This window comes from Glycine soja, chromosome 3 (assembly GCF_004193775.1).
Source record: "Glycine soja cultivar W05 chromosome 3, ASM419377v2, whole genome shotgun sequence".
Classification (NCBI taxonomy): Eukaryota; Viridiplantae; Streptophyta; class Magnoliopsida; order Fabales; family Fabaceae; genus Glycine; species Glycine soja.
This window is the reverse complement of record NC_041004.1, coordinates 33,432,854-33,504,942: the sequence shown is the minus strand read 5'-3', so window position 1 is coordinate 33,504,942 and position 72,089 is coordinate 33,432,854. Positions and strand designations below refer to the sequence as shown.

The following is a 72,089-nucleotide window of genomic DNA, read 5'->3' as shown; positions in this document are numbered from 1 at the left end:
TGAGAAGAGAGGGTATGTTATTCCCACCACCCCACCCCCACCCCCGCTTTTTACACTTTGCATCACCAGCCTATATTTTTGTAATTTGTTTCTATAAAGTAACATTTTACATAAACTAGTTTATGTAAGATTTGGAGAAGAAAAAGTGGGGTGTTAAACTGAGAGGGAAGAGGGGTGTTAAACCGTGTGCACCCAACATTAGCCTTCATTCTTGAGCTTGGTTTTGGTCTTCAACAGCTCCATTGTGCAGCGTCCTCTTCTCCCTTCACAGCGCGTACGTTGGTTTCTTCTTCTTTTTCTTTAGTGTGTTGGCATTGTCGAGGTAAGCACTCTTCTCTCGCGTTGTCATTTGCGTTTCCATTGTTGGTGGCTTTGTGTAGTGCTTAGGGTAGTTGATCCACGTATGCATTTAGCTTATCTACATTTGCGTTATACTTGATCCGCAGTAGTGATAGGGTAGGGATGTAGATGATCCGCGTAGGTTGTAGGTGATCCACAATTGGTAGGATTCTTTGAAGCTTCATGCGGATCAAGTTGATCCACATGACCCTATTTTAATTAAAAAAGAAAGAAAAACAAGTTTAAATTGATGAAATATGATTTTTATTAGAGTTTAGGGTTAGTTTCTCGGGTTTTAGGCTCAAGTAGAATATGAATGAATAATGAACTAAGTTTCATATTATGCTGTAATTTTGTGATGTTGATATTGCTTTGAATTTTGATTATGCTACATTTGACTCCTAGCATTGTTTGGTTTGTATTGTACTGTTTGGATTGTTTGATGATGAACATGTTGATATTGGTTTGTAATTTGTTTAGTTTGTATTAGTTTTGACTTCAGTGGACTAAGATACTAATACTGGATAAGATTAAAATTAATGATAAGTTAAAATTTAGGCAGTTTGGCTCTAGCTTTGAAGTTGGTGCCCATTTGTTTCAACAATAACAGCTACTTCCACTTCAGGTGTTCCTCTTTCATCTTTAAATTAAATAGGCCAAAATTTTGACATGCTTATGAGGCTTTTCTTCACTTTGGAGAAGAGATACAGTTGTTGTTTACTGTGTTTTAGCCTTTTAAGTTTTAGCTTCGTTCATGACTTATCCTCAAGTTGTCTTTGGAAAAAAAGGATAAATGTTGTCAAATCTGAATTTAGTAGCTGACAAAACATTTTTGTTTTCTTTTTTTGTTGTTTGATCTTAAGAACTCTATCATAACCCCACCAATTGTTGAAAATAGTAGACATAAATAAGCCAATGACACTTAAACATCAGAAACTTGAAGTGACCATAATAGTCTCAGTCAGTTATATCGTTGATTGCTTCATAATAAGTGTTACACCAAAATTCTGATTCAATGAAATCCTTAGAACTTGCATGACTTTGAGTCAATGAAATCAATGTTACACCAATGAAATCATTAAAATCCTTCAACATCACTTAAACATCCTTAGAACTTGCATGACTTTGAGTCAATGAAAGCAGTGATGGAATTTGTGGTAGACATTTGTAGATCATGGTTAGGACTAGAGGCTTAGGTCGTGCCTTAGGTAGGGTTATTGGCAGAGGTCGGGGGAGAGAGGATCGTGATGATTCTGATGATGCTCCCCAGCGACGAAGGCCTATCGCATCAACACACAGGCAACGAGTATCTGTCACTATTGTCGATGATGAGTCAGTGGTACCTACGGACTCGCCTGTGGTACCTGTGGCTGAGCCTGTCGTAGCTACCGATGAGCCGATGGTAGATGCAGACACTAGTGCAGACACCGATGCAGAGGCTGCTGCAAATGAGCCTGAGGGATTTCCAAGTGGATCGACCAACCTATCCTTGCTTACCGAGTATGCTGAGCATGTTGCAGCCAGCGTATGGACGGGAAAGGTATTTATAATTTTCAATTTAAGTTATTTGTTAAGTGTATGTTATTATTGAAATGAAATTTGTGTTCCTTTAAAATATTATGTTAATGAATTGTCTGTTCCTTTATACTTCAATTCAAGAGCGTCCTGAATTGAATTTATCCTCCCATGGGAGGAAGGTGCAGAAATTAGGTAGGCCTGTCCCTGCCATTGAGGGGCTAGTTGCTGGGACAGGACTAAGTCCTTTGATTGCATGTTCAGTAGACACGGACGATCAGGGACTTATATCATCATTTGTGGAGAGGTGGCACCAGGAGATAGTAGTTTCCATCTTCCTGTGGGGGAGGTTACCATCACACTAGACGACGTGGCGTCTCTTATTCATGTGCCCATTGTTGGCGACTTCCATACCTTCCAGCCTCTGCACGTCGACGAGGCGGTGCTGATGTTGGTTGACTTACTAATGGTCACACCAGAGGCAGCCAAGGCTGAGACAAGACATTGTCATGAACCATACGTACGCCTATCTTAGGTACGAGATACATATCAGCGTAGATGTCAGGCCGGACATTGGACAACTGCAGCTCATGCCTATCTTCTTCATCTTTTGGGTTGCACTCTTTTTGCTAACAAGAGTGCAACTCATGTTCATGTTGTCTTCTTAGACGCTCTGCGTGACCTAAGTCAGACTAGGAGGTATGCGTGGGGAGCTGCTGCCCTGGTGCATATGTACGATCACCTGAATGATGCTTGCATCAGCACCAGCCGACAGCTTGCTGGTTGCATCACCCTGTTATAGGTAATTAACATGTTTTTCATAAGTTAATTACAACAATGTTTTAATTAGGGTATTTTATACGTTCATTTGAAATTTGTATGATTTTCATGTAACCTTTGTAGTGTTGGATATATGAGCACTTTTTGTCAGTTGCGGAGTGTAACGCTGATCCGGACTATGACGAGGTGTCACCACGTGCATGTCGGTGGATTGCTACGAAGAAGACTGTGAAGAGCATATCTATAGAGACGTATAGGCAGCGCCTGAATTGACTTACGATTCCTGATATCTGCTGGTTGCCATATGGGGAGCACCAACCGGTACGGGAGCTACATTTGATTTCATGCTTTTCCGGTCAGCTCCGCTGGGGGCCCGTTGCTGTCAGATGCCGACCAGAGAGGGTCATGCGCTAGTTCGGATACGTCCAGAGTATTCCTGCTCCGCCTGTCGATTCATGGGTGTCATTTGATGAGATAGACGACAGGTGGATGCACTACTCAGACCATTTTGCGCCAGCAGGTGACATGTGTATTGTGCCAAGTCAGTGTGTGCCCGACTACATCAGCTGGTTCTTCGTCATTTCTCATCCATTCATGACTGTGGCACAGACATCAAATCCTCCACGAGATGCACCTACGACGCAGCCCAAACATATCCCCCATATCCCTCAGGTGCCAGAGCCACATATCCCTCAGGTCCCGGAGCCAGCAGCAGCATCGACACCTGTCAGGTCTAATGTGGACGAGCCAAAATATGTAGTGGTAAGTGTTACTATTTGGTTAGATGTATGAAATGTCATTTACGTCAATTATTTTAATACTAATTTGTCTAATTTGTTTGTTTTCTATTTAACAGGAGGCTTACCATGCGATCGTTGAGAGGTTGGAGCGTCATCTCAACCTAGGGATAGTCACGTCAGGCACATCGACGCATGAGGTCATCGAACAATGCCTCAGGATTGTTAAGGATGTCACAGAAGACGGCATTGTGTATGTGAGGTCTCGACGTAGGCGGCGCAAAAATCAGTCATAGTTTATTTACACATTTGATATTATCATATTTGGATGATGTATATACTTTTCTTGTATTTGAAAACATGTTTGTTTTTTTACTGAACATTTTGTATATTTATAGTTATTTTGGTTGATAATATTTGTTTATGATATTAGTGTTAACTTTTAAATTAATTGTGTCCTTTAATGTGATATCCAAATACTTTTGAAAATCCAAAAGATCCAATTCCACAGTCAAAATTTAGAGGATTAAAAATCGATAGTTTGGTCAAAACCAATTTAACGACTTAAAGTTTTTAAACAAAAAATAATTAAAAATACCAGTATTATAATTTGTTGGAGTTGACTCGTGAAATTCAACTTGTTAGGATGAGAATATATACTTTGATTTTAAGTTTTAACACGAGCTAATTTTATAGAAAAAACTGTTTTATTTTTTATACTTTTTTATGAGTATAAATACATTTAGTTGATGCTCATAAAATATATTAATAATTTTTTTGAGGCTCAAATATCATTTTAATTTCTATAATTTGGCTCTTTGTTTTTTATTTTTTATTTAATCTTTGTTTTTTTATTATAAACTATTATTTACCAACAAATTTATTTTCGTGTCCCATTGTTATCATTTTAATTTAACGAATTTGTTGATTTAGGTAAACCAATAACATTAAATAATCATCATACGGTAATGGACACGAATTGAAACATTCATTAACTTCAACATAGTGGAAAGAAATAAAATTTGCATCAAATACTACAACTAAGTCATGCTAATTTTGAGACAAGGACACGTCGTCTTCCATTTTCATTACTTGTTTACTAAAAACAACTAAAATTTTTATTGGCCCGAATTTTTTCCAGTAGTTAGACTGCACTAACACCTTCAGCACGTCGTCGTTGGTTTTCAGTTCAATAATTTTGAATTTGATAATTTTATCTGAATACTCATAGTGACTTGGTTGTCGAAAAAACAATCGCATTACCGTTTGTGTTTCATGAATACCATAAGAGGGAATCCCATGAGGCGCAACTTGCTTGATCAAATCCTTCAGTTCATTCATGGTACATTTAGAAGGAATGTCAAACTTTTTGGGATTTTTTCCCGTGAACGAGTAACCAACAAACTCATTTTGGTGTGACATGTTTCACCTCACATTGTAATACAACAGGGCATCATGAGTAGGGGTCATACTAGCTTCAAGTAAGTTTAATATACCATATGGTGTTCTACCAATGGTGCATAATAACTCAATCGGACCAACACATGAAAATTGATTATTACACATTAACATTGTGTTAACATCATCATCATTTTTCAGTTGCATACATTGAAAGTGAAGATGGTTACCTGTATCTGTGAATGACTGCCGGTAGTAAATTTCATCTAAATATTGTTTGTCGATTAGTTGAAGGGTATTGTGTATTCTGGTTTGTAATGTTTGAAAATCACAAGCGTTAGGTACTCGAATGGGTGCTGGAGTGGAAGTTTGAAAATAAACACCACTATCATTGTGAACAATGGATCCATTTGGAAAAATAAAATCTAATGTGGAGTTCACAATTGTTTGACTGCTTGTTTCTCCCAAGAATACCATACTTTGTTCTAAGAGTTGGGTTAGGATAGAATGTGTGATTTTTTACCGTGTTCGACTGTGTCATATATATAGATGACTTTCAGTATCATTGCTTCAGTTTTTTAAAATAAATATATACGCGTGCACATGGTTTCTGTCTGTGTTGTCAACTACACCAATGACGTGACATGCTTTATCTTGCAGCAGATTTGAATTTGTAGTCAAGTCTTACAGTGTCCTGTCATGCTTTATGTTAACACGCATGCATTTCACAATGTATTGTCAACTCAGACAACGATTTATCATACATGCGTACTTTATTTTAGTAGCACCGATTAATTTTTTTCTTAAAGCAAGAATTAAGTAATAATTTTTTTGTTAACGGAACAAATATACAAAGACACATAACTCTAATGTGAGATTCAAATTCACAAAGATCAGTGATTAAAAGGTACATGTTCAATCATCATTTATGTCAACATAGTCTCTTTTGAACATCATGAAGCTTTTGTAATGTTGCATTCTACTAATATATGGAGTTGGTCACTGCTTCGCCTGAGGATGACAACTGCTAGACCATAACAATGCTACAGGCGGTAAAGGACAACGGTCTTTTAAATAAACCTGTTGTACATACAAAAAAAATATTAACTCAATCGTACAAAACTCATTGCATAAATAAAAAAAAAAAAACACTTTATATCTAGAATGTACCTGAACAAAATGATTGTCATACACGTGACTGATACAAATTATGCGATGCACTGAAGAATCTGATGGCGGTTGATTTCTAAGAGAAAAGAATGTCATGCTTTGTTGTTGAGACAAGGATACAAGGATTGCATTATACCTTGATGCAATGACATATCCCATGTCGATTATATCCATCCACTTATCCATAGTCACCTGAATGAAACAAATATACACGTCAAACTTAATTTTAAAGTTAAGTCTTAAAAATCAAAAACATAAATTACATACCTTGGTTAACCCATCAACAAGTATTGACATCCTTAATTCCTCAAATCTTTCCTTGTCACCAAAGAGCTTCATATACTCATCTGAGAATTTCCCATGTTCTTTAAGGAGATGGGTGCGGACCAACGACCAAGAGTTTTCACCCATACCTAATAAACTGGCAACCAACTGATATCCATAGTTTCCATCAGTTTTGACATCAACAATGTTATGAATGAAGTCGTGGATAAATGGCAAAAATTGGTCCAACATAGGCATGATCGTTCTTGGATTGGGATGCTCAGAAGATGATGCACTACGCCTCACTGACGAATTGCTATTTTGCACAGAATGAAAAGCATCTACATACTCCCAGTAAGATGGATCGCGCTTTGTTGACCTTGGGTTTCTGTTTATCGTTTCTTCGGTGCACCTTTTGTGTTAACCTTTGTTGGAGGAGGACACATCAAATTTTGATCAAGGTATGCAATTTCTCGAAGTTTAGTCTTCAGAGTAAACTTACCACAAACATCAAGTTCTTCAAATCTTTTGGATATTATTTCCATTTCTTCCTTGATGCTCACTTCGAGCTTAGATAACCCTTGGTCTGAAAAACTAAGTCTCCTCCAGAACATATGGATTGAATCTAGTGGGATGCAACCATCAACATATTTGGATAGCTCACAAGCACAAGGAAGACCGTGCGTGCTTCTCATGACACAACCACAAGTGGAAGGATTCTTGCCAGCATAGTGAACACGCTCAAATTCAGCAGCAATCTGATTTAAAGCATACCTTGAAATCATTCCAAGAAGCCTCTCTGTATAAGGTTTTTTTGAAGACATGTCCAACGACATGTGTACTTGTTTCAAATGATGCTTTAATTTCCGTGTGTTGTAGCGTCATCATGTTGTTCATGGCATCCCAGACACTGCATAAGTCTCCAAGGCTATTCTGTAACACTCTTTTTAAAGCCCAGTGAGTAGATTCAACCCTACATTTCAAATACACAAATAACAATAAACATATACAACAATAAAATTCCATCAATTCATCAACGTTAATAGAAATAATTGAACAATTTCATACCTGTTTGTTGTTGTGTTTCCTAAGTGCATCACCTTATTCATCCAGGCATAAACAAATTTTTCCTTGTGTGAGATTATCCATGTTTCCTTGACATAGTCAACAAACATTGGCCAAAGTGAACAAACCATTTCAAACTTCTTCAGGCACTCATCAAACTACTGCTCTGAAGGACAATCAACAAGAGTTCCTCAGGCATCCATGACATACTCCCAAGCATTTCTTTGACCAATTAATTATTTACATTTGCCCTTCACATTCTTGTTTATGTGAAAGTTGCACAACAAATTTGTACACTCAGGAAATACAGTTTTCATTGCATTCATCAATGTTAGGTCTCTGTCAGTCACAATAACTCCAGGGAGGACATCACGTCTTAACAATATACCTCAGAAGCGTTCTAAAGCCCAAATCACATTATTAAGACGTTCACCCTCCATATATGCAAAATCGGCAGAGAATGTCTTCCCAGTTGGTGTCACCCCAACAAAATCAAGCAGTGGGAGTCTAAACCTGTTTGTTTTGTAGGTATTGTCTATCAAAACACCAAATTACATGCATTGACTAACTTCACTACATTAGGGTGACACTAAAAGATATCACGAACCACGTCTTCATCCTTTAATCTGTGTCAATGAATATACTGATCTCATTCAAGAAGTTTCATTAGATGTTGCATTTCAATATCACTTCCTCTTATGGAAGAACGGTATGCACTTCTTGCATTGTATATTTGTTTGATGGTCGTACAACTATTGACATTATGCTCCTTCAGAGTTAGCAGAATGCTTCTTTGTTTCACCATTGACTTCGTCATATCAACAATAAGTGTCTTTTCAGCTTTAGTCAATCGCCCAGCATATGGATGTCCAACTAATGACTTGGCCAATTCATGATTATGAATCCCGCACATCAACTTCACCATCCAGCCTTGTCCTCCAACCACTGGCTTGCCACGAAGCTTGAAAGGACAGCCACATTTCCTAGTCCCAGTATCTCTTCTAACAAATTCTTTCTTCCTACACCTATATTCGTCACTCCTTTCACAACCAATTAACACAAACGAAGTCCTTCCTCTACTACCAGTGTTTGTGTCAGACCTTATAATCACTGTCACAAATCCGTTTTCATGAGCGACGAATCGAGCCCACCACAAAACATCCTCTCGACTGTCAAACACCTACAAAGCAATCCAGATAATTTTAGTTTTCTACAACATATTCATTTTATTAAATCACTCACAATCATGAACATTATTACCTGAGAAGTATTAAACGCATTCGAACAATCAACATGTGGTTCATTCACACCACATTCTTCTTCATTTTGATAATCCATATCAACTTCTTCAGACATTATACTTTCATACATCCACTGATCTTCGTCTATCTTAACAATAAATCATAAATTTCAACACAGACATACAACACCTAACGAACTAGACATAACATACAAAACTATACATAATATTTTATTATCAATCACAACAACTCATTATTAGTAAAATGCAAAAACCCTATGTCATTCTACATACAATGAAAATCAATTAAACGTATAAACAATTAAATTATTTTTAATTATGACAATACAAACAAAGTAATAATTTAAATAATTATAAAATTAAATAAATTTTACAAATTCAAAATCCGTATAAACCTTACAAATTAACATGATCCGTATAAGCCTTGCGGATCAACTTGATCTGTAAGGCTTATACGGATCAAGTTGATCCGTATTCTTAACAATAACATACAGGTCAACTTGATCCGTACCAGTCTTACGGATCAACTTGATCCGTATGCTCTACGGATCAGCCCATTCACAAACACCCATCAGAGATGCAGAAATGCGTACCACGTACCTCGTTTGCCTTACGACGTCGAACAAACCACCACAACAATGAACACCAGCCCCTTCACCTTCACCAAAAGCTCACCTAGCGCAAGAAAATATCGCACAGAAGAGAGAAACGCAAGAAAAAAAAGCTTCGTAGCGGAAATCACTGTGCACCCAGCTTTTTAAAGAAAAAGATAGGGGAAGGGACATTTCTGACATTTTCAGAAAATATTGGGTGCTCCTAGCATCTCCATAAACTCAAATACTCTCGTGTTGATTCTGTCGTTTCTTTTTAATTGTTTGAGATACTTCTTTCAGAATTTGATGCAATATGACATAAAACGAATGGGTGGATTCAAGTAAGAGCTGTCCCAAGTTCCCATGATTGATAAGTACTATTTTCTAATTATATTATTTATTAAAAATTAGAACTTGTTTGCATAAACTTCTTTAAAAGCATTTTTAAGAGAAGAAATACAAGTAAATGAAATGAACTTTTTAATAAATTAAAATTAGCTTACACATAAATTAATTTATAAAAGCTCTCTTATATTAATTTCTCTCAAAGATAATTTTTAACTTATGTACAAGCTAATTTTTAATTTTTGAAAAAATTATTTTATTTTTTTCTCGTTGAAGTGATTAGACAGAAGTTTATCCTAGCATAATCTTAAAAGTATCTTAGGCTACTGACATTGAAAGATAGTTTAGTTCTGCTAGAGGATAGGACGAGAAAGTGTGTATGGATATACAATTTGGGAACTTCTCTTCTATGGATTTGGATTTCATTCTTCAATTTGGTAACTACGTACCCTACTACTTTCCTGAACCAAGCAGGCATTGATTGCAAGTACCAATTAAATAGGGGATTTTAAAAATACTATGAACTAAATAAGTTGACCTAAAGTCCAAATAATGTATCATGAATTTTACTGATCCTGTCATATCGTAATTAATTATATGTATGGCAAAATATGGCATTATGGCCAACAATATAACCCTTTAAGGATAAGCAAGCTATTAAAGTTTAGAAAAGTTCATTTGAGTTTGTAGAAGTGGTTGGTTGGTGACTTGCCATAATTTTCTCAATTTTAAAAATGAAAAAAATATCTTCTTTTTATCCTTTTCTTCTACTCCATTCAAACATACCTTGACTCTAGTCCAGGTTTGGCATGGTATGTCATTGTCATCAACTAGTCCCTGTTGCAGCTTTCAGAAACATCTATGTTTTCATGAAAGGACCATAGAGAGAAATAACGGGACGCAAGCAAATTGTGACAAGCCTACAAATGACTACATTATATTGACAAGTCTCCTTTCATCTCCACGCAGAGAATCTATAACACATGCAGCACAAATGTTGTAGAGGGGGGACCAAAGGAAAAACCATGAAAAGTAGTGATTGTATAATTAAAATGAAAAGCCTGCTATGTTAAATGTGGTCCTCATTTTGCTTTTGTGAATTGCTCCTGCCCTTTTCATTTTAACATCAATTCAATGATTTCAAACTTTTTATCTTGTATTTGTTGAGTCTTACAAATGGGGAAAATAGATAGGAAAAAAAGGGCATCTTAGATTCAAGGTTGGTTTTTCACAAAAATACAATAAATTGTAAGGGGTGAAAATTGCAGTAAAACAATTTTAGGTTAAAATAATACTTTCTGGGAAAGATTAACTGAAAAAAGGAATGTTACCATAAGTTTTGTTAGTGTGATTAAGACATTATCTCCTTTCAAAGTGAAAGTCTTAATACATAATTTATATCAAATTTCACAAAATGTGCAAGATATCTTATACTAACATAACCATAGGAAATGCCATAATTCGTGTGGATTTCCATCAGACCAAAGATTCAACAGAAAAATCTACTCTTGCAAAGCATAATAATCCAGGCTTTCCCAAATAAACAAAAGGAATGAATCAGGGTAGCTTCTTAACCCTATTTAACTCACTAGATTTCAGCAGACTTCTCATAATTGCGCTGAAGTAGAGTTTTGAAAGATATCATTTGCATTACTTTCCTCAACAAAGCAAAACTCAATTTAGAGTACTTCCTTATTTTATTCATGATGTGAAATCTAATTTATCTTACCTAATGCAGTAATTCTAAAAATGTTGAATGAATATTAATTCAGGTGAGATGGAAATCAAGAAATGGAACCAGCAACCTCTTCTTTTCAAACAGGCCCTGAAACCGATTGTGAATATTCCTTATCATTGTTCTATGAGCATTCTATTTTAACTCCAAGATAATCATAAGCAGAATGAAAGAACATCACACAACAATGCCATCTGCACCTGATAACATCAGAAATCTAGCCCAAAAATGTAGAAAGATTATAATTTTCATGAGAAGTATTTAAATTCTGTATAGAAACACTACATTATGGATTATCCAAATGAAATACCGGATCCGACAAGGAGAAAAACCTAATCTAAAGTTGAGGTATCATATTTCCAACTGAAATGGACTTCTACTAAAAGGCACAGGTAAGCTGAAATAACATTGTAATGATGGGCAGCACCCATGAAACTGACTGAGAATGGCAAATACAATAATAAAAAACAGATTGAGGAGTCCAAACTAAAAGAACTCAAAGTCCAGATATTTACCCCCAGACTTCATGTTGTCAGTACCTGCTATCCTCTTACTAGTGCTGCCAACCCCAACAGGATCAACTGGTCCCACAACCTTCCCTGCTGGTACTTCATTTTCCATCGGTCTCGGCACTTCTGGCGGTGTGCTGCACCTAATCAATGCCCAGTTCACACCTTCAAAGAAGGGATGCTGCTTGATCTCAGTTGCTCCCCTTTTAACCCCAAGACGATGCTGTGGCTCCTTCACGAGCAACCCACGGATCAGATCCCTGCTGGCATAACTGGTCGCCGGTGATTCGGGAAACCTGAGTTGCTGACCAACTACATTGAAAAGTGTAGCGCGATTTCCTGACCCTTTGAAAGGGGTCTTACCATATAATAGCTCATGCAAGAAAATTCCGAATGTCCACCAATCAACTGCACTTCCATGACCTTCACCCTTGATAATTTCTGGGGCAAGGTACTCATGAGTGCCAACAAAGGACATAGATCGAGCTTGAGTAGGCTCAGCAACAAGCTCTGGAAGTGTGCTGGATGGCAACCCAGGATCAGCTCTTGGCTTCCGTGACTTCTTGTTTTTCTGAGGAAATAACCGGGGAATAAAACATGCAGGTTGGATGCACATTGATGATGGCTCAATACATGCAGGTTGAACACAGAATGCACCACCTGCCCGTTTTGAAGGGTCACCATCATAGGAAGTTCTAATAAGAGTAGGTGACACAGCACATCTGAGGGAAAGATCAAAATCTGATAGCATTATGTGACCATCATCTCGGACCAACACATTTTCAGGTTTGAGGTCTCTATACACAACTCCAAGCATGTGAAGATATTCAAGAGCAAGCAGGACCTCCGCAGCATAAAAGCTATATGTAGAGAAAATGACAACATAAATCATTATGATGATTGAGAGTGCCAAATAATAATGTATTCAAGTGCAAAGGCATGTTATGGAGAACAAGAAGATCATGCACCAGTTTTTTTGTATATGGGAAACAAAAAATTGTAAGGCTAATCCCCTCAATATTATGTTTAGTCTTAAAGCAAGAAGACACACATCAGTCTGTATAAAAATACTACACAAACAGAAATACTCTTATAAGAGTGGCCACTTCTGCAAGATACTTGTTAGATAGTTCCCAAAGTGGTTGGCAGGTCCATCTAACAATACTAGAAAGACACATATTTATCACATCATTTGCTGATGAATATCATGCATGAATCACTTAACAAGGTTGAATGAAATGAAGTACAAATCAAATGTGCTTTCTGAAATATTCTTGTTCAAATGATGGGCACAATAAGAAGTGGTTTGCGTTTTGAAGGTAGAGGAAGTACTAGCATAACTCAAGCCTGCAATAAGTTTAAATTTATACAGCTTTCAAGTTTCAAAAGAGATTTAGAAATAACAGAATTGATAGTTAACTTGTAGAGAAGGGAGAGATAAAGCCATGAATTAGTGAAATACACAATCAAGCATTGAAGATTCTGAATAAGTTTGCACCTCAATGTATGAGCAAAATAAATAAATAAGAAGGAAGTAAAAAGAAGATTAATTACAAATCCTTAATTCCCCCTTTGTTTTGAAGAAATTGTTCATGTTTTTCAAAAACTCTCCAAATGTAACAAAAATTAACATTTCTCTAGTTTAGATAAAGCTTCATGAAAAGCAAAAGGTAATCACATTATATCATTGACATTTGAATTCATGCACATAAACACACAAATACATGATGGAAAGTAATTAACAAAAAGCTTAGGTAAAGGAAAGCAATTATGTAAATACAAAGCATACCGTGCAGCATATTCTGAAAAATGTTTCCCAGGTTGCCGCTGCCTTAAAGTGTGCAGATCACCACCTGGACAATATTCCATTACCAAACACGAGAATCGGTCAGTCTCAAAATGTGTATACAAAGTCGGTAGAAATGGATGGTCCAGCAACTGCAATATCTCCCTCTCTGTCTGTACTCTAGTCAGCTTCTTTCTGCTTGCTAGGGATGCCTTATCCATAACTTTCATTGCAAAATAACACCGAGTTCCACTCAGCTCTGAGAGATAGACACTTCCAATATCGCCGCATCCTAGTCGTTTGAGTAACCTAAAATGACTCATGCCCAAAATCCCATCCCGTAACCGGATGGCAAGGATAGCCTTCCACCTAGGATCATTTCCTTTGTGAGGTTTATTGGCACTACCAGTAATGTTGCTCCAGTTGCTGTCATCGCTGAGGCCACTGCTATCACTTGGCCGACTAACACTAGTTTTAGCACTCTCTAGTGAATCCCCCCTTACACTACCTTTATTACTGTCACAGTTCCTGTCTAAACTAAGCATGCCATCACTGGTCATTGCATCACTCCGATACGTACTAGCACAACTATTAACAATGCTCATCGCAGTGACAACACCGATACTATCAATACTACTAAGTGGACTGACATTGCCACTAGGAGGCAAAGAAGCATCCCAAACACATTCTTTTTCCTCAGCATCTGGAGGGAGGAGAGAGTTCTCAGTACTCTGCAATGTTCGAGGACCTAAAAATGATAAGTTCCCTATGCCATTTAGTTCTTCAACCAGACTTTCTTCAGGGGAAAGAACAGCTGGACTTGGTTTCTTTGCAGGAACACGAATCGAGAGATCCTCCAGGAAAGGGCCCTTTGTGGGCAAGTTCTTAATTAAGCATCCAGCCTCGGATTTGTTTTGACCTATCGGTACAAAAACCGTTCTCATGAGATCTGTATCAACAGGTTCAGGGGGATGACTAGCACCAGCAAATAAACTCGAACCACCATCCTCAAATGAATCACTGCTCCCCTTCAATGTCTCAATATCGGGCACAAATTCTTCAGCTTCTTCTGGTGAAGAGCCATTTCCTTTCCATGTCATAGTAGGCTCAAAGGTGAGGGATTCTTCAGAGGATCGAGCATCGAATCCTGTATCTTCTTGCACCAAATATATCCGTGCATTCGTCAACTGAGCCACTTCTCTGATGGAGGCCATATGTGTAATAGGAACATGCACATCCCTTGTTCTGGACAATTGATTCACTTCTCTCAGTGAAATCCCACCGACACCCGAAACTTCCTGGCGATTTAGTCTCTGACCGGACTCTCTTGCAGCAGCTGTGCGTGAGTTCGATACCTCAACCAGGATAGGCAAGGTTCGAGGGAGTACCTTTGGCTCTGCAACCCTCTCCATGTCTCAATACGACATAGCATCACACAAAAGATTTCCAGTTAAAAAGTCCCTGCAAGTAAAACCACAAGTTCATTCAACAGCAGCTTCATTTATTCTATAACTTGAATTTCAATAAATAACTACTTACCAACAAACAAGATGATGAACATAACCAAGACAACTCTTAAACCAACCACCAAGTGAAGAACATAAAATGAAACAATGACAAAATCAAGTAGTCCTACTATTTTGCTCTATTTGAGTCGCTAAAAAACACAACCACCACACCAAATCAAATCAACAAAGAAATGCTAAATACAGAAAAGCCAACAGCAATTGCTTGAATCCACATCATCAACAAGAAAAAGCTACTCAGAGCAAAAATAATGAAATTGGTAGTGGAACTGTGGAATACAATTGACCTTGTTGGTGCTTAAAACCAAAAAAATAATAATATTACTTGAAAAAACCTCAATATTGCAAACCCTTAACAACAAAACACCACCCCAATTTGGAAATCACTAATGGGAGCCTAGCACAGATCAGGAAGCTACTTAGTTACCTGAAGCATCAAAACACTGACTCCAAATGCAAAATCAAAACCAATTTGAAAAGAAAAAAGGGTACTATTCACAGAAAAAGGAAAATCCACAAAAACCAAATATTTTGTTGCATTTATCATTGCTTGAGAAATGATAAAACCCACATGAATCCAAGAGTTGTTCGGCAATGTTTTGAGAGAAAAGAGGGATCAACGGTCCATAAAACAAAAAGAGAAGAGAAAAGAAGAAGAAACAAAGTGATAATAAGGAGCAAAAGGGACAAAATGCAAACCCAGCAATAGTATTGAAATGGAGAGAAAAGTGTGGCAATGATATAATGGGGTTTGTTTCTCTTTGTTCCCACTACTTCAAAGCAACAACAACAAAAAAACACCCTCTTCCTATTTCCACAAACCACACACCAACTCACCCTCTCTCTCTCTCTCTCTCAAACTGGAAGAACGGTAAACGGAGGAAGAATTCTCTCTCTCACTAAAGTGTTGCTGTTGGTGGTGATAGTTATTGTAACATGCTTTTGCTTTTTTTCTTTTTTATCGAGTAAATACCCATTTTGTTATTTCAAGGTGTGAGACCAATAAATTGATCTGCGAGGATAGAAAATTTAAATTTAATATTTGAATATAAAAATATGAGATAAATTGATTTTATTATTAAATTTTTTAAATTATTTTATTATTAAGTTGCAAATTTTAAAAATTAATTTAATAATAAATAATATTTTCTAAGAATTAGTTTGATATTAAAAAATTCACCAAACAATTTATCATCAAATTGTCCAAGGGATTAATCTATGGCAAGTTGTATACGTTTAAAGATTAAATTCAAATTTTTTATTGTTGAATACTAATTTATCATTATCTTATTATTTCATTATCTCATATTTTCGATTTTTAATATCTAGTACGAATACAATTTATTATTTTGAAGTTGAATATTTAGAAAAAAATATATATAAAAATCGTGGTCGGGGAGGTTAAAGTAGCAAGAGCTATTGGAATTTTTTTTTTATACATTGAAAGAATTCATTTTTATTATTAATAGACTAGGAAGAAGAAAAAAATAATTGAAAAATCAAATAATTATTCATCAAAGTTTCAATTATCATAATTAAACGAGGATATATAGCTTGGAAACGGAGAACAAAAATTCGTTTATTTACATCAAGGATAAAAATAAATATTTATTTTTCTTATTTTATTTTTGATTAATTATACTAATTTTAATTCTTAAAAATATGATAAATTTATTACCAGGGTTAGGTGTAACAGAAGAAAAAAGACTAGTCCCTCAAAGCTTAATAAAGGTTTGAATCCCTATTAATGTTTAATGTGTTTCATACAATAATTCATTTAATATTTTATATAATAATACTTTTTTAAAAATCACATGTGTCATTTATTAGAATATGATTGACAAATTTTTTTATAAGTATTTAATGTAATTATATACTTAAAAAATTTGAGATATCTAATTAAATTAAAATAATTCCATATTAAGTGATTATACTATAGTCAAATACTAAAAAAAAAAATTCTCTCTTCAAGTATTATTTATTACATCTTATATTTATTTTCCTTAATTGTTATATTATATTAGTCATTATACAAATAATATATTTTTAAATTTTATTATTATTAAAAATTATAATATTTTTGTAAGTATTACGTATTTAATAGTTTTTAATAAATACTAAAAATATGGTTTTTGTACTCGCTTTTATTATATTTTTAATATTATTCTTTAAACATCATATGTTTTTGTTTTCTTCTCACATGTTGGGTTGTTGCTTTGGGAAAACAAAATAGAGATTAGAGAAAGAAAAAATGAGAGTGGGACCCTTGGTTCTTTAAGTCACACTTCATTTTAAAGCAGAAAGAGGAGAGTGTGTTTCTCTCTCTCTGTCATCACGTCAAGCCGTTTTCCTTGATCTGCTTTTGGATTTCTCAAATGGCGCGTGGTTTTACTCTACTCGTCCGCGCGTGAGTTTCTTTTTGTTTCTTGTGGTGAACTGGAATTAGAATATCCTTCAGCCGGGAAGTGGATTCTGATTTGTCATTCGGACCCATTATTTTCAAATACCAGCTTGGTCCACTTCTTAACAGTAAATATATGCTTAGAATATTAAAGAAAATTACTTTTAATTCCTTATCATTTATTTTCAGAATAATGGTTAACAAAATTTATATAAAAATAAAGAATATTATATTTCTGAAAAATATTTTTTCCAACCAATTTCATTCCATCCCAATATAATTAAGTCATTAACAAAATTAAATAACCAATACGTTTAATATAAGTTGTATATGACTGAGTTTGTTAATTCTGATGATAGGAGTTTTATTTTTTAATTGTACACATGAAAAATATTTTTTTGGGAAAGAAAATTTCACATTGATGATCTTTACGTAGGAGGGTTAGTCTTATTACTTTTGTCGTCATAGAAAAAAAAATTAAATCATTAAAATATAATTTGATAAATGATTCCCATTTATTTATTAAGTTAAATGCTATAATTAAGGCACCCAAAATGAGTTAATTTTTTCCATTACTGATTAAATTGGGTTTTTTTTTCTTTTTTTTTTAATGGGAGAGGCCTAAGTCCCCCACCAAATTAGTTTTTAATATTGTAAAAATAAAAAAAAATATTTATCGACTTTAGTAAATGCCATTAATTTAGTCACTAACATTTACACTATCCATCAATTTAATTTTAAAATTACTAAATCAACCTAATTTGTTAAAAGATAGTAATTATGATCAAATTAATCTCTACACTTGACAACTACCCTTCAATATCAGTTAAGTTGTGGGACTGTTTAATTTTGACAGCAAAGTTATTTATAGCATTCACCAGTATAAAGGATAAGAGATTTGATCTCACCAAAGAGGCTGGTGATGCCTTAGTAAAATTTGTGCAGTTTTTCCAGTGTTTCGTTCCTGCTTTTGATGTAGCGCCTGTATTTATTTCTAATGCGTTAATTAATAGCTAACTTTGTTTGTATTAATTTTTCTAGAAGTTTCTAGGTTCTGCTAATAAAGTTTTATTAAAAAAAAATCAATAGGATAAAAATTAAAAAATGACTAATTGTTTGAAAAAGGTTGAAATCAAATTTATAGATCTAATTTAGGAATTGAAATAACTTTTAGTTCCCAATTTTATCCTTGAATTTAGTCAGTTTTTTTCTTTCTTTTTTTTAATTGAAAACTGTAGTCAGTTTAGTCTATAAATTAACAAAGATACTCAATTTCATTCTTAACTTTGATAATTACAGGTTAATTAATTTAGTTCTTAGCATTAGAAACTAAATTTACTAATGCATAACAAAGTTAATTAAGTACCATGTTAACTATAACAAAAAAAGTACCATTATAACTTGAAAGATATCAAAAGTCAAGTTTATTTTTATCAGGAATCAAGAATTAAATTAAGAAGTCAAATACAGCTAAAAAAAATTAAGGAGTCAAATTTATACTGTTATTTTGCTGGATTCCTACTAATTAGTCACCAATTAACACTTTTGAATTTTAAAAACTAATTATTTTTTAATTGAAGAAATTAAAATGGCCTAAAATTATAATTTTAATAGTTAATTTAATATTTTACTGTTGACAAATAGCTTTCTTGACTTTCGTCTTTGGAAAATATCTTTCTGCTCCTTTATATAAGACGCCCTATATATATATATATATATATATATATATATATATATATATATATATATATATATATATATATATATATATATATATATCATTTTATTTTCTTTTGAATTTTATCAAAAGCTCCCAAAGTCTACCAGACTAACACCCGATGCAACCATATGCAGGAGTCATGCGTAACCCTACAAAGTCATTTTGCAGAATTGCAGGTCCTCTCCTCCTATAAATTAAATCATTTTTTAAATAGTGTTTAAAATATACCCAACGGGTTATTTAATTGAAGGCTATGAAAAAAATCTACCTAACGGGTTCATTCATATCACGTTTTAACTTCTAGAAGTGTGTTTGGTTTTATTTTTAAAAAGAAAAATTATTATTTGTTCAATAACTTTTTCAGTAAGACTTTAATTATAAGTAGGGTTATTAACCTGTTTTTAATCATTAATTAGTTATTAATCTGTTTAAGTGTTCTTATTACGTAGTAAGTTTTTAAATCACATTAAAAATGACTTGTATTTAGTAAATGCATTAAACTTACGCCTTGAATTTGATAATTAGTTAGACTTAAGCTTTATAAAATTTATCATAAGCCATCTCATTTTCATCCCTAATTGTACTAATTATCAAGATTTTTGAAATCATATAAATCACCTAAAAATCCATACATTGTATTCTAGATTAATTTAATTTCCTTTTTTTCAAATTTTATAAATTCATTATTCACATTAGAAACATAAGCAACTTTTTCTGTCTGTCTTCTGAAACGTGTTTGGTGATTCCTCTCTAATTCCTAATAATTTTTACATTAATTCAAGATATTGCAACATTTCTTTCAACTAACCTTTATTTTTATGTATCTCATATTTCTTTGAATTTCACTTGAATTTTGATGTTTAAGATAATAATGGATTAAGGTGACAGTGTACTAGAATGAAGAAGTTGTCTAAATATGAAGAGAACTATGATATATTTGGTTTGGTTAAAATATGTTTTCAGTTTTTATAAAATTAGAAATATATAATTTTTTATACCTGTAAAATTTTTAATATATTTTTTACTCTCATAAAATTAAAATTTATTTTGGCCTAAAACAAGACTCGATTGTATTTGAACTTACAATTATGATTTTTTACATCACTATATATTGATGCATATAACAAATATAAATATAACATATTTTACATCAATTATGCATATAATTAATATAAAAAAGTTATATATATATATATATATATATATATATATATATATATATTTGAATATTTGAAGGTCGCTCTAGGCTAAAAAAATGATATAGTAGAAAATCATATTAATTAAAATATGAAAATTATAAGTATTATTAGTTTTTGAAAATCACATTCAAAATATGAAACCAAACACGTTACTCATGAATATCCGGCTACGATTCAAGATTTAAACAGTGAACAATGACAAAAGAATATAAAAATGCATTAACCAGATATTCTAATAAAAATTTACCACCAGACCAAGAATCAATCCATCCTAATTGGTCCTTAGCATGTTTGGAAACGCGTTAAGAATAGAATAATCATGTTTAGATGTAAAAATTATAAATGTTAACTTTTAAAAATCTCACCCAAAAAATAGAAAATAATATTACATTCGATCTTATATATATAAAAATAAATTATGTTTATCGTTGATCTTAATTATAAAAAACAATAATTAATTTTTAAACTTCAAGTTAATTTTTTTATATTTTTAACTTTATTTTCTAGGATCACTCATTCAATTATGATTACCGACATTAAATATAATAATCACTTATAAACATAAGAGTAATTTTAGAATAAAAAGTAAAATTTATGATAATATTAAATGGAAACATCATTTTCTTTGATCTTAATAATCCGTTTTATATATATATATATATATATGACCAGTAGTATTCAAAACGCTAAACTAAACACGAAACAAATAAATATCCTATGATCCAAGATGTGATACTAACCAACAATATGAAGATTTATTGCATAATTCTGATTCATTAGTCTCAATCATCTTTATTTGATCGTGAGATTCATGACATATAGTAGAGTTTATTAATTTATAAGAAAATGACAAAACCTAATTACTTTTTATATATAAAAAAAATTAACTAAGACCATAATAATTTTTCATCATTCAATAATTTCTTCGTGCCATAGCATACAGCATGGTTTCATATGCATGGGGTAAAGAAATAAACATCCTTGGAAATAGACAATTAGTGACCGTACGATGACGCGGGAGACATTGAACTGCAAGAAGGCATGCGCCTGCATGGTGGTCTCCGTGCACTGCCAATGCACCAGATTTTGCAGTCAATAATAATTAACAAAAACAAAACCAAACTGAACTGAATAGGGACCAATCAGAGACTCGAGGGAACACTGGTCCCATGGCCTATGCCCTATTTTGGTGTTGCCACTTCACAACAATATTCATTCCATTTCTTTTATCCTTGTATTTACATTCCTCTGTTTAGACTTTAGATATCAATCTACTTCCATTCTTCTGTCTAGATATAGTAAATTGGATAGTCTTACCATATATACTATTTGTTAGGATAATGAGATTAGGCAAATTTTCTTTTAACCATAATCATATATAGCTTCATGCTGTGGTGTGCATCAAACAAAACAAAATATTATAAGGTAATGTTTGTTTCACACATAATTTTTTAACATGAGAATGTTATTCTCAACTATTTTATAAAAAAAATGTGTTTGTTTGATTACTAAAAATGGTTGGGCACGTATTTATATGCCTGAAAATAATTAAAACATATCTCTTTCTTCGGGTTAAATATTGATTGAACTTGATTATGATTTTTCTAGGAATAAAATATATTTAGAATTTATTATTTTATTATCTTGTTACAAATGTGAGATAATTTTTTTTATTTTCATATTCTCGAGACTAAAAAATTATCCATCAAACAAATGTTTACAGCATTATTGCATGAATTCAATTAGAAAACATTCACCCTATAAAGATATTTTTTATAGTCTAAACTAGCATTCAATCATAATCATGTATGATGAAGAAATTATTATTTTTTATAATAATTATTTCAAAAGTATTATGAGGAGAATATCTACCTTATGTACGTTTATGGTCTCCGATGAAGATTCGTCACCATTTTTAACATGAGTTACTTTGTACTAATATCATGATCAAAAAAAAATTAAAAGTATTAGTTATCAATATAAAAATATTTAATACTAACAGTGTTTGAAAAATAAAAATTTTAAATGGATAAAAAAATTAAATTTGTGTTCTATAGTTTTTATTGTTAATTAAAATTTATTATTAAATATAAAATTATGAGTGAAATTTATTAAATATCTTTAACATAAGTAAATGACTAATTTGATAGTTACTAAATTTGTATCTCCTTAACATTTTAGTTCATAAAACTAATAAAAACTCAAATACATCCCTTAAGTTTTTTAAGATTTCATTTAAGTCTTCAAAATTAACTTTTGTTCAAAAACTTATTTAAGTTTTTCTATAAAAAAATAAAAATTAAAATGACGATCAGATACAAATTCAGGAACTAAATTCACCATTATTATTTTTACATTTTAAGTATTTTATTTTTCACTTTATGCGAAACCAAGTTACCATCAATTTATAGGTAGGTACAAATATATTACATCCAACATGCATTGATTTGGGTAAAACAAAGTACTCCTATCAACAATTGCCATTAGATGTTTAGTTACTTTTATCTTTGGTGTATTTGAGTTGAAAATTTTAAAGAGTTTAATGTTTAGAAAATAACATGATAACATTATTTTACATGGTTATCTAATTATAAATTATCGTTTGAATTACTTTAAAATAATTATTCTAAAAGTCAATAAATTTACAATGGGTTGTGATTGAATGATTTGTAAAACTTTTTACATTGTCAATTTATAATTTTTCTTTTCAATTTTAAAAATTGATGTGAATCTCGCACTTCCACACTCTACTTTAGTTCAAATGTTTTATCTCTTTTCACTTTTACACACATTTTATTCTTTTAAATTAACCAAACATACTTGTGTGATTTAAACCTAAGGTAGTGTTTGGTTACTTTCTTCTTTGGTGTATTTGAGATAAAAAAAAATTAAAATTGATGTAAATCTGACACATCTAAACTCTATTTCAATTCAAATCTTTCATCTCATTTAATCTCTTTTCACTTTCACACTCATTTCATTTCTTTACACCAAACATATCGTGCGATTTAAGTGTCCATAAATACACTTGCAATTTCAATAATCCATAACATATTTAGTCCCCCTAAAATTCATTTGCAAACATTTCAGTACTTAAAAGATTTATTTTGGTAAAGAAATTGAGTTTGATGAAACTCAATTAACCAATGAAACAACTCTGGACTATGAGATGGAAATCGAGATACCTTTCTTTAATGTTCTAAAGTTACCACAAAGGTCATCAACTCCAACAATTGTGGTTCAAGAGCCAACTATAATTCAAGATCAGGTCAATGAATCAATCTTAAAGCCAATTCAACAATCTATGAACCCAATGCATGAGCCTTCTAGAGAATCTACTCGAGTGCACTGTGCACCTGATAGATTAAACTTGATAGTCCTAGATGAAAAATCAAATGAGATTTATCATGATGATGATGATCCAAGAAGCTATGAAGAGGCTATGCGAAGCTTGGATTGTAAGAAATGACAAGAAGCTATTGAATCTAAAATGGAATCAATGAAGATCAACAAAGTATGGACTAACTTCAAAGGATATAAAACCAATTGGTTGTAAATGGGTTTACAAGAAAAGGATTGGAGTAAATTGGAAGGTCGAGACCTACAAAGCTTGTCTAGTTGCCAATAAATATCATCAAAAGGAAAATATAGATTATGACATAACTTTTTCTCTCGTGGCAATGCTCATATCAATTTAGATTCTTCTTGCTATAACAACATACTATGATCATGAAATATGAAAAATGGATGTGGAAAACGGCTTTCCTTAATGGTGAGCTAAAATATGTTTCCTTAATAAAGTCTACAAGTTTCAACAATACATTTATGGATTGAAAGAAGTGTCTAGAATTTGGAGCATTCATTTTAACAAGATAATTGAATTGTTTAATCTTGTTAGCTATGAAGAAGAACTTTGTGAGTACAAAAGGTTACTGGGAGCATTACATTTATATGTAGATGACATATAAAATAATACACAATATAATGAAGAAAGATTTGACTACTAATATATTATCAATGAAATATTTAGGAGAAACAATATTTTAAAAATAAAGATTTATTGAGATAGATTTAGAAGGTTGCTTGGTGTCTCTCAATCTAGGTACATTGATACCATCCTAAAGAGGTATAACATGGAAACTCCAAAAGTTCCTATTTGCCAATAGGAATTGGAGTTACTCTTAGTAGGGAGGATTGTCCTAAAACTCATGAAGAGAGAGAATACATAACTAGATATCATATGCTGGAATAGTGGGAGCTATTATATAGGACATGATTTTTGCATGTTCTAATATCATTTATGCACTATGTGTAACAAGTTGATATCAAGAAAGTCTTGGTGGAGAGCATTGAAAGTGGGTAATACCATTCTTAAGTGCTTAAGAAGAACTAAAGATTGTGCCTCATTTATGAAGACTCAAAATTAAAAACTAAAGTAATTTGATGAGCATAAGTTAGAATTAGTAATGTAATACATGAGTGATTGACTTTAGCACAACTGGGAGATTATTGGGGATAAATATGTATGCCTAAGATTCAATCCATCATGCTATCAATTTTCGTAAAAAAAATTCTTTATTTTATTATCATATTTATTGTTTTATTAAATTGTTAATTTGACAATTCCTTGATTAAAATTAGAGACTTGCTATCATAATAGAGATTATGATAATGAGAAACAAGTCCTTTACAATTTTAATCTAAATTGTTTTTAATCAAAATATTTTTGTGAATAGAACATCAATAATATGGATAGATCAATACATATGTAATGGTCTTTATTGGATAAAGATTAATAAATCTCATTTATTAAATTGCATATATAGATGATATATATGTGAATTTCATCATTGAACTAACTCAATTGAGAATTTCTAATAGTTAATATTACCTTGATATATCAATAGGAAGTTTTCAAGAAGAAATATAATAGTTTCCTTTGACCTGAAATTATCATAGTAATTAATAAGTTATTTATTATATTTTAATTTCGAGTACCTAATGTCTTAGGGCACTAGTTGAATGAATATGGGATAAGATTAAATACTTGAAAAATTAATTATAATAAAGAAGGAATCCATCAAGTGTAGACAATGAGTTTCAGCTCTATGATAGAATTAAGACCTTGGTCAGGGCAATTGAATGAAATAAGAAAAAAATTTCTTAAGTCATTCATTGATTAAATATAATGTGTTAACTTATTTGAGTTTGACAATAATATTATACTTTAGAGTTAACCTTGAATGATAAATGATGAAAGAAAATATTACATTATTCTTTTATTGATTCTTGAAGGTAAAAGATGGTACTTCATGTTATCTGAAAATAAGTGTTGCTAGACACCTACCTTGATTAGTAAATTAATTATGGTTAATTTAGTATCGGTTTAATATTGAACCTATAGAGTCACACGTAAACGAGTGTTTCAATCTTTGCAAAAGAAGATAATTTATTTGATAATTAAATTAGAGAATTTAATATGAACAAATAGTATTATTTTATAAATGTGAAAGTTTTTCATAAAATAAAAGTAAGATTTTATTGCTACATATTAGGATCGGATCATGCAATTAGTTATCATAATTAGCCAAGTGATTATTTGAAAATTATTTTTACCTTATATCAGGAAGCTTTTTAAGATAAGAAAATATGAGATGATTTTTTATTTTTAAATATAAAGATAAAGAGATATGAAATTATTTTAAATAAAATCTATTTTTTTTTTAAAAAGGCCTAAATTTATATCTCTTTAACATTATAAATAGAAATATATACCTGAGAGTAAAGTGTACGAGACAAACAAGAAAATTTCAAATCTAGTTTTTAGACTTGAAAAGTAGAAAGAGTGTTTGCTCTTTAGAGTTTCACTCATCAATGATAGCAGATATTGGTCGCGATTTGGATACACGTAGAGTCTTCACACTATTGAAGAAAGATTTTGTTATTTCAAGAATGAACATCCAGGTATACGTATCTATTTTTCTCTATTTATTATTGTTGTATATTTTTTAATGCAAAATATATAGATCATAATTTTCTGTTGCAAGTATTGGGAACACTTTTATGTAACTATCACTAACATCAATATTTGTGGTTTCCTTTTCATATATGTACATAATTGAATTCCAAAATTGAGGATTGCCACATGCACACTTTTTTTTTGCACTCATAAAAAATTACCCTTCCCCGAATGATATTGACAAGATAATTTCAGCAGAAATACTCTGTTAGGATGAAGACAATGAATTGTACCATTTAGTACAAACTCACATGATCCATTATCGATGCAGTGTAGCTAATACATCTTCACCATACATGAAAGCTAGAAAGTGTTCTAGGTATTATCCTAAAAAGTTCCCAAACTATACAATTGTTGATCAAAATGGATATCTTATCTATTGGAGAAGAGACAATGGTCATATCATTGTTAAGAATGGTGTCATCATTGATTAGCGTAGTCTCGTACAATCCGATGTTATTAAAGAAGTACCATATGTGACACCCTCTACCCCACACATATATGTACTAATAATAATAAAAGAAATAGTTAAAAAAATTAAACTTAATTCAAGTTTTTAAAACATATTTAAATACAAGCCTTTCAAGAGGGTAGCAGGCTCACATTCACCTTTCTAACATCATCATAAAACTTTTCTAAATAAATAATAAATTCACTTCGGCTCAAACAAGGTCGTCTATAAAACCCTATACCCCAATGTCACATCCTATCAGAGTGTTGTGTCCCGACGTCCTTCAGCACATGGTTCCTTAAAGTAATTCACCTAGTCATCTGCTCCCCTGAACACAAAGTTCAAGATCATCACAGGATCCAAACACAAACAACACACGAGGAGTGAGTTATCACATTCCTAACTAATAGAGAAACAAGACAGCTAGATATACATATCATGTAAACCAAATAAAACTTAGTTACACGTAATTCCACCACTTTGTCATTCAAAATTCACTTTTCAATCATCAATCACATTACACAAGAATCACACGCTCTGATCAAGACATAATAACACATCAATTTCATAATAAACAATTAGCAAGCGCATGAGATAGTTATGCTAAGACTCAAGCCTATATGCAATGTGGTACCATGTCAGTGAAAAACCACCCTGGGGCGCTTAGGAGTACATAACAAGACACACCACACAATGGGTTTGTCAGGTCACTCTCACTAAGTAAGATCATAGGGAGACCAGTCAGGGTCACGATGTTTTGCGAGAATGCTCCAACCATATGGGATCAACATAGGCTTAAAGGAGCACTCAAACCCGGTGACCCCCAAAGCCTACACTTTGAAGAGTCCGTCAGGGCATTTCCCTCCTGATTCAGGTCCAACCCCTAAAATCATTTTAGCACACAGACATTGCTCGTGAATTATACAATACCCATGACCTCACACTCGTGTGTTAAACACGTACAACATATTGCGCTACAATTTAACACTGGTTCCTAAATAGGAAACCTGCACTTTCTCTTTAGCACTGGTTCCTAAATAGGAAACCTACACTTTCTCTTTAACACTGCGCATTTACACTTTTCTCAAGATAACACTGGTCGGGTTATTATACAATTCACAACTTACAACACAAATAATGTCACATCAAGAGTTAATCACACACTTATTTACAACCAAAACTCATTCACAATTTCACATCTCATAATATCACAATCTACCATCACATGTTTTTACGTATCTCACAATTCAACACATGTTCTACTTTACACTTTTACTCAATCTCAATAACAATATTATAATCTCAAGGCAACATATTATTCCATAATTCATCACATATTTCATTTATAAACACTGCTCATGAATTATACAATACCACGACCTCACACTCATGTTTCAAACATGTTTAACACAATTGCGCTACAATTTAACACTGGTTCCTAACTAGGAATCTACACTTTCTCTTTAACACTGCGCATAAACACTGGTCGTGTTATTGTATAATTCATAGCTCACAATATAATTAATGTAACATCAAGTGTTAAACACATCCACTTATTCACAATCGAATATCATGTCCACACTTTAACATCACATCAACCATCTCATAACATTCCTAATGATATTCATAAGGTACAACACACACATGTTCATCAAATTTAACCATAATATTCTCAAACTCCAACACTTAATAATTTTTGGAATCATACTATAACACTCTACAATATTATTTACATAAATTATTAATATAAATAACTACCTCTATATATATAAGCTAGCATACATCATATTGAATCACAATTATCAAAGTAAGCTTTCAATGCACAAATTCTAAATAATTATATGAACACTTTGGTCAATTTCAATTATGATATTAATTTTTTAAATTATATATAAAAACCTAAAAAAAAGCAAGAAAAAGAGAAAATACAAAATCAATATCTCTCTCTAAATTTTTCCTTACTTTATTTCATCAATTCATATTAATTAGAAAAATGCTCGATTTATAGGGTTCACGCTCAACACAATAGCATATCAATTTCACAACAATTGGTCTGTCAAACATATATAATTCACTGTAATAATTATAAGGATAAAATGAAAATTGCAAAAACACCCCAAAACTCATTCCAATTGATATCTCTAAAGATCCTTACACATGTTCTCACTAATCCCCAATTGTGAATAACTCATCCCTTACCTCTGAGCGGACTCACGTGTCTTCAGCCAGCGATAACAGCATCTCTAGCGGTTCCTTGAGATTCCTTCAGTTATTCCTCCGACTTCTCCGATAAAATTCCCAAACGTCAGAGAGACGGAGAAGAGATTGAAACCTCCACTTGTATTGTCTTCATGCGATTTCTTTTTCTCTCTCCACGAATATTATCTCTCAAATCCCAACGGTGATAGTGTGCGAAATTGAATTTCAAACAACATATCCAAATTTCATGAAAATCCAACTGTTAACGAAACCAGGATCATAGTTTTACCGAGACATTTTTGGGTTTCTGCGGGAAATTAAAAGGCTACAATGCGAAGGGTTTTCCTATAAGATCAGATATGATTTGGAAATTTCCAACGGTTAGAATGCTCGGAATTGGGTTGTGAACCTGGTGTTTAAATTTCATGACGATCCAACGATGAATGAGTCCGAGATCGTCGTTTTTCTGAAACAGATTTAGTGAGCTGCGGGAAAAAGAAAGGGTTTTGAGAGGAAAAAGGGAAAAACGAAAATGAGAGGCAAAGGAGACTGAGGAGTTAGTCTGAAAAACCTAGCATGTTACTCTTTATAGCTAGGATCATTTACGATCAATTATTTACTCTATTTATTTATTTTTATTATTTTTACTAAAAAACTTTTTAAATTTATTTATGAAAAAATGGGATGTTACACCATACACACATTAATATGGAATGGTGTAACCAAAGTACTTCTATAAAGTACCTATTCAAGTACATTCACAAAGAATATGATAAGATTACAGTTGTGATTGTTCCAAATGACCAACAAGGAGTAAGTAATACTCAACCAACTGATGAGATTAAACAATATCTTGATTGCAGATATATTTATCCCTTGCAACTCATTATTGCTAAATACGACAATTTTTTTTCTTTTAAAGGATGTTATTGTTTTATCATAATTCCAACTTAAGGTAACTAACAATTATCATCTAAAATACTTCATATCAAATACATCTCTCCATGTGAAGCATGTTGGAGAATTTTTTCCTTCCCAATACACGATAGGAAACTAGCAGTCGAAAGATTGTTTTTCCACCTTCTTGTAGAACAATTTGTATATTCTAAAGATCATGACCACATTGATGATGTGCTTTCCAAGACAAGTGTTACTGAACCAATGTTTACATCTTGGATGTATGCAAATACGATCTACCTCAAAGGAAAAAATCTAACATATGCTTAATTTGTGTCAAGATTTGTCTATGTTAAGAAAGATAGATACTGGAAACCATAAAAAAAGGTCACACAATTGGACACCGCATTTGGGTTCCTCCGAGTACTGGTGAGTTTTTCTATTTGAGAATGATGTTAATTGTCTCAAAAGGACCATGTTGCTATGAAGATATTAAAACCATGCACAATATCCAACATACTACATTCAGAGAAGCATGCTTTGTAATGGGATTTCTCGATAAAAGAGGCCAAAGATTGGGATTCAAGTTACTACTTGAGAAAGTTGTTTCTAAGAACAACTTTGAAATCAATATCGTATTATAGAAAATGAAATTCCAAAACTAAAGAAATGTATGCAAAGGATTAATCATTTTAAAACTAATTTCCACCAATGAGGAAGTGGTGAAACTTTTTATCCAAATTAGGAAATCACTAAACACTCCTCCACCTTTAGAATTAAGTTCTAAAAGATTTTATAGGAAAACACCACAAGCATCACAACTAACTCCTAAATCAACAAGTGATTATAGGTAGCATAAAGAGAACAAGAAAACCATAAGGTAGCAAATTCACAAATGATTTTCGAACACATAGGGTTGTACAAGATAAATCATACATGGAAAGAGGTTGTTTGCTCTGCATGAAAGGATAAGAAAACCCAATGGAAGACATTGCAATTGAAATAATAAAAACAACCTGTTTTTGAAGACAAAATCTACCGTTGAGGGAAAACACGATAACATAATCAGATAACAAGTTTAAACACCAAACCTTTTTAAAACAATTTGAATACATAAGGTTAAAAGAAATATCTTCATTCTCAAAGAAGGAATCACTTTAAATAACGTCAACTAAAATAAAACATGTTTATATGGGGAGACACAACTACATGTATAGAAAATGAGACTTTTATAGAAAATGAGACTTTATACATCCTAAACCTTTGTAAAACCACTTTGGACAAAACAGTAAAATGCCATCTTCATTTTCAAAAGCAAACCAACTTCAAACTACATCAAGCTTGTTAAAACATTGAAGAAGCATAGGGAAATAACAATGAAGATATCATAAAATATCACAAGTCATAAAAAGGAAACCTCATTAAGCACATAGTACTGGCCTAAGGATTACTAGCCTCATCATATTCAATTGGAGATAAATCCTTAGTCTAGGAAATCTCAACCTCACTCACATCTTCATCTATCGCAACCCATATGATCGATACATCACAGGCTTGGGGTTTTCACCCTAATAACTGTGACAACCCATATCTCACTATGAATCTCTAACGGTGCAAGATGATTAGGGATCCTAATTAGATCACACAAACATACTCATCAACTACAATTATTATCCTCTTGAAATAATTGTACTCAACACACGATAAACAACATACTAATGATCTCCTTAAATAATCAACCAAATATGGTTCAACAACCAACAATCATTCTCTCATGAAAATGATTTCATGGCACAAAAAAGAAAGATAAAGACTTATTCTCAATAAGTTTATCATACAACATCGCCTCCCACCTTCAGTGCCCAAACACAATTTTTGAGGCGATCAGTTTCACAATCACATTGCAGCCACTTCTAGTGGACTAAATAACACAAACAAAAGATTTTCTAACTCAAGCTAGATATCCAATACACAATTGGAACCCCCAAAATATCATACTCAACTCTTGGGAAAATGTTTCTGTAACAAAACAAAAACCAAAACTACACAATAGAAGGCACAACAAACCTAGTCCCCATAGATTTGTTCCCAAAAGACACAACCGGCTCTGTTACCATAAATGTAACGACCCCAAACGTCATTACATGAAACACTAAGGCTTTAATGCAAAAATATTCATCTTTAGTCCCTTTAAAACTCTTAAATAAGTTTAATGAAAATACATGTAACTTTTTTTCATGAATACAAGTGTGTCATAAAAGGTCATCGAGTTGTAAAACATATAGGTACGTGTGCCCCAAGGTACTACATCGTCAAACATCTTAAGCAAATCTTCAAACAAAACTCAAGGGTCTAATTCATAGAATAAATACAACATAGATCCATTAAGATATATAAACCCTAAGTTAGTCCACACCAAGACAAAACATAAATAAATGACAAAGGATCAAATCTCACCCCTAAGTCCACCATCAAATCCACATCAACCACGAGTGACATGCTCCTTAAAAGCTACATCATAATCTACTCCCGTATCAAATGACACGATCATCACAGTTCAATAGAAAATGCAAGGATAAACTCATTTTAAAAGAAAACAACATATAAAAGAAATATAAGATCAATATGTTTAAAAGATACATAAGTCCTCCATTTTCCAACAGTTGTGTATTAATACATCTCCTCAAGTAACACATCATTCTCAAGCCATAATTATCAATGCACATGCTTAACTGTCATATCATGTCATGTCATGCTGACTCTTTTACTCCCGAAAGATTCCCCATTTTGAGCGATTAACCTAAGTGCATCCCTTAACATAGTCGCATTCTATGATCTGACCATTTGAGGATACTTGAATTAACCCTACAGAAGAAGTGTGATGAGCGTGGATAGTGGCTTACCTCGGTAAGGCTTGCAAATACCTTAACCTGTCTAGGGATTTGCCCACCTATCCATTTTATAGGCCCATTCGGTGTTAGCCACCATGACAACCTCCAGCACTAGGGTGAAAACCTTCTTAGCACCCCCCAACTTACGTATCTACTCACATTCCATGTCATTTATCAATGTATGTATGTTATGATTATTCAAATCAATATCATATGTCATCACAAATTCATTCACCAATCTCAACATCATAAGAGGTTGTAACATCATAGATTCATCACACTCATGAACCCACCTATAGTTCAATAAGTATAACAAGACATTCCAACACCTTGAATTCTTGTAAACAACTCACCAAAAACTCATATGAATGTGAATTTCATGATCTCAACATAAAGTCAACTCTAATAATAAAATAACATTATCTTAACCACATCGCATATCATTATAAATTCATTAAGATCTCAAAATAGTTAATTTATACAAAGAAAACAATCATTAATCACATTCACATCAAAACGGGTCATTGGACTCAAAACTAACCACTAGACTCAAAACTGGTCATTGGACTCAAAATGGCTCACCATACTCAAAACGGTCACTGGACTCAAAATTGATCATTGAACTCAAAATTGATCATTGGACTCAAAATGGTCACTGAACTCGAAATTGATCATCAGACTCAAAATGGTCAGTGGACTTAACACTGATCACTAGACTCAAAATGATCACTGGACACTAGACGCAAGATGCGACACAAGACACTGGACATGAAAATGGTCATTGGACGCAAAAATTTTCATTAGACGGTGGATGTGACACTAGACGCGAATTTTTCAAAATTTTAAATTTTCTATAGAATTGCCTCCTATTGCTTACAAATCATCTCAAAATAAACTTAAACTCTTTCCCATCAATTCCAAATACATAAACGACATCAAAACACTTCACAAATAGGAACCTTTAATCAATATTCATCAAATAAACAACAACCCAAATTTTAAAACTCAACCTCAAATGCTCAATCTTTCATTTTTAACAACTTGATTCATTTTCTAGCAGCCTTAAAACCAATTCACAACAACCTAAACATAGAAAAGGATAAAGCTTCCCTTACCTACATAAACCCAAGATGATGACTCTTTGAAGAAGAAAGGAAAAAAGGAGTAAGGTTTGGGTCCAAGTGAGGAACTTTCCTTTGATCCCACATCATACCAGCATCAACTCAACCCCAAAGCAGACCAAAAATAGAACAACCCGCTTAAAACCAAGTTTTTCCATAGTTCATGGTTGCTTTAGGAAAAACGAAAATGAACTCAAAGAGAGGAAAAATGGGAGATTATCTCAGGGCCAGTCAACAACCACTAAAGGAAGGAGAAAATAGTTTTCTTTTTGCACAATACCAAAGTTCAAAGTTCTCTAGTCGTGGTTTCTTGGAGAAGAGATAATTGTGAAGAGAAGTGTGTCGACAGAGAGAGAGTTTTAGCACAAATGAGGGTTTTAAGGAGATATAGGCCTGAAAAGGTTTTTCCTTCCTACACTTAAGTATTTGCTAAACTCATACTTCTTTCATTAACCACCACGAGCTCATCTTTCTCCAGGCTCAAACTCACCAAAAACTCACTAAACACATACAAACATAAGCAAAACACCATCACATCGATCATTAATTAATTTTAGGCACTCAAATATAAATTTAATTACTCTTACAATTTAATTAAAACACTTGAACAATAAATTACGAAAACACAATGTTACAGACAATAGTTCAATTTTTGGTGGAAAAAGTCATTGTTTTTTGTGGAGACTTAAGGCAAATTTTACCAATCATTGCAAGGGGAAGTTGTTTCTATATTGTCCATGCAACCATTAATGCATCACACCTATGGGATCATTGTCAAGTGTTAGCTCTAACAAAAAATATGTGTTTACTCAACAACTTGGACAACACATTTGCATCTGAACTTAATCAGTTTGCATAATGAATACTAGACAGTGGAAATGGTCAAATGGCATAACCAAATGATGGTTATGCTTCCATTGATATTCCAAAAGACTTTTTGATTACTAATTTCGATGATCCTATCAATGCCATTATTCAAAGCACATATCCTTATTTGATGGACCAATATAACAATGTGCAGTTCTTGCAATCAAGAGCTATCCTAGCATCAACCATTGGAATTGCTGACCAAATTAATGACTATGTGTTGTTACTACTACCAGGTATTAGTTCGAATTTCTTAATTAATTATAGAATATTAATTAACTCTAAATTGTTCCTTCAATTGAATGAATAACTAACTTTTATTGGTTTCATTTCATTTTAGGTGATGAAAGAGAATATCCAAGTTCAGATTCAATTGATAAGTCAGAAACAATTGAAAGCCAAATATTTGAGGGACTTACAAGTGAATTTCTAAATTCTCTTAGAACATCTAACCTTCCTAATCATAAGATCAAACTAAAGGTTGGAACCCCAATAATGTTGTTAAGGAATTTAGATCAGTTTGAAGGATTGTGCAAGGGAACTTGGTTAGTGGTCACATAACTAGCAAATCATGAGATTGAAGCAAGAGTCATGTCTGAAAACACAATTGGGAACATTATCTACATTCCTAGAATGCCCATTTCTCCATCCCAATCTTCACGGCCGTTTAAACTCATTCAAAGACAATTCCCTATCATGGTCTCATATGACATGACAATCAATAAATCACAAGGTCAATCATTGGAAAGTGTAGGATTATACTTAACTAGGCCATTATTTTTAGTCATGGTCAATTGTATGTAGTAGTTTCTCGAGTTAAAAGTAAACGTGGTTTAAAGATATTAATACATGATAGGGACAATAAACCATTGAAGACAACTACCAATGTAGTCTTCAAAGAAGTTTTCCAAAATTTATAACATGTGTGTGTCTATTAAAAAAAATTCAATTGCACATTTATTTATATAGTTTCACTAGCTACAAGAATGTTAATTTTCCTAATAATGCAAATATGATAATTTCTCAATCAATTGACCTATTTCTATTTTTGCAGATTTCATATTTCGTTCCACTTATTCCTTGACATTGAAAAATGCATTTATTTAATTTCATCTCATTCATTTTTTTTTTGTTGTAAGTTCTTTTTTTTAGTTTACTATATTTTTGAATTATTGGATAATGTCCTTACCTATTCATTTTAAATTGCCATTCTCAATTTGACTAATTACTACTATTTTATTCATATAACTTATTATTCTTATTTGTAGGCCAAATATGTTGTATAGTGTAGAAGTTTACAAAGGAAGCAATTGAGAGCTACATACAACTTCTTTTGTTAATTGTAGCAGCTACATTCAATGATTTTTTTATACATGATAATCTTTAAAATTACTTAATTGAAGAATACAATAATCTCTATCTTATTGCCATGTTTATGTTTACTTTGAGCCAGACTTAGTCTTAAGAACATTATGTATTCTTCGATTTAATCTAATATTTGACTGATTTATGCTTACAAATATATATAAGTTAGTAATCAATTACTAAGTTCCAATTACTATTTGTGTTTAGAAGTGCCTAATTGCAAGCCTAGCTTCCTATGTTACTGTGAATATTAGGACAATTCTCTTACACCACCAAAAGGTTGTGTTTAGCTGCATTTGTCATGTTTTTTCAATTCAAAATAGATTGCACTACATATGTGTTTAAATTAAAGCAATTTAGATATAGTATCCCTTATTTTAACATGTCTAACTGGGAATGAGATTGTTTCGTTATAACGTTTTATTAGAAGAATCCAATTCTTGCAAGGTTGAGACCATAGCTATCTTGATTCATACAACTTTGCTCTTAAGATTTAAACCTTTGAAAGTAGTACATAGTAGGGTAAAATGCATATATATTTATATATATCAATCCATTCCTTTATAAGACAAATCAACATTTTTTTAATAGTGATTCTCAATTGTTATCCCTGTGAAAATGATTAACATGCTAGATCAATTAGTGTTTCTTTGGAGGAAGATAGAAGAGTTCCAAATCATCTGGATATCTTATTTGGAAGTATTTTCCGTCCATAATATCATTTACTATCTGTCCTATATTTATACATACAAAACTTTGATATTAATTTTGTTGCTATTCTAAATTAGTAGTTAATATTTTATTATATTATAGAGATTCAAAGTTAGCTTCAATATGCCAACAACATTTGATTGCCAAATTTATATATGCTATACAACTAAAACCAAGGGCCATAACGTCTTATAATTTGGACACAATATACAACCATATATTTAGTGATTACTTCTGTCCTTACAGCTAAGAAGTTTTGGATATAATCTTCATCAATCACCACCTCCATATTAAATGGGAGAGTTCAGAATTTTATTAAGCATAGATTAGGCGTAATTAGACCGATCAGGATCTTTCAAATTGATTCTAAATTGACCTCACCATTTTTCAATGTTTTTTTTATATTATTTAGTTATGCTATAAAAGATTCATTTTTTCCCTCATATAATCTATTATTTACTTTTGAATCAATAATTTTTCATAAAAATCTTTTTCAAACATGCTTACACACAACCAACACGACGTGTGCATGTGCACGGGTTATCAAGTAGTTACGGGTAAAAAAAGTGATATTTAATATTAATAAAAAAAATAATTAATATTATATTAAAAAGTTAATATGACAGTTAGATTGAAATGGTTTTTTTTTAAAAAACACTTATTTTTAACAGAGAGAGCAACTTTTTTTTTTTCATATGTTTCCATTGTTTCATTAATTTGAAATCATTAAATTAAAAACCCTTTTTGAGGAATTTGAAATCTGGATTAAAACAAATTAATCAAAATTAAGATGTTGCCAAAATCAGGCATTGTCAATCATGCCTACGTAGAAGAAGCATGTTGCAACCTCCAATTTTGATGTGTAACAGTGACTTCTCGTGCATGCCGTTGCCGTTGCCTGAGGAATGACATTGGCGTTCCCATCCTTGTAACACTGGAAATTAAGCAACTTATACACATATATGATCAGGTATTCAGGTAGATAATAATGATGTTAAAAGACAGATTTTATTTTTCTTGTGTCTGGCCAATTAGATATCTAGTCTAGTTTTTTTTTTTTTTATATTTATTGAACGGATTGATGCATTTCAATAAATATTTTTACGAATTTGAAGATTAAAATCTTGATTATAAAGAGCATATATGATTATTATCTACCAATAATACTACACCATATTAACAAAATTTGAATCATGCGGATTACTGCGAATTTGCTAAAATCTGCGATGATAAAGGAGAGATTTTCATGGACACTGTGATCGAGAACGTGTGATAATTGATGCAGATTTCTATTTGTGGAGACTGGAGAAATGTTCGATGTTGATTTTTCTGATTGTTTCGGGTAATTGTTTCAGATAAATTTTTTATTGGAAAGTAAAAAAATTATGGATTTATGCCAAATTCTTACATAATATATTTGAATGAATGTTTGAAAAAATTGATTTTGTTTAAGTTAAAATTTTTTATTATAAAATTAAGTTAAGGGTAAAATTTGATATAAAATTTTAAATTAAACCTAAAAATTATTTAAAATTACTTTCACTTAGAATGATCAATTTTAAATCCAGCTGAATTATTTTCCTAACATTAAAACCTAACATATAAAAATATATCCAGAATTATTATAAATCAAGAATTCATTTTCTTAATGTAAAACCAAACATACACATAATCAATCATTACGGGTAATTATCCGTTTTAAATTGAATTTATATGGAACATGATTTGATTGCTTTTAATCAAGTAAACGAGTAAAGTGAGAAATAAAAAATGTATCAAGTATTCATTTAATAAAAAAAATAGTGTTTTAAGAAAAAAATAGTTAAGATTAATTATGGAGTATTTTAATTTAAATTAATAATAGATATGTTTTTATTTTCTCATTTTATAAGTTTTTTTTAATTTTAAAACAGTTAAATTTATGAAAAGAGATTCACATGGTTTTGTGTTTTTATCCCTATAACTACAGGCTATATAAAAATCCTATAACTACATAGGACAAATATTTTTTATTTGTAATGATTTAATTATATAAATTTAAATATATTTTATGCTCTTTCAATGAATCAAATTAATAAAAAAGTAATATTTAAAATAAATAGAATTTAGTTTGAATTAACATATAAAGCATACTCATAATAAAATTAACTACTATGGCACGAGCTTATTATTATGAATAAAAAATGAATCATAACATGGACATTAAGGTACTTGTAACACTTGGTTGGGATAGATTAATTTATTTTAAAATTTATTATATCAAGATTTTGATATAATATTATTTAATTCAGGTTGAAATTTAATTTGATTAGAATTTAATAATATACGAGATAAGATCAAACTAACTCAATTTGTAAATATAATATATCAATCTTAATAATTTATAAACTTAATCATGAAATTATGTATTAATCATAAAATTAATATATGTTTTATAATATATTTTAAAATAAAATATTATAAAAATAAATGTAATATTATGTAAAATATTATCTATTAAGTCATGAAAATTTATTATTGATGCATAATTATTAAAAAAGCAGTTCAATTTTTTTTCTTAAAAAAATAAGACATCGGTTCAAGTTGGAATGGCCTGAATATTAATCAAAACTCATTTTAAAAATATGTCAAATCTAAATTCTAAAACTTATAATTTAGTTAACTTTAGATATGGAAAAAAAACATGAATACCCTAATACGCACACTTATTCCATACTTGATGAAGAAACTAACACCAAGACAGGCTAGTCAAAGTGTTAAACATTCTCTATATTAATATTAATATATACGTATACACTTGTAAAATGAACGAATTAATTAATAATGTCTCTTTCATATATATTTATACTGAGTAATCACTTATACTTCTTTTATTAAATTTTAAAAACTTTTATAAAATAATTTTTAGATAGTAGGAGTGAGGAAAGAAAATGAAATAATAAAAGAAATAACATAAACAATAAAAAACTGAAAGTAGACAATCAAAATAACTTATAAAAGATGGTCTTATTAATTTTTTTTGGTTTTAAAATCTGAAAAAATAGAGTTATTATTTTTTTAAACCAGTTTTAAAGAAAGTATTTTCAACAAGCAATTTTTTCTTTCTTTCTTTCTGAAACAAAAAAAAAAAAAAACATAGTTTCAAATTATTCTTTTCCATGTAAGGACAAAACTTTAAAACATATTGCTGTCTTCTAATTACTGACTTGACTTCTTCCCAGCATACAACTATGAATAAGATTCCAACAAAATGCACAAACATTTTCCTATAGGACAGTACTACTCATGCCAAATTAATGCACATTTCTTTTTCTCTTCTAAATTCTTGATATTATTTAGTCTTCATGCACTAAAGTGTTTTTTCCATAGGATTATATCGACAATCACTGTGTTGATCATTGTACTTGATAAGTTTGCGTGACATCTTAAACCTTAATTAACAAAGGCCTAACTTTTAAGTGATTTTAGTATTTCCCTTGGAAACAATTGCTTTGAGGATTATACTATTAATTATACTATTATAGTAAAAGATTTATTAGAGATAGCAATTTTGGTAAAATTTGTCTTAGGCGACATTTTTCACATCATCTAATCATGTAAAAAACAACCAAAATAAGCAAATCAAAATTCGGAATCCTTATCTTATAATAATTAATAACATATAAAAATTCCATTTGATCAATATTCCGATCCACTTCTAAGAAACAGTGATGGACAATAAACAATACCGTTTTATTCTCTAATGAAACTTGAGTTTCATATAATATAATTATAATATATATACTAGAATATTGCTAAGTTTAGTTAATTCAAATCCAATATTTCCTTACCTCCCTATGTTAGCACCTACAAAAACAGATTTGGAAAAGACGAATCCAATGAATTATAATTATGGCATGCTTAGTCAAGATCAATACATATTGGAAAGAGAGATATTGGTAATAATTCAAAAACTGGGTAAAGTGGAGAAATATAGGTGAATGATGCTAAGCATCATTAGTAGGAAGTTTTTGTGGTGCATATTATATGGCCAAAATAAGAATTGGATTATGGGGGGGAGTGACAAAGTTCTTGTTCAAGAAACCAAGGGACTCCGATCCCATGAAGGCAATCCTCAACTTAGTGATGAAAATGATTAGCTTAATATTTTATCACTGAAAACTGGAAAAACTCCATTGTCCACATTTTCCAAAAATGAATAGCCCTATGATCCTTTTTTTTCATGTGGGGTTTGCACTTTGTTGTTCCTTGCTTTTGGAAAAGTTGGCAAATTAGGGGTTTGAAAAGTGAGGGGTTTGAGGTATTGAAATTAGGAAAAGTGGCAAGACATTCAAAGGTGGCCTCTTTCATGATTCCTTTCTTAGATGGCATTTGGTCCACAGGGGAGCTTTTCTTAGCGGCTATGTTGTCACAAAGTGATTTAACCAATTAATTAGTCTTGCATTAAACTTGGAAGATAGGTTAATCTCTTTTTCTTTTTTGTTTTTCTTCCCTTTTTTTAATTTGCCTTTTTGTTGTTAATTTTTGGCTTCTTCTTGGTCAAAGAGACAAAAAGAAGAGATGATAATTAGATCAATTTCTTTTAATAAAGTTTCTGGAAGGTTGAGTGAGGTTCTGAGGTAATAAATAAAACTTGGAAATTTTAATTCATAATTTCTGGATGAATGTAGGGAAGGGTTTTTTGTTCCAAGTTGAAAAGAGCTCGTTTTAGCTATCAAAATACAAAACAATCTGGCAATGGATTGTACTAGTGTTTTCTGACTAAGTATTTAAGAAAATTTCTATTTAACCAAAGCATGCTTTTGTGTGATTAGAGGGGTAACGACTTATTTTCGTACTTAAAAATTTGCAAAACTAGAGTAGTGTTTTTATTTCTGCAGAGATAGTCATAGTTATATTTTCTAGTTGGGACACTTGGGTGTAGTGATTTGAACTTGAATCTTCTACCTTTTCTTTGGGAGACTTGAAATATTTCAACTTCGTTGTAAAATTAAGACTTATTCCACATATAAAAAATCAAAACACAAAATCATTTATTTCTTTTTTTCCCATCAATTATCTTAAATTTCCCAAGAAAGCCACACTCTTCAATAGTGGGGCAACACGAGTCACGAAAAGGCTTAGAATTTTTTTATTTATCGATCATTAGAAAAGGCTTAGGGTTTATTGTTGCTAATTGGCAAGTTTGATTTTCTTTCTCAGCCGAAGCCCACAAGACCCAAAAAACATCTGCTGAAGACAATTGAACTTTATATCTCCATTCTTTAGAAACGTACCTCCCTTTTATTTTCTTTCCAGAAATACCCTCTTTCTGGATATTAGTTTTTGGAATCTGTTAAAATTCCGGAGAATAAGTTCTGGACGCTATTATAATCATACCCCTTCAACCATCCCAAGAAACCAATTAAGGATGCCGATGGAAGCAAAAGTCAGAAGAAAAAAGACTAAGTGTTGCCTGTTAAATTTTTAGCATAAACTAGAATTTGATTTTATGGACTGAAATTCTTATTTCATCGTTTCTTTCAACTCAACATAAACAATGTAGCAAAAATATCAGCGCATTTTGCTCATTAGACTTTTGTTGAATTATTATACTAAGATTGTTGGCATGCACGCTCTTGAGGAAGAGAGTAATAAGAAGTCGACATTTTGATTTAAAACTTGTGGTTCTTCAATTCCTTTCCATTCCTTTCATGCGGTTTCACTACATATTGTTGGTCTAGAAAAGGGAGGATTTGCAATTCCGTTTAATGAATGGTCACAGAACCCGGCTCTTAGCTTGAGGACTTTGTCTACAAACAATGCACAGGTGTAGAGTGTAGTTGAAGTGGATCATGTAGGGATTCCAGCAGCACCAGAATTGTCTAGTTAGTAAGTTGGACCAAAGATAAAACAACTAAAATTCAAACTTTAGACCTACCAATAAAAAAATATTTACTTTTAGGTTTTATAAAACAAAAAGGCCACATTTATTAGAAAAAAGTCCAATATATTATTCTTTCATTTAAAAATTCTCTTAAAATTTATATTCTTTCATTTAAAAATTCTCTTAAAATTTATTTTAGGTCCACTTGTCGTTTGACCGATTCTACTAGCTAGTAATTGTTTGGAATTGATACATGTGTCCGGCAATGCTGCATGCTGATATGGTTGTCATTTATATCATGTTGGGAGACAATTGCCACATTTTTGGGTGATTGGGTCATTATTATAAGGTTGCTAGAGTGGGAGGTGTTGCTAGGTGCACCCAACAGTATTGTTAGTGTACCTAGCATTGTAAATGAAATGACAAAAATATCCTTCACTTAAAATTTAAAAGTGGCGCACCAGGGGTCTCTTTTCGTATGCTTCTTCTTCCTTCTGCAGCGCCTTTTCCTGGTTCTTCTCCTCCTCCCGCTGCTGATCGAGCTTCTTCTTCCTCCGTTCGCCGTTCGCGTCGCATTTGGTGATTCGAGGCACTGATGACTTTTGCTGCACTTTGGTCTTCCACCGTTGAGGTAAGCTTTGCGTCTCCGCTAATGCATTGTTTGCATTTCCTTTTTTGTATTGGTACGGATGAAGTTCATCCGTAAGTGTTAATTAATCCGTGACGTTCATACGGATGAAGTTGATCCGTAAGTGTAACTTCATTCATATGACTCATACGGATGAACTTCATCCGTATGAAGGTTTTAATTTTTTTTTTTTTTGCAAAAAATTTTATTTATGTTTTGAAAAATGTTTTTAAATATGATTTGTATTTATTTGTTTTGTATTAAAAATAGGTATCTTTTGTGTTTATAAAAATAATATGTATGATTGCATGGTGGTATGAAATACTTTTAAAGTTTAATAGTAAATAATTGAATTTTTTTAGTTTTTTATGTTTAATATATTTGAATGAAAATAGTGATATGTTATTTAATTATGCATTTTGTGTTTTTATTATGTACTCATATATGGTCGTATGTTATTGGTAGTTTTACATTTTGTAGATGTTTAGGGTTTAGAGTTTAGGGGTAGTGGCTAGGGTTTAGGGCTTAGTGCTCATGGGCTAGGGTTTAGGGATGTGGGGGCTTGGTGTAGGGTTTAGCTGCAAGGGTTTATGGTTAGGGTTATGTAGTCATATTCTTATTTATGTTTAATTTATTTGAATGAAAATATTCATGTTATTTAATTATGTGTTTTGTGTTTTAATTAGGTAGTCATATATGGTCGTATGTTATTGGTAGTTTTACAATTTGTAGATGTTTAGGGTTTAGGGTTTAAGGGTAGTGGCTAGGGTTTAAGGCTTAGTGCTCATGGGGTAAGGTCTATGGATGTGGGGGCTTGGTGTAGGGTTTAGTTGCAAGGGTTTAGGGTTATGTAGTCGTATTCTTATTTGTGTTTAATTTTTCCAGGCTATAACAAATTTTTTCTTGTGGGAGATTATCCATGTTTCGTTAACATAGTAAACAAACATTGGCCAAAGTGAACAAGCAATTTTAAACTTCTTAAGGCATTCATGAAACTATTGTTCGGAAGGACAATCAACCAGACTTCCCCAGGCATCCATGACATACTCCCAAGCATTTTTTTGACCAATTAGGGATTTACATTTTGCCTTGACATTCTTGTCGATGTGAAACCTGCATAACAAGTTTGTACACTCAGGGAACACAGTTTCCACTGCATTCATCAATGCTAGGTCTTTGTCAGTCACAATAACTACAAGGAGGCCATCACGTCTTAGAAATATACCTCGAAACCGTTCTAAAGCTCATACCACATTATTAACACATTCACCCTCCAGATATGCAAAACCAACAACGAATGTCATCCCCGTTGGTGTCACACCAACAAAGTCAAATAGTGGGAGTCTGTATCTATTTGTTTTGTAGGTACTGTCTATCAAAAACACAATATTACATGCATTGCATAACTTCACTGCATCAGGGTGACACCAAAATATATCACGTACCGCGTCTTCATCCTTTAATCTATGCCAATGAATATATTGATTCCGTTCAAGAAACTTTATTAGATGTTGCATTTCAGTATCACTTCCTCTAATGGAAGAACGGTATGCACTTCTTGCATTGCATATTTGTTTGATTGTTGTACAACTATTGACATTGTGCTCCTTCAATGTTAACAGAATGTTTCTTGGTTTCACCATTGACTTGGTCATATCAGCAATAATTGTCTTTTCATCCTTAGTCAATCGCCCAATGTATAGATATCCAACTAATGACTTGGCCAATTCATGATTATGAATCCCACACATCAACTTCACCATCCAACCTTGCCCTCTAATCACTGGTTTCCCACGAAGCTTGAAGGGACACCCACATTTTCTACTCTCAGTATCTCTTCTAACAAAATCTTTCTTCTTACACCTACGCTGACTACTCCTTTCACAACCAGTTAACACAAGTGAAGTCCTTCCTTTACTACCAATCTGTGTGTCAGACCTCATAATGACTGCAACAAATCCGTTTTCATGAGCAACTGATCGAGCCCACTGCAAAACATCATTTCGAGTACCAAACACCTACAACGCAACCTAGACAATTTTAGTCTTCTACAACACATTCATTTTATCAAATCACTCACAATAATGAACATTATTACCTGAGAAGTATTGAACGCTTCCAAATAATCAACATGTTTTTCATTCACACCACATTCTTGTTTATTTTGATCATCCATATCAACTTCTTTAGACATTATACCATCATACATCTATTGATCTTCGTCTATCTTAACAACAAATCAAAAATTTCCACATCATACAAAACTCTACATAATTATACAAACTACAAATAAATAAAAATCTTATATCAGTCCCTATACTTTATATTTTAATTCCATTTTAGTCCTTATCATCAAAATTTGATTAATATTATCAATAAAAATTAAATACATAAATATTACCAAATAATTTGTAACTAATTTATCATAAGAAAATTTGTAATAAAAAATTAGTGATAATTTATAACTAATTTGTAGATAAATAATTAAATTATATACTAATACTATATATAATTTGTAATAAATATATAATTCATAATTTGTAATAAAATATAAACTATATGGACTAAAAAAATCACTATCAAACTATAGAGACTAAAAAGATATGAATCATGAAACTATAGGGACCAAATGAGTAATTTAACATAAAATGAATAGGTAATTTAGTCCCTGAGATTGTAACCAGTTTGCATATTAGTCCCTGACTTAAATTTTAACTCAAAATAGTCCCTAACTTTACATAAGTTTTGCAAAATAGTCCTTGTCGTTAAATTCTCAGGTGACGGCGTTAGTGAGGTGCATAGGTGGCAATTCAGTGCCACGTAGATTGTCCAACGTGGCACTGAGGTCTGCATCTATAAATTCTCTCTCACGCAAGGTTGCTTCTTCTTCTTCCCCAAATAAATTAGGGTTTACGAAACTGCTGGTTTCCCAAGCTGAGTCGCTTCTTCTTCTTCTCCTCTGAGGCTCAGTCGCTGCTTCTTGTTCACTTGATTTCTCCATGTCTGCAAGTGGCAGTTGTTGTGCATTTTCTGGTAGTTTCATTCGGCAATGCCACCATGGATGACGTGCAGCTATTCGAACTGCAAGAACAAGGAGGAACCCAGGAAGGCTATTCTATACTTGTGCATTACCCCAAAAAAACCCAAATAACTGTCAATTTTTTCAATGGGTTGAAGAAGAAAACCAACTTTCTAATTCGTCTTCTGTCTCAAGAGAAACAATGGTAGTGGTTGATTTGAGGCTACAAATTGAAGCTTTGCAGAAGAAAATGAGAAATTTAACAAACATTGTGTTGTTAGGTTTTTCATTTTTAATTGTAATGTTAGTTTTAGGGGGAATGTATTTTAGGTAAAATGTGTAATAACATCTTTTGATATTGTAATTGTTGTTTTGCTGAAGAATTTGTAGTAGGAAGTAATTTGTTGCTACTGCCAATTACCCATTTCAATTAAATATAATCTGTTGGTGAAATTTGTTGCTGAAATTTGCAGTTTATTAAATATAATTTGTTGTTGTATAACCTTCTGAATTTATTGAAGTAGCACTAAACTAGGTGGTCCTACTCCAACTCCAAATCCAACACAGTGTATAATTTATAAAAGAAAGAGAAGAAACATGACATTAAATCAATTTCACATAATGTTTGACATCCCAAAGCATGGTAGTTAGAAGCAATTGTTCAGTAGGCCATAATGTTTACATCATTTCACATGCCAGTGAAGCTTTCAAAATATACAACTACACATCCTAATATCAAAATGCAACAAAAAATGCTTCTTCAGTTTTCTTCATCAGCAACCTTCAAACTCGACAACCTTCAAAATGCAACAAAAAATGGATATTCAGTTTTCTTTATACTGCATCATCTTTATCAGTAACCTTTCTTTGTTTTGCTCTTGTTATGGTTAGCTTATTCCTTGCTATTGGTGGAACAATAGTTGCAGGGACCTACATGCAAATGCCAAACATGAATAATTGTAATATATAAAAATGGAGTGCTGCAACAAATTAGGTTGAGATAAAACTACTTTGTTGTGACAAATATTTACCATCAACTCCATGTCACTATCTTGTGACAAATGAGGTTGAGATAAATTAATCTCCATCGGATCTTGTTGAACATGAGCAGCAGCTTCTTCACCCTCATTCAAAGCTTGTTCATCTTGAGATAATAGGTGGTCATCCTCATTTGAAGTTGATGGTGCAACATATTTCTTTGGCCTAACAGGAACTCCAATGTTTTTACAGCTTCTAATGTTATGATTGGTTTGGCCACACCTTCCACATGTAAACTCAACCAATTTCCTCTTTAGCCTATGTCCTGTGACATTGTCCTCATCTACAGATCTCCTTCTATTTTTCTTTGGCCTTCCTCTCTGGACCCTTTTATGTGGTGGAACAGGGTGTGTATACTGCGTCTGGGCCCCAATATTGTGGTCCTTGGACTGGTTCAATAAAATGCTGGTATGTCTTATTATAAGCTTCTATTGACAGCCACTCATGACACACATGTCCTCAGGCTTCCCTCCTTTGTGAATTATTGTTGCAATGACATGTCGGCATGGCATCCCTACATCAAAGTTGTAAAATCAGCACACATGTAGGTTAGGAATGAAAAAAAAAAACTATAAAGAACACAACCTGTTAGTTGTCATACTCCACAAGTGCATGTGCATTCAGCTAAATTGACCTCAACCTTATTCCCTCACATGTGGACCTCATACCTCAGGCCCATGTTATCACCACACCAAATGGGAGTCCATTGATCAAAATGAATTTCTTTTTCTAGTCTTTTATACTTCACTGGACATAATGGTCCAGGCTTTCCAGAAAGTTTAACCTTGCGGGCAGCCATGGTTCTCATGATATAACTTCTAATTTCTTCAAGCATTGTGATAATAGGCTTGCATCTGTAATGCAGAATTCTGGAATTGAATACCTCACAAGTGTTGTTGCATATATTGTCCACCTTGGATATTGTACTGAAGTGGGCTTTTGTCCATGCTTGTTTGCGCCATTTATTCAAATACTCACAAGCCTGGTAGTTGATTGTATTCAAATGGGCCATATGGCCTTCAAACTCAGCAACACTAGTGGATTTTGCACATTGCCACACAATTCCTTTAAGTTCCTTGCTTTTCCATTGCTTTGTAAAATTTTTCCAAAGATGCAAGACACAGAATCTATGAGGTGCACCAGACATGACTTCCTGTAAAGCTGAAATAAGTACCTGAAAAATTGCAGCAAAGTAGTAAATACTTCTGGACTAGTCCCTAACTTATGTCATTAACTTCAATTAAATACCTAACTTATGATAAAAATTGCAAATCACACCATGTCATACCTTTTGCATGTCCGACATGAAATTCCACCCATTATGTATGTAATCCCCAAGATCTTCGTGCAACAAAGTTAAAAACCATTTTCAATTGTCTTTGTTCTCAATGTCCACAACAACATAAGCAATAACAAAGATGTGGTTATTGCCATCAAGCCCAACAGCAGAGAGCAAGTTTCCTTCAAATGCACTTTTTAGGAAACATCCGTCTAGACCTATGCATAGTCTACATCCAGCAACAAACCTCTTTTTACCGCCAGCAAGACAAATATATAGCCTCTGAAATTGTGGTGGACCTTCTGGACTTGGCACTGTGTTGATCTTAACTGTTGATCCAGGATTGCTCCTCAACAATTCATGTGCATAATCAAATACTATGGCATATTGTTTCCTCTCATTCCCTTCCACTAGTTGCTTTGCTTCTTTCATGGCTCTCCATATCTTTGTAACTTCAATGTGCACTCCAAACTCTTGCTTGAAATATTCCAAAGCTTCAACACATTTAAGGGTTGGCTACATTCTGAGTTTGCCCTCAAGTTTACTGACCACCCACTGTCTATTTGCTTGTTTGTTGTTCACTTCTCTGCAGCAATTATGGTTATGCTTAAATGTCTTTATCTGAAAAGAGTTTCTAACTTCATTCTTTGCACAGTAGATTTCCCAATCACAAAATGTCTTCTTGCATTTTGCTCTAGCCCTCTGTTTATCATTCTTCTTCCACTTGAACTCCCTGCCCATCAATATGCTATACTCCCTCAAGGCAGATTTAAATTCATATAGAGTACCAAACTTCATCCCTAATTCCAACTTCTGTTCACCAACTCCACTACTTTGACTATATTGAGGATAAACTTCAACATCCTCATCTTCATCATCACTACTAATGGGGATATTAAGCTCCTCTGAATGATAACCATCTGTCTCAACTTCAGCTTCAACTTCATTCATCATACAAGAGAAATTTGTAAACCACTCATCATTGTCAACTTCCTTTTCCTCCTCACTATCAGCAACATCTCTCTCTTCACCACCACCATCTCTCTGCTCACCAGCATCAACATCCCTCCGCTCACCAGCATCTCTCTGCTCACCAGCATCCCTCTACTCACCAGCATCAGTATCCCTCTGCTCACCACCATCTCTCTGCTCACTAGCATCAGCATCCCTCTGCTCACCACCATCTCTCTGCTCTCCAGCACCAACATGCTCACCAGCACCAACATCTGCATCAATGGTGATCAAGTAAAAATTAATCATATTAATTAATTATAGTAACCATGTCGGACCAAGTACAAATGAATTAAAACTTAGCTTCCTCATGGCCAACAACAGGTACATCATCTAAATCATCCTCATTCTCAACAGCTTCTGGAATTGGATCACATTCCAAGTACAACATCTGTGGGACTTCTTCTAAAATTGGATCTACTTCATGATGAAAATAAACATTTATCTCATTCTCATTTTCAAAAGCATCCCTAACTAAGTGTAATATATCTCCATCAGTTGTACAACTCCTTAACCTATGATTAAAATCTAGTCCTTATCAATCAACCAAAAACATTCTCCTATATTGTTATTCTTCTTACAAGCTTTCACCAGATCATATAAGATAAATGCATTCAGGCAATCTGCAGATATATCCTCCCAAACGTCAAATTCTCCGCCTATATTTTCAACCTTTCCATCACTGGCACGTGGAGTGAATCTTCCTCCATGGTGCAATATTAAAGTTATATTGTCATTCATTCTACACAATCAGAAACCACAAACATTGTCATATATTAGGAAATAAAAAACCTAACTCAAACTCAAACATAGGCACATCACACAACAACATACAATGTCATCTATAAAAACAAAGCATCATAAACGAAAATAATAAAAGACCATAAACCTCCCTACGAAGAGCGAAGACAATGCAAATGAAACCCCTTGAACATATAAAACCCCAAATGAAACCACCAAAACAATGCAAACAAAATGAATGCAAAAAAACCACCAACTTGATTGCCAAGCGCGAACACTCACAATCACCGACAAAGAGAATGCAGGGGAGGGAAGAGCAAACTGCAAACAGTTAAAAAACCCTACAAGCAGTAAGACAGTGAAAGGGAAAATGCGTTTACTTCATTTTTGATTTCTTTTTAACCTAATTTTTCAATTCAGTCCTTGCCTTGCCACATAGGATTGCTGACTTGGACTCAAACATGCCACATTGGGATGCTTACGTGGACTGAGGTTTGCCAAATAGACATTTGATTAACGGAGGAAATTAGATTTTAACAGTAGGGACTTATTTGCATAACGGAGGTAAAGTTAGGGACTATTTTGAATTAAAATTTAAGTCAGGGACTAATATGCAAACTGGTTACAATCTTAGGGACTAAATTGCCTATTCACTCTTTAACATATTAACAATTAAAAAAAATATAACTTTAAGGAATTAAAAAAAATCAAAAAACCAATACGGATGAAGTTGATCCATATGGTTTATACGAATGAAGTTCATCTGTATAAAACATACGGATCAACTTCATCCGTATGGTTTATACGGATGAACTTCATCTGTATAAACCATACGGATGAAGTTGATCCGTATGCTTTATACGGATGAACTTCGTACTTACGGATCAACTTCATCCGTATAAATCATACGGATCAAGTTGATCCATATGTGAAAAATTGGCTTACGGATCACCACTTAGCCAAAAAAGTGTACCTGGTGTACCTCCGACGAAAACGAACCAACAACCGCAACAATCACCGACTAGTAACACTTTCACCTCCACCAAACCACTACCTCTCTCAACAATGGAAAACCAACACGAAAGGGAGAAAGGGAAGCACAAAACCATTAGCGCATAAAAAAACCGAAAAAGTAACTTAAAAAGGAACAACAAACTAGGGGCATTTTGGGCATTAATGAAAAATGTTGGGTGCACCTAGCAACACCCTCGGTTGGGGGGTGTAAATAATTTTGCGAAGGCATTAATATATTTTCCAACAATAACAATGTTTAAGTGATTTAAATGTTCATGAAATAATAAAATGTAAAAGATACAATCTAGACTACAACTATTATCATAAATATTTTCTAGTAGAAATCATGTCTCTTTCTGCTGAGGTATGACCATTCTTCATATCTATTGGTTCTAACGACTCTTTTAATACTAGCTATAAATTCAAGATCAGAAATTGTACAAACTAGAAGCTAAAGCTAATTAAGGTGGATGTTATTGATACGGTATGATTTGTCTTACTCCTATCCACCTTCCTTCTTTTTCTTTTTAAGTACAAGTGTACAACTAATGCACAAGCTAAATTTTAAACATAAAGCATTTAACAAACTACTTTTGCTCCACACTCCACTAAACTACCTTTAGCAGCTTAAGTAACCTTTCTATTTTTTCTTCTTTAGCGGCAAAGAAACACTAAAATCAAATGCCTTCTTCGATCCTAGTATGAGAAATGCTTTAAGTGTTAAGCAAATTTTGCCTGCATACAGACCACATCAAGCACTTGAAATCAAGATTCTATCATTATAGGAGGTGGAGATAAAAACAAACAATAAAGAAGGAACTACCAAACACCATGCAAGCTCTTTTTATCCCTTTAATTTTCTATTGCCTACTCACACTTAAGTTTTTGAGTTTGATATGCCATCAGTCTAATTTTTTTTAATAATTACACTAACGATCCATGAGATTTCATAAAATTACATCGACATTCCCTATTTTTTTAACCATTATAGTAATCTCTGTTTTAGGGAATGCAAGTATAATATAAGAAAATGTCAGTGTAATATTTTCAAATATAAAAGGGATTAGTGAATAGGAATAAAAAAAAGTTAATGTTACGTGTAATTTGAAAAAAGTCAGGGATTGTGAGTGTAATTTGAGTTGTTTTTTATGAATCATTTACTTGAGTTTGATCTGCTTAGTTTAATTTTCTTCTTTATCGTGATGAGGCAAGTAGCATGATCCTAATATTAACTTATGGGTCTTGCCTAAAGGAGTTTTCCTGCCCCAATCAAATCCACATGTTGATAAATGTCAACTATTCAATGCTTTTAAAATATTAATGACAAAACACCTTAATGAACCTTTCCATGTAATTAAAGATGGGATGCAACCATAACTTTTTAACTCAAAATAGCATTAGTCAAAATCCCCATGCTTAAAATACTTGCAGTACTCTTCAATCCTTTTAAAATTACTTCAATCATAAATGGATGCTTATTATAGCCATAACCACAAATAGTCAACTACAAGTGGAGATTAATTGGAGATTAAGCAAGATGTGTGTGCGCTTTATGAGAAGATATGAAAGACTCATAGAGGAGTATAAAGAAAAATAATTATAAGCATGACATTAAATGTGAAGGATGCTCTATGGAAAAGAGAAGCAAATTATGAAGAAATGTCACATATAACATATTGGTGATGTCTAAAATCAATCTAATAAGACTGAGACTTCATATTCAGCAGTAACTATTTCAAATTGCAAAAAGCTGGCAAATATCTGTGATACTTATAGCTTTATTATAGTTCATGATTTACTTATACTCATTTAATTTAATTTATTACATTATTCAATTTATACATTATCGAGCCCAATATCTTGGTTTACTGGACGTGTACCATTTGAGCTTCGTTGGGCCGAGCCCCAATGGTCTGACCCGATCCAGAGAATAAATAATATTTCTGTTACCATTAATATTTTAATCTTATGGTTCAGGTATTAAGGGATCTAATCTAATCATATCCTATCATAATTCTCTTATATCTTACCTAATCATATCTTATTTTAAGAGTTATGGAGATAAAGATATGATTAAATCTTACCATAACTAAAGAACCTTTATATAACATGAAGACGTTGATGATGCTGAAGAAACTGTTGATGATGTTGAGGGATTTCCAGGTGGGCCGCGTGACCCATCGGTGCTGACTGACTATGGTGACCATGTTGTAGTCATCGTATGGAATGAAGAGGTATTTAAATTTTTTAGTTAAACTTATTTGTTAAGTATTTGTTATTATTTAAATTTGTCATAATTTTAATTATTATTTTTATAAGTTGTTGAATCATTTATTTGTTTTTTGCAAGAATATCCTGAATTGAAGTTATCCTCCCATGGAAAGAAGGTTCAGAAATTTGGGAGACCTGCTCCAAAAATTGAAAGGCTAGTCGCTGCCACATAATTAAGTCCTTTGATCACATGTTCAGTAGACACTGGCGATCAGGGACTTATATCCCCTTTTGTGAAGAGGTGGCATAAGGAAACTAGCAATTTCCATCTTCCTGTTGGAGATCTGACCATCACCCTGGATGATGTGGCGTCTCTACTTCATCTTCCAATTATAGGCACATTCCACAGCTTCGAGCCTCTGCATGTCGACGAAGCAATCTTGATGTTGATGGAGTTACTTGAAGTCTCCAGAGAGGAAGCTAGAGATGAGACAACATAATGTCATGAGGCATACGTACGCCTATCATAGCTACAAGATATATATCAGAGTAGATGTGAGGCCGGACATTGACTGTTGCAGCTCGTGCCTATTTGCTGCATTTGTTAGGTTGCACTCTTTTTGCTAACAAGAGTGCAACACATGTTCATGTTATTTTTTTGACGCTTTCTGAGACTTAAGTCAGAGTGGAAGCTATGCATGGGGAACTTCCGCCCTAGTGCATATGTATGATCATTTGAATGATGCTAGTAAGAGCGGCGACCGACAGCTTGTTAGTTACATCACTCTATTACAGGAAATTAATATGTTTTTAATATGTTAATTTGGACTATGTTTTTAATATGTTCATTTGACATTTGTTTTATTTTGATCTAATCTTTGTAGTGTTGGATATATGGGCATTTTTCCTCTGTTGCTGAGTGTTTGACTGATCCAGACTATGATGAGATCTCACCACGTGCCTGCCGGTGGATTGCTACGAAGACTTCTTTGAAGTCATTACCTGCATTGATGTACTAGAAACATCTAGATGGATTCACAATTCCTGATGTTTGCTGGATGCCTTACGGTGAGCACCACGGAGTGCAAGAGTTTGATTTGATTTCATGCTTTTCAGGTCATCTACGATGGGGTCCCATTGTGGTCAGACACCGACCAAAGAGGGTGGTGCGCAACTTGGATACGTTCATACCATTCCTCCATAGACTATAGGTTTCATGTTATCATTTGAAGATATTGACGATAGGTGGATGCATTACTTTGACTATCTTGCAGTAGCAGGGAAGATATGTGTTGTGTCAGGACAATGTGCATCAGATTACATGGAATGATTCCTCATGATTTCTCATCCATTCATGACATCGGCACAACCTGCTGATCTGGCTAGACATCCACCTGTGACGCAGGATGTTCCATATGTGGAGCCACATATCCCTGAGGTCCTAGTGGCACCAGCAATAGCAGCGGCCCATGCCAAGAAGAAGGATTCTTGCCAGCATAATGTACACACTCAAACTCAGCAACAATCTAATTTAAAGCATACCTTGAAACCATGCCAAGAAGCCTCTTGTATAAGGTAACTTTAAAAACATGTCCAACCACATGTGTACTTGTTTCAAAGGATGCTTTAATTTTAGTGTGTTGCAACATGATCATGTTATTTATGGAATCCCAAACACTACATAAGTCTCCAAGGCTATTATGTAATACTCTTTTTAAAGCTCAATGAACAGATTCAACCCTACATTTGAAATACATAAAAAAATAAACAAATACAATAATTAAAATTCATCAATTCATCAACCCTAATACAAAAACTTGAACATTTTCATACTTGTTTGTTGTTGTGTTTCCTAAGTGCATCACCTCATTCTTCCAGGTTGTAACAATTTTTTTCTTGTGGGGGATTATTCATGTTTCATTAACATAGTCAACAAACATTGACCAAGGTGAACAAGCAATTTCAAACTTCTTAAGGCAATCATCAAACTGATGTTCCGAAGGACAATCAACCAAACTTCCTCAGGCATCCATCATATACTCCCAAGCATTTTTTTGACCAATTAGAGATTTACATTTTGCCTTGACATTCTTGTCGATGTGAAACCTACACAACAAGTCTGTACACTCAGGGAATATAGTTTTCACTGCATTCTTCAATGATAGGTCTCTGTCAATCACAATAACTCTAGGGAGGGCATCACGTCTTAGAAATAAACCTTGAAACCGTTTTAAAGCCCATACCACAGCATCAGGGTGGCACTGAAAGATATCACGTACCACATCTTCATCCATTAATCTATGCCAATGAATATATTGATACCGTTCAAGAAGCTTCATTAAATGTTACATTTCAGTATCATTTTCTCTAATGGAAGAACGTTATGCACTTCTTGCATTGTATGTATATTTGTTTGATTGTTGTACAACTATTGACATTGTGTTCTTTCAACGTTAACAAAATGTTTCTTGGTTTAACCATTGACTTTGTCATATCAGCAATAATTATCTTTTCATCCTTAGTCAATCGCCCAGCGTATGAGTGTCCAACTAATCAACTCACTCACCCAGCAACAGTGCGTACCTAGTGTACCTCCAACAACGAACCAACCACTGTAATAATCACCACCGACCTGTAACACTTTCACCTCGACCGAAGCAGTACCTCTCTCAACAATGAAAAACCAACACAAAAGGGAGAAAGCGAAGAACAAAGCATGGAAGCGTAAATGAAAAAACCTTTGAAACCAACTTAAAAAGGAAGAAGAAAGCACAAGAACATTTACGGAATTAATTAAAATTACTAGGTGCACAAGCAATAACACTGGTGCACCTAGCATCACCCAAACAACAATCAAGAGGGCGAAAAAAATAAATATGGCCTAATTGGTCAAAACTTTTGGAGCCTAAAAAAAATATGGTCTATATCCTATGGAAATAAATAATTTTACCAATCCTTAAAATCCTGGCAGAACAGTAAGGTCTGCTATTCCTTTAGGGAGTTCAACAATTCCTTTTAGCAGAGCTAACCTGTTTACTCTGATCTTGTCATCGTCCTATTTTACACCAGAAAGAAAATTAGAGTAGTTCCAGTTAAAAACATTCCAATTATGGTTATCCAACTCAAACTGCAGATAATAGCATAAGACAAACTTTACAGCAAAAAGCACTACTAAACGATAACAATAATAAGAGTAAAAACATAATTTTATAACCAAGAACAAAAATTCCTTATAAGACTAAATTTTGGAAGAAAATCTCTGCAATATAAAGTCCTTTAGACGACCAGTAATTCCGAGTCAATTTTATTCGTGGACTTATTTTATTTATCTATATATATCAGGCTTGTAATAGTCTTCTTCCTTCAATTCCATGAAACACTACTACTAAAGTGCTTGTATTCAGAGTCAGCACAAATATATTAACACCCATTATCTAATTATATAAGAGCAGTAAGATTAACAACATACCACCATTACAAAGACATTATTGAAGAAATCCTCAAGCGGCTGTATTAACTGACATGAAATTTCTGCAAAATCATCGATGCCAAAACCTGTACAAAGAAAATTAAATATGATAATATAAATAAGGAAACTGGAAAAGGAAATCCAATGTCGTGTAAAAGGAAATTAATGATATTAGCTAAAGTACCAAGTTAAAGAAAAAGTACCAGGATTGATACTCTTTTTGACTGACAAAAATGTGCCGCATAAAACACTCTCTTCATTTGTCACAAAAGCAGTCTCGTCCACCTAATCATGTAAGTTTAAGCATTAAGAGAAATGTCAAAACTAATAGACCTAGAAGTGAAAAGAAGTCATTCGTATATATAAACAATAATTAGATCAAATATAAAAATTCAAACAAATTAGTTGCTATGTTCTCATCATTGTCATTCAAACTACAAATTTCATCTCCAAAATAAAGAGTAACAATCTTATACTTCCAGGATTAAGTTTAGGTCATCTGCCTCCTGCTTATCTTTCAGTTGAGTTATACTAGTATGTCTAGATTAAACCTTAACTAGGAGAAAAAGCCAAATAAAATGGGAAAATAAAGACAATCAAATGCACAAACTTATTATTCATTTTAGATATATTAATGAAATCCACAAGATAGATTAAAACACTGGTAGCATTACCACCCAAATTATTGCTGTGATTTATTTTATGCTATAATGAGTAAAGGCAACCATTCTTAAATTTATTCATAAATGTTGTGGCTTTTATGTTATGCATAACTCCTAAAATTGGTTAGTTTAAGATTTGACTGTAATTTTCCTCTATATACTTACAATAATTAAAATAAGAAAAAAATACCTCCATATGAAGTTCATCTTCTTTCCCACGGACAATTCTTGTTGGCCAGGAGTATGCTTCAACAACTTTAGGAAAAGGTTCCTTTAGATAATTCTTCCATCTGAATCAACCATTGTAAACAATCAGGAATATATAAAAACTTTTAAAAAGTAATAAAAATTGAATAAGTTGATTTCCTTCATAGAGGAATGTTATTTTTCAGTTTAGGCCGACAGCTGTACACCTAACTTACAGTTACAGGTTAGTTACCTACTTAGCTAAGCTATATTGGAAAGCTCCCTAAAGTAGCAAATGTTAACTTCAGCTGCTACATACGATATTGGATCATATTCATACTCGGACATTGTTTCTGAATAAATATTCTTTAGCGTAAATACATCTCAGGGCATGAGTGTTGGCATGCCTTCATGTTCTCTCATTCGTGCTATATACACACACATACATACAAAGAGAGAGGGAGAGAAATTCTGTAAATGAGGTTTCCTATAATTAGGGAAAGAATATTATAAGATCTACAAGATATTCAGCCTAAATCTCAAAATCTCAAAATGTAGCTGAGAGATAGCATATTTTATTACTAAGTAACTACAAATACATATTTCCATTTATCATAGAACCTCCATGATGTAGTTAATCACGAAAAACAATTAGCAGTATACATCAATGATCAATGTCAAAGGAATATGGAGTAAAGTGAAAGAGGAATACTTACTTTATACGCTGATTTTGCTGCAAGACAGGGAAAATTTGCTCTTTCTACAAGGATCGATCGAACAAATTCTGCATTCACCCCCTTGTCAACCTGTTAAAAAAATATAGCAGCATGGTGAAACTCACCTGACCACTCTTAGGATCAAAGTATAATATCATGTCATAAAAAACATTACAAAGCATTATTAAAATAGGATCAGAGTATAATAGTATATGCACAAATACAGCAAGATGTTTAGGGCACATGTTCTATAGGAAAATATATCATTGTTAAAATAGTTGGTGAGCAAAACATCAGGTATCCAATTATAGTAGTGATACAGTTAGGATCCAACTGCAAGGCATGGATGGAAGTCGAGTCCTGCATAGAAAGTAATGGATTCTGGTGCTCTGGCTAGATTTTGTGGTATGATTCTCCCAAAGTTCTTATTAATTAGTATCTGAGCTATTCACCATGTCTCTCATCTAAAAACAAGCAACGCGGATGTGGAGTTTGGCTGGATGTTAGGATCCAATTGCGAGAAATGGGACTTCAGTCCTACATTAGAAATGTGGGATTTTGGGGTGGGGTTTATAAGGCATTGAACTCGTCAACTACAATGACTAGCTTTTGTAGTGTGGTTCTCCCAAAGTTCTTATCAGATGCATAAAAAAAGACAAATGAAAGAATATCTTAGTGATCACTTATTAAATTTCTGATCTGCAACAAAGATACACTTTAAAATTGCCTATAATGGGTGCAAATGCTAATGACATATCTCTCCCTAACTCATACAATAGTCTAACCCCATATGCTCCAACAATTTGATACATGTTAGAAATATCTGGTAATTAGTATATATGTGTAAAGTCAATGGTGTTCAAAATGATAAGCAATTCAGGAGGTAAGTATGGCTTAGGTTTTAGATAAACAAAAAGAAATTGTTTTCCTAAAAATAATCAAAATCGAACTGGACATCTGCATCATCTATTACATGAGGATCTACTTTAATGGAAATTTAAATTTATGAAAGACATTCATCTTACATCATCTGTTACATGAGGATCTACTTTAATGGACTGGGCATCTGCAGCAAGTTCTAGGGCCTTCTTAAAATCTAGATTTTTATTCTTTTCCACCAATAGTTGCACATGGAGTATATAGTGCATCTCTTTGAGTGCAAGCAATTGTCTTTCTAGAATTTAAACTTAAGGAAAAAATTACAAAAGGAAATAGAAAAGAACATGAACAAAAATTAGACAGATGAAAAGTATGTCATCCTTACAAGACCATATGAAATTCTTCGTAGACCAAACGGGTCATTTGTGGAGCTAGGTTGACAACCAGCAGTAAATAAACCTAGCAGGCTATCTAATCTGCAGACAACTATCATATCTCGTTAGATGCAGAGCTATGTTGTCAAAATCAGTTGGGACATATTCTAGTATAACAATTTGCAGTATAAACTCATTTCGTAGTGAAACGAAAGACAGCTCCATGATAGAAATAAGGAATTAAAGGAAAGGGGACTCCTGGAGGGATGCAATAGCATAGCTGATTCTTTTGGCAATAATGTCAAGACCAGGAAGAAGGAAAATACTACGGTCAAAGCTGTTAGGAAACATTAGAATAAATTAATTCTATAATCTTTAGAATAGATGAGATTTTTACTGGTCTTAACCTTATATTTTCTATTTTATTTTTGAATTTGAATGCTAATCTGATTGGTTAGTAAATAGCTAACCAACTCTGCCTATAAACCTCAATCACTAAATCTGAATGATCACTAAAATAAACAGGAAAAGATTTATATTCTGAAATCAGTTTCACCTATCAGCAATTGCCAAAACTATGTCAGCATCACTTTTGGGAAGTATGTCCCCAGAAAATCTAGGAAGTGTGATCTCAAGCAAGGCCTCTGCAATCTGCAAAAAGCGACAAGGAAAAGAAAAATTATGTACAGATATTAAGTAGCTAGTAACCGAATAGGATGCAATGAAGTATTAAAGATTGCAAGGGCAAAACATGATTTTTTAGATTATCAAATAATAGCCAACCAAAAATTAAACAACCTGGTCTGAGTATCCATCTCTAAGGGCATAATGACGCCCCATAATTCCTGAAAGTGATGTAAATTCAGTGACAACTGCAGTGGCAAGAACAGACATAGCAAGTGAGGAAGCATCCCGGATAATTTGTTGCACATCTTCATTGATATCTAGGAGGCAACTTAGTTTAGTAACCATGTTTTCAACACGAGTCATCTTATCCAGCATGGTTCCAAGCTTCTCCTGTTTCATTCCACGTTATCAAAACAAACAAGATACCAGAGGTTAAGCACTGTATTTTCAACAACTTTCACATAGTATCATTATCTAAATTATCTAAGTTATCCCTTATTTTCTTCTCAATATCAACAATGAACTTGTAAGAAATTATATGACCTGATTTAGAAGAAAATAAAAATACTAATGGAAAATAAAAATAAAAAATAGTAAATGATAAATAGCTATTTGTTCAACTTTCCAATTAAGAGAGAAGAATCTTTTATACATTCTGGTTAGCAGCAGCTTTACATACAAGCACTTAGCTAAAAGTTTAATTTGCAACTTACATGAAAGAGAATGTTTTTCAGTTGCTTTCGGAATTCTGAAAACCTTTTACAAGTGTCCATCTCATAAAAGAACTTAGCATCTTCATAGCGAGCCCTGCAATTATAGTCAAAATGTTAATTTAATGTGGCTTCCCCGTAAAGTACAAACATAAGATGTGCACATTACATTGTGCAAATATGTTAATTTATTCTTAAGAATTGAATAAACAATAGCACTCTCCTTCCCTCCCTTTGTTGTAAAAGATCACTGGATCCAATTAGCACGACAGTTGAGGTTATATCCTATTATCTCTAATATTCATTTTGTCATAAACAGACTATTCTAGAAGCTTAAGTTGTCAGGTGAAAACACATGAAAGGTTTTATGTGACATCTCTGGTGTGCCCTATCACAGTATCACACAACCCTTTACCTTGTGCTGCATTTAACTTATTAAATTTGGTAGTAAGCATGGAGGGTGGTAAGGACATAACTATAGATGAAGATGGCCATATTGTTATAGAGCTCCAATATCATGCCATAAACCAACTATCCTAAGAGCTTAAGCTGTTAGGAGAAGACAAATGGATGGTTTTATATTACATCAATAACACATTTCTAATAAACAAAGAAAAAAGCAATATTGGGTAACTTTTGGTAAAGGCTTTACTCCAATTCCCATTTTCCCCAGGTATCAATACCTTGTTTCAAATATTGTTGTTGCTTGTTCTCATTTCTCTCAATAAATGTTTGGAGTTCACAAAAGACATAAAACTATTCAAAGGTCAGCTAATAGCCTAAGCTTTTGGGTTGGTTGGTTCTTAACACGGGATTAGAGCCTTTGTGACCAAGTAATCATGAGTTTAATTCTTGTTGCTCCCATTCTTCTAAATGAAGTTAATTTCAGCATAAACTAGAGTGGGATTGTGTATTTTCTCATCCTCAAGCCTAAAGAGCACTGTGTTAGAAAGGCAAACCATTAATGTATCTTCAATTATAGCTTAAACATCAAGGAGAGTTTCCAGAAGCCATCAAGTATAACCAACAACTAATAAATGTTTCACAACTCATCAAGGACACCAATACCAAAGAAGAGCCTGGGTATCATAGCAACTCTCTTTCAATAAACTATATATGACACGATAAGAAGTTGAGATAAGAATACCAGAGCACAGCTTCATTTCCTTTCCTCACTGTAGTCTCATCAATTGCTCCATTTGCAACCTGAGAAAATTACATGTCATTTAACAAATAAAATTTCAAAGCATGCAGTTATTCTAGAAGACCAATTAATGTAAAGAACTTACAGCAACAAAATAAGGCAATAATTGTCCATTAGCATCACATACAGCAAAATACTTTTGATGCTTTTGCATAACCTGCAGGTATGATGCACAATGGTTAGCTTCTATTTTCAATATTCTTCTAAACCTGGAGGCATTTATATATGTTTCATTTCATAATGACCCACCCAACCAGTACAATCAACTTTTATATTGGTTGCTTACAACTTTATATTATTTCGTTATTAAATATATATATATATATATATATATATATATATATATATATAATATTGAAAAAATACATCTCTAATTATCATTATTTCAACCACTGTTAGACCAATAAATCAGGAATCAGTAACTTCACATGTTAAGTGATTGGTCTAGCTTTAAAAGCAATATTATTTTCAGTTCCTAAATAAGTCCCTAATAGGGATAGTTTGCTTACAATTAATCACATTTGCAAAGCCAAAACCCCCCTAAAGTCAATTTTTTTGTCTGGATTACTATTAATAGGATTCACAATAATGACATGCTACAAAATTGAAAAAGCAAAATGTGAAGTGCTCACCATAGTCAAAAGATCTTTTAGAAGATCTAAGAAGGTTTCCTTAAACTTTCCAAGCACGGGAAAAGGTGCCTCAACAAGATTTACAACCTATAATTAAATATAAATAAAAGGAAATTCTTAGAAATGCATATATGCAACAATGTTAAACAAAAGGAACAAAGAACTCTTACCTCGTCAAGCAAACCTTTTGGAATAAGAATTTGGCCATTTACACTTTCTGCTAATGCATTAGATTGCTCAAAAATAATTTTCTTACGGTCCTGCCAAAAGTACCGACCTAATTTTAGATATATTTGTAATTATATGCATGTATGTCTGAATTTTAATATTAACAAATTATCCATTTGTACCTCAACTGAAACATTGATTACCACATTTTTCATTGAAATTGAATAAGATTTTGCAGTTTCCACCTGCAATTAACAATATAGCAGGGTCTTTTTTGGTTAAAGAAGAAATGCGGGCACGTTTTCCTTCTTAGAAAAGGAAAGGGGAAAAAAAACAATAGAGAACAACGAAAAAAGAAAGTATGACATCTGTTACATCCACCACACAAGCACACACACATAGCCTGAAAATGACAACCTAGAGATACTACACATACACAGAATCGGACCAACAGACATATGGACAGAGATTTCTCAAAGATATATGTTGTTTCAACCATGTATCAAATTAAAAAACCATAAAATAAAAGTGAGAAGGCTTAAAAAAAAAAAGCTCAATTTGCAGTGTCAAAATAAATTGCTTCAGGCATGCACCTGGATAACAGCTGAAGAAGTATTAAGAAGACCAAAGGACGAGTTTCCACTGCATAATATACAAACATGGTAATTGTTATTCTCAACCATCAGATAATAAAAAGGAAACTGATAAACCAAAAAGAACTTAATATAATTGGGTGTCAGCTAGGCCTTGGAATAAGTGGCCAAGATATTATTTACCTAGTCTTATTCTTTGATCTGTTTTTTACTTTTGGCTGTTTAGTAAGAAATCTCATGCCTCACTCCCTCATGATATTCCTGTTTCAGGTAAGCCTTCTTTTGTAAAATAAAAATAATTAAAATATTGAGGGACAGGAGGGAGGATAAGTGAGAAAAAAATAATAGTAATAATTAAGTAGCTCTGTCAACAACAGAAATAAGAACAATATTGCAATTAATAGCCTGTGATCAGTATCATGGAGATACAGAACTGAAAAAAAGAATGAAAGAAAAGTATGATTCTCTCCCTATCTCCCAAAGTATCCAAGAGACCTGGACTCTACCTACCAATTTCTACTCCAAAATCCAAGATTGATCTCTATTACTTTTCTTCCTGTTGGAAAGCTGCCGTGGCCTCTTTCGGGTTGCCTTAATTTCAGCCTTAAGGGTGGTGGTTTAGTCCTACATCAACTCAAGATATAGCTTAAATAGAGCTTGGTCAATCCTAACCTCACAAGTCGGTTTTATGGACTTGAGTTAAGCCCTAAGCCCAAATTCTAAGAGTTCCTATTACTTATATTCAATAATATATATTTTCTAATTAACTAACTGTTCAATTATGTTATGAACTTTATGTAATAATTATCATAAAAATAATTTGAGAATGAGAGTGAGATAGAGAGAGAAACAAAGAGTGGGAGGGAGAGAGACACAGAGAGAGTGTGAGAGATAGGCCATGTCTCAACTACCTTGGGAAGGGGCATGTGCAACACGGTGTGATGGCCATTGTGACCAGTTGGGGGAAGGGAAGGAGCAAAAAACTAGAAGGATGCACTAGACATCATCTCGCTCTACTTCACAAGGTTCCCAGAAAACATGGGTGAAAAGGAACTATGGATTGAGTTCAACAAGTGGGGAGGCTTTAGGGAGGTCTACATTGTAAGGAACCGAAATAGAAGTGGTCGTAGATACAAGTTTGTGAGATTCAAAGGGGTGGATAATGCAAAGAAACTAAAAAGACAACTAGGCAATCTGGTTCTGGAAGGTTTAAAGCTTTACGTGAACTTACCGAAGCATGAAAGGGAACAAAATCCGATAGAGACAATCAACAAGAAACACCAGCCAAAAGAGGAGGCAGCCATAGCGAAGGTGAAAAAGAGAGACAAAGATAAAGGAAATGAGTTAGCAGAACAGTGCTAGTGATTACAGGAGTGCAGCAGCACCATCCCAATCAAGCATGGGTGATGTGTTGGGGGATTCTGCTACACTCATGGGATGAGGAAAACATCACAAAGATTGTGAATGGTATTGGTGAGGTGGTGGATGTGGATGACGACATAGAAGACCTATAGAGACTGAATAGGGTACGAGTCCTTATAAGAACACCATGGCTTCCTATGATCAACCACACAATAACAACATTCATTAATGGAGTTGCTTATGTGGTAAAGATTGTAGAGGAGGTATGTTATGGTTATCATAATCAAAACTATCAAAATCGTGTTACTTAGTGTATTTTAGGAAAGTTTATATTTTATCCTTGATTGTATTTATATTCTTTATCACAGCTATATATTGCTATTAATACTAGGATTATGTATTTAGAATAAATCCCATAATTATGGGATTTGTCTCCCTAGAATTAGTTGTCCGTATTTCCTAAAATAATCAGTAGACTTATGTACATATTGGTCCAATGACCTCATAATTCTATATGAGAAAATAAAATATTATTCCTTCTAAATTTAAGAACAACTGTAACATAGGGGATTATGGAGAATCTTATGAAGAAATATCTTCAGAAGGGAGCGAGGTTGGGTTGGATATTTAGTCAGAAGAAGCTTAGGCGAACAGTGAGCATCTGGGAACCAACACGAATCAGACGTCGAGGGAGACAAACTTGTAAGGAACTTTGGGTTGCAGCTTTTGCCCCACTAGCTATTACCTAGACTCTGCAACAACGGTCAACATCGTTGACAGGAGCACGTACTCACTAAATGGTGGCCCCACTCAGTGTGGGTTAGGTGAGGAAATATACAAAAGGTGGTTGAGACTGCAAACCAGTACGATGGGGACATGGAGGATATTAGGAAGCAAAGCCTAGCAGCATAAATTCACCATGTAGGGGAGGCAGGTACTATGCTTTCTGATGAGGAGGGAGAAAAGATCAACAAAATCGACAAGAAAAGGGAAGAAAGGGACACACACTAGCAGACACATTTTGAATTAAAGGAAATGCATAGGGAGAAACAGGAGTCAACACGGGAGCCGGAAAAAGAAAACCCATGTATGGGTCCCAGTGTAAAGTTAAATGATGGGAAAAAAAGGAGCTCAATGATTTGGGCCCCAAACTGAATGGGCCCAGTCACAAATGGAAGGTGTACATAAGAAATAAGGGGTGCAATAAACAAATGGAGCCCATTGATAAATTACACTTGCACAAGGGACAAAAATCACAAATAGATAGCAAACAAAAAAAATGAAATAAGTAACAACATAATAAATTACACCCAGGCAGCATCTCCTAAAAAAAATGCAGGTAATGGACTGAAGGAGGTTGTCAAGTGGGAAGGAAATTCCAAGAGAATACAGGGCACAACATCAACAAACTCAGTTTCAACACCCAGAAGCTGTGAATTGGTAAAAGAGGCAGCAAGCAATTGGGAAATGACAAAACATGGGAGTAAATTTCAGCAAACAGGAGGGAACAATGATATCTAAAATAGTCAACATGGAGGGAAAATACAAGGGTATAAATCAGAGGAAGGGAAGCGATGTTGGTGTTTGATGAAAATTGTGACCTACAATATAAGGGGGTTGGTGAGGGGTTTAAAATAGGCTTCAATCAAAAAACTGGTGAGGAAAGAACAAGTAGATATGCTATGTCTACAGGAGATTGAGAAGGAAATGATAGACAAGACTTTATCTCAAGCTTTGTGGGGAGATACTGAAGTCAGATGGGAAATGCAGCCAACAATTAATAATACTGGGGATTATTGTGTATTAGGAGTGATGAAACTTTTAAAATGGAGATGAAGGTGAAGGGCACTGGCTTTATATATTTGGAAGGAAAATGGGCCGGTGATGTTGGAAAAGTGACTATAATTAATAGTTACTCACCATGTGATAAAGCTTCCAAAAGAATTGTATGAGATGAAGTTAGACAACTTAGAGCTGCAAACAATGGGGGCTTATGTTGTATTTTAGGAGATTTCAATTGCATCAGAAGTCCATCAGAAAGAGTTGGAGTGTGTCAAAGGATACAAAGTGGGGGTAGCTTGAAGGAATTTAATGATTGGATTGCTGACTTTGAGGTTGAGGAAGTACCTAGTGTGGGGAAAAAATTTACTTGGTACAAAACAAAAGGGGCAGCAAAAAGCAAATTGATAGGATTCTTGTCTCGGTTGAGTGGTTTTCCAAATGGCAAGACAATATTCAAGAAATATTGGACTGTAATTTTTCTAATCATTGCCCAACTTGCTACGATCCTCTATTGTTGATTGGGAACCAAAGCCATTTCGGTTTCTTGATTGCTGGCTTGAGATAAATCATTCAAGAAGGTAGTACAAGACTACTGGATGGAAAATTCTGTAACTAGCTGGGGGGGATATGTCCTGAAAGAAAAACTCAAGAAACTAAAGCAGAGACTAAAAGAATGGAATATAAATCAATTAGGAGATGCTCAAGAGAAATTGAAGAAAGTGGAGTTAGAGCTTAATAAACTGGAAAAAGAAGGAGATAGTAGGCAGCTGAATGAGCAAGAGGACAAATTGAGAAAGCAATTACAAGAGAACTTGTGGTGGGCAGCGAGCTCATTTGAATCCATTGCCGGACAAAAGGCAAGATCAAGATGGATTAAGGAAGGGGACGACAATTCTAGATATTTCCACTTGGATGTAAATTGGAAGCGATGTTACTAGATGCTTAGAGGAGTGTATGTTGGTGGGTGTTGGATACATGAGCCAAGCAGAGTCAAAGAGGAAACCAGACTTTTCTTCAAAAAAAAGATTTGAGGAACTTGAATTCGAAAGACCGAGGCTAGATGGGATCAAATTCAAGTCCATTGATCAACAACATAATGATATGTTGGTGACACGAATTGAAGAGGAGGAAGTGAGGGCAACAATCTGGGATTGAAGTAGTGAGAAAATCTCTGGACACAACAAATTAAACTTTAAATTTATCAAAAAGTTCTGGGATATCCTAAAATGAGATGTGCTTCAATTTTTGGACAAATTTCATGCTAATAAAGTTTTTCCCAGAGGAAGCAATGTGTATTTTTTGGCATTGATCCCTAAGATACATGATCCTTAATGACTACAGACCTATCTCTTTAATAGGTTGTAGTCACAAAACTATGGCAAAAGTGCTATCTAGAAGACTTAAGAAGGTGCTGCCTTATATCATAGACGAATGCCAATCTGCTTTTATGGAGGGCAGGCAGTTACTACATAGCGCAGTTATAGCTAATGAAGTTGTGGAAGAAGCAAAGAGATGCAATAAAAGCTACCTGGTGTTCAAAGTAGACTATGAAAAGGCATATGACTCTGTGTGTTGGGATTTTCTTTCCTATATGATGAATCGGATGGGGTTCTGCACCAAATGGATTAAGTGGATTGAGGGCTGCTTAAAGTCAACCTCAATATCAATACTGGTAAATGGAATCCCCACAGATGAGTTTTTTCCTCAAGGAGGTCTCAGGGAAGGAGACCCACTGGCTCCATTCTTGTTCAACATTGTAGCTGAGTGGTTAATTGGATTGATGAAAGAAGCTCAGGAAAAGAAGCTATTTGAAGGGATTAAAGTAGGGAGGGATGGGTTGGATATTAGCTTACTACAGTACGCTGCTGACACGATTTTCTTTGGGAAAGCATCGCTGGAGAATGTAAAAGCAACCAAGGTCATGCAGAGGAGCTTTGAGTTAGTATCAAGATTCAAGATAAATTTTGCCAAAAACAAATTTGGGGCAATTGGATGTCTCACCTTTGGATACAAAACGCGACAAATTATCTCAGTTGTAAATTATTGTTCATACCAATTTCATATTTGGGTATCCCTATTGGGGCAAACCCAAGGCGTAGTGTGACATGGGATCCTATAGTCCAGAGATGTGAGAAAATTACCAAAATAGAATCAAAGACACTTATCTTTTGGAGGAAGGGTGACTATCATAAAGTCAGTCTTAAATTCAATTCCTATTTTCTTTTTTTCTTTTTGTAGGGTTCCGAAGAAGGTGGCCGACAAGCTGGTGACGTTGCAGTGATGGTTCTTGGGGGGGAAGTTCAGACCAACAGAAGATTGCCTGGGTAGAATGGTAGACAATCTGTCTTCCAAAGGAGAAAGGTAGATTGGGTGTGTAGGACATAGTAAATTTGAACCAGGCTTTACTTGGAAAATGGAAATGGAACCTATTCCACCATCAGGGAGAATTGTAGGTGAAAGTATTGGATTCCAAATATGGGAGTTGGAGAAGTTTGGATGAATCAAGGAATAATACAGATTCAATATGGTGGCGGGATTTAAGTCATGTCTACAATGCATTTAAGGAAAAGAGTTGGTGCACAAGTGGTATAGAATGGAAAATTGGATGTGGGTCAAAGGTGAAGTTTTGGGAAGATAGATGGCTGGCTGGTGGGATCTCACTGGTATAAAAATATCCATGCATATATAGCATATCTCAACAACATCATTATCTTATCCAGCAGCTGGGGGTTGCATCAGTATGAGTATGGGAATGGCAACTAGAATGGAAAAGGTTATTTAGGGAAGCGGAGATAGACATAGTTGCAAAATATATGGAGGACATCGAGGGTGTGATAGTGCAACCTAATCAGCATGATAGGTGGGGTTGGAGGGTGGATCCAAGCAAGGTATACACAATGGGAAGCATATACAAAGTGCTAACTAGGCAATTATCATGGGAAAATAATGATGAAGTATTTAAGGAATTATGGAAGCTCAAAATTCCAAGTAAAGTGTTACATTTTGTTTGGAGACTGATTCGGGAGAGGCTACCAACAAAGGTTAATTTCAGAAGAAGGAATGTGGATTTGAATGATGTCTCTTGCCCTTTCTGTAGACCTAAGGAGGAGGATGCATCCCATCTGTTCTTCAACTGTTATAAAATATTGCCTTTATGGTGAGAATCATTGTCTTGGTTAAATATAGTTGATGTTTCCCTGGAATAGCCTACAAATCATTTCCTTTAGCATTCTCACGGATATCTCAAGGGTATTAGATCTCAGTAATGGAAAAGGTGGTAGATTTCCTTAACTTGGTGCATATGGTTTCAGAGGAACAAGATTGTTTTCTCAAATGAAGGATTCAACGGTCAAAAGATGATGGATGACGCCATTTTCTTCTGCTGGATATGGCTAAAAAATATGGAAAAAGGATTTGATATTCCTTTTCATTCGTGGGCTAGCAATATAAAGGTTGGTTTTTGTAAACAAGGGGTGATTGTTCTATAGGTTACTTTTTGTGTAGGGATGTTTACACTAATCCAGACATATGGAGGCTTAATTCTTGCATTAAGCTTGTATTAGGATTCCATAGGTCTTGACATAGTCTGGAAACAGTGTATATATATCAGTACCACTTGTACTAATCTTATTATTATAATACATATTAATTTTACGGACAAAAAAAAAACTAATTGTTCCAACCTGTCAACTCAAACTAACCAGTAAACACCTCTTTAATTGGAGACCTATCAACAATTTTTAGTTTATAAAATCTCTTCAAGGGACATGGAAAAAGTTATAGGTAAGCATATGATGAAATGGTGTCTATGACACAAAAAGCACAAAGTCCAGTATGAACACGTGGGTTAGGAGAGGGCAAAGTAGAGAAAATATACAAAAAGAATAAATTACCTCGTCACCCCCAGCAAACATAAATGGAACTACATCTCCATGCAGGGCCAAAATCCAATGGATAGGCCTGCTAAACACAACCTATATATTAAAAGTATGGAAACATGTTAATTTTATGTAACAAGTTATTTCCTTTACTCCAAAACAAAACCACATGATACCATATATGATTTTCAATTATTTATAACTTCATGCAATGCAACAGAGGATAGTTGTTTTTCCCAATGTTTCCCCTAGGAGTCAGAAAGCTGGATTTTTGAAAGAGTCTTCCAAATAAAATTGAGAAACAATGATTGTATTCAGTTTCCCTTCATCCAAACAGGTGAAAGCATTCACTCCCTTTGAATACACAAATTATTTAATACTTGTTCATTATAGTAATTGAGAGTATTTAGTGCTTTTTAACTAAATATCCTTAAGGTGTTCATTAGCAACACCCTATTATTAGTATACAATTAGCTATACTACAAGTGTCAATAGCATGTACAAATCACTATGTTAGAAATATAATATAAAAAACATTCCCATATTTACCTAATAACTTAAGTTTTTGGGAGTGTCGTTTGTATATGATATCAAAGCCTCTATAGTCATGTGATTTATAGTTTGTTGCCCCCATTCTTCTATGTATTAAAAGTCAAAATTCAGTACCTGCCACCAGGTATGATGGGCAATGGGCATGCATAGTGTCCATGTTTCAAGCACAAGGGGCTCTTGCATGTGTGGGAGTTAGATACAAGAGATATCCATGTCCCTTCAGTTCACCCAACAATTTAAGCTTTTGGGAGAGTTAGTTTACGACAAAAGCTATGTATCTTCAAATGTTTTATAATCATGCTGATAAAGAGTCATGTCGCCTACAGATACCCACTTAAAAATCCAACATACCTGAGAATTCCAACGCATTATCTTTGCAAATGAAATTTTAGCAATAGTAGCAAGCAAATCTTCAAATAAAACCTAATAAGAGTAGAACAAATCAGCAGCAATAGCATTTTTCCAATAAAGTGTGTAAGAACTAAGGGACAGAGAAATAAATCCTAAATGACAAGGTGTAAGATTCACATCTCAAAAATCTTGTATCATATCATGAAACCTTGGTCAATGTAATATCCCATTTTTATAATAAATTAAAAAGGTTTTTCATTTAAAATAAATAGA

General features: G+C 33.3%; 3 protein-coding genes and 1 long non-coding RNA gene across 5 annotated transcripts; 1 reads left to right on the top strand and 3 right to left on the bottom strand.

The window, feature by feature from the left end:
• The first annotated feature begins 1,513 nt into the window (after window positions 1–1,513).
• LOC114405173 lies at window positions 1,514–2,907 on the top strand. Its single transcript, XM_028367816.1, has 4 exons — window positions 1,514–1,879; window positions 2,001–2,177; window positions 2,276–2,374; window positions 2,758–2,907. Exons 1-4 carry the CDS (start codon window positions 1,514–1,516, stop codon window positions 2,905–2,907), a joined length of 792 nt encoding a protein of 263 aa, XP_028223617.1.
• An 8,513-nt stretch (window positions 2,908–11,420) lies between these two features.
• Window positions 11,421–15,958, bottom strand: LOC114406511 (serine/threonine-protein kinase D6PK-like). 2 transcript variants are annotated; one of them, XM_028369225.1, is made up of 3 exons: window positions 15,037–15,958; window positions 13,501–14,958; window positions 11,421–12,571 (listed from the first exon to the last, which is right to left on the bottom strand). In XM_028369225.1, the coding sequence occupies exons 2-3, from the start codon at window positions 14,907–14,909 to the stop codon at window positions 11,689–11,691; spliced, it is 2,292 nt and encodes a 763-aa protein (XP_028225026.1). In that variant the 5' UTR covers window positions 14,910–14,958; window positions 15,037–15,958; the 3' UTR covers window positions 11,421–11,688. The 2 variants fall into 2 exon arrangements, with proteins under 2 accessions (XP_028225026.1, XP_028225027.1); XM_028369226.1 differs by having other exon boundaries at window positions 15,723–15,958.
• Window positions 15,959–46,940: 30,982 nt separating this feature from the next.
• On the bottom strand, window positions 46,941–51,086 carry LOC114406510. Its single transcript, XR_003665445.1, has 4 exons — window positions 48,704–51,086; window positions 48,001–48,589; window positions 47,409–47,929; window positions 46,941–47,307 (listed from the first exon to the last, which is right to left on the bottom strand). It is a non-coding gene; the product is annotated as an uncharacterized LOC114406510 (long non-coding RNA).
• A 5,354-nt stretch (window positions 51,087–56,440) lies between these two features.
• LOC114406509 (glycine--tRNA ligase, chloroplastic/mitochondrial 2-like) lies at window positions 56,441–64,196 on the bottom strand. The gene is made up of 16 exons (XM_028369224.1): window positions 64,075–64,196; window positions 63,892–63,940; window positions 63,481–63,543; window positions 63,301–63,390; window positions 63,131–63,217; window positions 62,584–62,655; window positions 62,442–62,500; window positions 61,298–61,391; window positions 60,756–60,974; window positions 60,514–60,608; window positions 59,969–60,059; window positions 58,705–58,794; window positions 57,993–58,092; window positions 57,344–57,425; window positions 57,141–57,226; window positions 56,441–56,726 (listed from the first exon to the last, which is right to left on the bottom strand). Exons 1-13 carry the CDS (start codon window positions 64,128–64,130, stop codon window positions 58,060–58,062), a joined length of 1,098 nt encoding a protein of 365 aa, XP_028225025.1. The 5' UTR covers window positions 64,131–64,196; the 3' UTR covers window positions 56,441–56,726; window positions 57,141–57,226; window positions 57,344–57,425; window positions 57,993–58,059.
• Window positions 64,197–72,089: the final 7,893 nt, after the last annotated feature.

Coding starts and splice junctions, on each gene's coding strand:
- LOC114405173 (XM_028367816.1), top strand. CDS start 1,514: ATGGTTAGGACTAGAGGCTTAGGTCGTGCCTTAGGTAGGGTTATTGGC. Junction 2,178..2,275: donor AGAGGTGGCACCAGGAGATA/GTAGTTTCCATC, acceptor CATACCTTCCAG/CCTCTGCACGTCGACGAGGC. Junction 2,375..2,757: donor GACATTGTCATGAACCATAC/GTACGCCTATCT, acceptor TAACCTTTGTAG/TGTTGGATATATGAGCACTT.
- LOC114406511 (XM_028369225.1), bottom strand. CDS start 14,909: ATGGAGAGGGTTGCAGAGCCAAAGGTACTCCCTCGAACCTTGCCTATC. Junction 12,572..13,500: donor TTTTCAGAATATGCTGCACG/GTATGCTTTGTA, acceptor CTCTACATATAG/CTTTTATGCTGCGGAGGTCC.
- LOC114406509 (XM_028369224.1), bottom strand. CDS start 64,130: ATGAGATTTCTTACTAAACAGCCAAAAGTAAAAAACAGATCAAAGAAT. Junction 63,391..63,480: donor TAATCAATGTTTCAGTTGAG/GTACAAATGGAT, acceptor TACTTTTGGCAG/GACCGTAAGAAAATTATTTT. Junction 61,392..62,441: donor GGAAATGAAGCTGTGCTCTG/GTATTCTTATCT, acceptor CTATAATTGCAG/GGCTCGCTATGAAGATGCTA.